The sequence below is a fragment of the Vigna umbellata genome, chromosome 11 (genome assembly GCF_029865625.1).
Source record: "Vigna umbellata cultivar VRB3 chromosome 11, Vumbellata_1.0, whole genome shotgun sequence".
Taxonomy (NCBI): domain Eukaryota; kingdom Viridiplantae; phylum Streptophyta; class Magnoliopsida; order Fabales; family Fabaceae; genus Vigna; species Vigna umbellata.
The window spans coordinates 10,690,390-10,762,478 of NC_142175.1; the positions used below are offsets into that span (position 1 = coordinate 10,690,390).

Below are 72,089 nucleotides of genomic sequence, written 5' to 3' on the forward strand. Positions count from 1 at the left end.
AATTAAGAAAAATACGTTTTAAAGGTTGAACACTTGTGCGATCGTCCACATCAGCCTAGTACTTAATACTCTTGATCTAAAAATTAAATAATGGTACGAGTACTCGTGCGATCGTCCGCATCTATCTAGTACTTAATACCGTCAATCTAAAAAACTTAAATAATAGTATGAGTGCCTGTGCTCGTGCGATCGTCCGCATCAGCCTAGCACTCAATACTCCTAAGTCTTTCTAAAAATTAAATAATGGTATAAGTACTCGTGCGATCGTCCGCATCAGCCTAGTACTTAATATCTTCAATCTTAAAAAAATAAATAATGGTATAAGTACTCGTGCGATCGTCCGCATCAGCCTAGTACTTAATATCTTCAATCTTAAAAAATTAAATAATGGTATAAGTACTCGTGCGATCGTCCGCATCAGCCTAGTACTTAATATCTTCAATCTTAAAAAATTAAATAATGGTATAAGTACTCGTGCGATCGTCCGCATCAGCCTAGTACTTAATATCTTCTATCTTAAAAAATTAAATTATGGTATAAGTACTCGTGCGATCGTCTGCATCAGCCTAGTACTTAATATCTTCAATCTAAAAAATTAAATAATGGTATGAGTGCTCGTGTGATCGTTCGCATCGTCCTAGTGCTTAATATCGTTATTTCGCTAAATATTTAAATATCATTCTAAAGGTATGAGTACTTGTGTGACCGTCCGCGTCGGCCTAGTACTCATTACCTTCTTTTTCTCGAAAATATAAAATATATATATATATATATATATATATATATATATATATATATATATATATATATATATATATATATATATATATAATCTTCAAAAGCTAAAAACATCAACACTTTCAAGCAAACAAAAACAATCTTTTAGCCAGAACTACGTGATTCTTGATTCTCCATCAAGAGTGGAGATACGTAGGAGCAAGGCTAGTCCTTGTCAGGTTCATTTCCCAAAAATCCAAAATCATTTCCAAACAAAATTCTCAAACAATTTCCTAAACGAAATTTTCAACACAGTTTCCAAAAGAACTACGTAACCCTGATTTCTCATTTTGAATGAGAATACGTAGGAGCAAGGTCAATCCTTGTCGGGCCCAAAAAACTAAAAAATATATTTTGTTTATTTAGAATTTTATTTTAGGGGATAGTTAAACATTTTAAAAACCACATCATATTCGTGCATTTAGTTAAAGGTACTGCCTTAGGGCAGGCGTTGTAGGGTGCTAACACCTTCCCTACGCGTAACCGACTCCCGAACCCAGAATATGGTTTTCGTGGACCGTGTCTTATTATTTTATGGTTTTTCCGTAGTTTTCCATAATAAACTATGGTGGCGACTCCAAAATCTCTTTTCAAAACCCGTTCCTTTTTTTGGATCGTCGTCCCGTCGTGATTCTGGTTGCGATAGAACACTCTTCATGATAGTGGCTACAAGTTCGATCAAGTAATACTTGGTGGTATTTCAATTTGAATATTGTTTGGTCGTCAAGAAACTAATCCTCAAGAATTCATACTTATTTGGTCGTTAGCTCATCGTTGAGATTTTTATTTCCTAGTTTAATGAATTTGCAGGAAGGATGCAAGGACCTACTTAATATGGTGGTTCATGCTTTTATTGTGCTTGAGTTGTGGGAATATGTACAACATGAGATCACTTTTGAAGAAATTCAAAGAGGATTCCAATTCTTTCTAGGGGAAATGGATTTTTGAGCAAGGATTTAGGCCTACGAGGAAGCAACTTCCTTTAAATGGAAAAGTGGATATTGACAAAGTTATAACTCGCATGGGTGGCTTCACAATGGTTTCATTGGGTTCCATCTTTGTAAATAAAAAATATATAGCTAACTATGTTTTGCCGAATTGGGTTCCATCTTTGTAATTTTGATGTTTAATCGATGTGTTAACTTTTGAATTTTGCACAAAAGTCATTAACTCATTTGCCTTCTGCTTTTGAACCCGTTAAAAATATACATTGTAATCTTTCTTTCAATTGATTTTTTTTTATGTTTATATATTTAAGATGTTATGACAATATGTCTTCTTCATATGTGCAAATTAAAAATTGATACATCACAGTTTAACAAACATAAATGAAACACTTACTGCACCAAGAAATCATAGCACTTGAACCCTTGTTGACTATTACAAAATGATAAATACAACTAACTACATAAGCTAAATTGGATAACCACTTACTGCACCAAAAAATGACACCTTGGCAACTTCCCTCTTCATCGTAAGCATTTTGTTACCTGTACATAATCATATTAACAAATAACCATATAACACTCACTACATAACTAGTTATTGTACCATTAAATGTGATAACATCTATATCATCAAGAACCACTACAAATGTTGTACATAACAGCTTTCAAAGAAAACCAAATAACCTTGATTGGATAACCACTTACTGCACTAATTCATTTGACCCTTAATATGCATTGTAAACATTTTGTTAGTTGTACGTAACCAGCTAAAAGAATAACCACATAACATTGATTACATAACCAGTTAATGTACCAATAAATGTGATAAAACCTATCTTGAAGAACCACTACAAATGTTGAACATAACAACTTTCACAGAAAACCACATAACCTTGATTGGATAACCACTTACTGCACTAACTAATATGACCATTGATGTTCATCTTAAGCATTTTTTAAATTGTACATAATCAACTTAACAAATAACCACATAACACTAACTACATAATCAGTTACTACACTAATAAATGTGATGAAATTTATCTTCAAGAACCACTACAAATGTTGTACATATTGACTTTCACAAAAAACCACATAACCATGACTAAATAATCACTTACTGCACTAATTAATCTAACCACTAAAATTCATCTTAAGCATTTTGTTAGTTGTACAAAACCAGCTTAATAACTAACCACATAACTTTGACTACATAACCAGTTAATGTACCAATATTTGTTTGACATAACTTGGGTCCAAATTATGAGTCACTCATACAACCTTAGACCAAAGCTGACTTCACTTTGTTTAAATATTCTACAATCAATTTCATTGATGTTTTTCCATTCTAATCACACATACACAAAATTGGTGGTCCATATGGAGTCATTTTCTACCATTTTTATTGTTCCAAAATATTCTAAATTTTATATTAGCTATTGATTTTTGTAAATCCATTGATCGAAAGGAAGTCTATTTGTAGTAATCAAGGCAATGGTTAGGTCAAAATTAGCTTATTGTTTGCCAAAATGAAAAGTCACTTCCAAAACCACCAAAACTGTCAAAATTTGTTGTAAGTTGAACCAATGATTTCATGAGTGATTAATCTGTTTTTGTGATCTATTTTGAATTGTATCAAAAGTTAAAGTCAATATAATTGCTTCAATTAAGCTATTCATAATGTCATAAAGTAAAAAACACTTGAAACTTATGTAGTTCAAAATAAGAGCCCCTAAGCTCAAATTGAAAAATATGTAGTTTTGCCTATTTTATTGAGGCATTTCATCCAACAGTTTTGCTTTTAAGACTTCCGATCATTATTTAGGTAATTTGGGGCCATGGAATGTAGGTCGCTCCAAAATATCCAAACAACAACGAAAAACATAAATAACACTGATAAAGGACGTGTAAAAATGGAAGCACGAAATTCACTTCCAAAGACAAGAACAATGAACCACAAACAACCATGATCCAACAAAAATTAGAAAACCCTAAATCCAACAAAACAGTGAACACCCACCATAAAAATAAATAAATCACCAACACCCACAATCGAACAACGAAGCGCAAGAACATAACTTCTTTTTTATTCAAAACCCCAAAAACAATGTCACTCTCTCACTATCGTTCACACACCATTTGAAATAATCCAAACATATATTCTAAGAGAAACAAAAATAAAAGAAAGTTTTATGATTGTGGAAAGAAGACTATGAGTTTCGACTCAATGAAGGAGAGAAAGGGATACAGGGGATGGGTTTTGAAGTGAGAACAAAAGAGAAAAAAAATAGAAGAAACTTGTCAATATGAAAAAAATAATAGAAAACTTTGTTTTTTTTCTTCCGACATTACCCTTACTGGATATTCATTGATGTGGGACTCACACCGTGTCACTTGTAGGATTTCTTTGGCATGTCAAAGTATTATTATTGAAAAAAGAAATTGATAGCTAGGGATGGCAACGGGTCGGGCATGGGTAGTGCCTACCCGCAACCCGACCCGCCGGATAAAATCGTACCCGCTACTCGACCCGCTGCCCGTCGGGTACCCGTTTAAAAAATACCCACGGGTATTTTAAAACCCACGGGTACCCGCAGATACTCGCAAAAAAAATATTTAATATATTTTAAAAATAAAATTTAAATAAAAATAAATATATATATATATATATATATATATATATATATATATAATATAAATTAAATTAAATGTAAATTAAAATTTAATTTTAATTAAATTTAAACTAATAAAATATAATTTTATTTTATTTTTAATTAAATTTAATTAAAAAATATATAAATTCTTTTTTAATTTTTTGCGGATAATGGGTACTCGTGGGACGGGTAGAGTACTACCCGTATCCGTACTCGATCCGTTTAAAAGCGGATATTAAAATACCCGCTACTTGTTACCCGCGAATAATAAATATCCACGAATAGTTATTATCCGCCGTGGATTTTACCCGCGGATACCCGTACCCGCGGGTAAAATATTCATCCCATTGATAGCTCTATTTATTGGGTTCAAATACTCGAATACTACTTGTAAGAAGTAATTCTTCATTTAAAAAAGGTAAACTACTAAATAGATGTTGAAACTTCATATTTGGAGAAGTACATAAAATTACTTCATATTTTGAGGGGCCTTGACTTATTGGGCCAAGTACATAAAATAATAATACATGTGATTGTATAATATGTGAGTTATCAACGTATCATAATTAAAAAGAAAACAAAAAGAAATTGATGATGAGACATATATTAGTGGTGAATAGAGAAAAAGACTTTATGTTCACAACTCTTCTTTCTCTCACTACCTAACAATTATTAATATTTCAATAAATCGACAGTTTAATAACAAATCTACCCTTTCTTATATGCTTTTTCTATTAAAAGGTCAACCTCGTTTATCACTCACCCTATTATATATGATAAAAGTGTTTAAAATAAGTTTTTTTATAAATATGGGTTAAATATGTTTTTAGTCCCTAAACTATTTGTCGTTTTTGGTTTTCGTCCCTCTTTTAAAGTAAGGTACAATTTGGTCCTCATTCTTTTAGAAACGTTCGTTTTAGTCCTCGGAATTTTGGTTTTAGTCCTCATTTGTTGCTAAATGAGGACCAAATTTTTAAACAGTGTTTAGTTTTCGAGGACTAAAACAAACGTTTCGAAAAAAATGAGGACCAAATTGTACCTTACTTTGAAACAGGGACGAAAACCAGAAACGGTCAATAGTTTAGGGACTAAAAACATATTTAACCCTATAAATATTAACAATATAAGAACTGGAATAACTTAAGTATTCTATTTATAAATATATAATATACTTTGTCGATAAAAAAAATATTTAAAATAAACTTTCAAGATATTGATCAATATGTAACAAAAATTTTAAAACAATTTTTTAATATATTTGAAATTTTGAAGTATATGACATGACACACCACTAATTCTTTACTCCAAGTGGTATTAGTCTAGTTCTTTAAACAAGATTCAGATAATATATAGCTAGTGGATTGAAAACGAAAACTTAAACAAATGGTGAAGCAAAAATACATGATTCTGTCCACACACATGGTCCATAAAAAGTGACTTCATTTCTCTCTCTTACCATCTCAATGGTAGCTAACAAAATAAGCATAAACAAATCTACCTCCATTCGCCATCCATGGCCATCTCAAGAACTCATCATCATGCTTTTCTCCTCCCTTCACCAGGAATGGGTCACATAATCCCAGCCCTAGAACTTGCCAAGCGTTTAGTCACTCACAAAATCATTCCCAAGCTCACCTTCTTTTACACTCCAATAGCAAACTCTACTCCCTCCAAAGCGGAAACCCTAGTTCTTCACTCAGCCATAAAGGAAAACCTCTTTGATATAATCCAACAGCAACCACTTGACCTCACCAGCGAAGTTGACCCCGATGCCTCTGCAGAAGACAAAATAGCAATCTTAATGCATGAACTCCCACTCCTCTTTGTGTCCACAATCTCCACCATGAACCTCAACCCAACCATCATCATCACTGATTTCTTCATATGCCAAGCTCTACCTCTAGTCCAAAATCTAAACCTACCCATGTTTGCTTTTTCGCCGACTAATGCGTGGCTCGTTGCGCTTGGTCTTCACACCCCCACTTTGGACAAACAAATACAAGGAGAATATGTCGATGAGATTGAACCAATCTCAATCCCTGGTTGCAAACCCATATATCCCAAAGACATGTTCGATATGTTGAAAGACAGGACACATAGGTTGTACCGTGAATTTATTGGCGCGTGTGAAGGAGCAGCATTGGCTAATGCTATCTTTGTGAACACGTTTCATGAGTTGGAACCTAAGACACTTGAAGCACTTGGTAGTGGAGGAATTAGCAAGGTGCCCGTGTACCCGGTTGGGCCAATAATAAGGGAACCAAGCCCAAGAAGCCCGAGCCCAAGCCCGAGCCCGAGTAGTGATGAGGGAAAGAGAAGTGAAATTGTTGAGTGGCTAAACAGGCAAGAAGAAGAGTCAGTGGTATTTGTATCACTTGGGAGTGGATACACTATGTCAGGTGAAGAAATCAAAGAGATGGCATCGGCGTTGGAACTAAGTGGAAACAAATTTGTTTGGTCTTTGCGTCCGTCCGTCAACAAAGCCGGCCATGATCACTATCTCACAGCAGGTTAGTGGTACAAAGTCTCATCGTATTTAATATCTTCGAACGCAACTTTCTAAAAATCTTGTAAACTTTTGCTTGAATTTCATATTCTAGTGGTTAAATCTTTCACGTTGGTCATGAGACCACAAGGTTTTTCAATTATGTAACTTTGCACATGCTTTGTAACTTTCAAGACTTTGGTGTATGTGCAATATTGATGGAGTGATGATGATGCTCACTTAGTGGTGTAATGGCTTGATTGAGATAGGAAGATGATTTTTATTAGGAGCAAGCAAATATAATACACCGTAGAAAAGAAGAGAGGAGGGGCTGTGTTATCCTTTAATATTGGTTCTTCTGCAGGTGATGAAACTGGAAGTACTACCACCACAGTGTCTGATGTTGAAAAATCAGATTTGTTTCCTGATGAGTATCATCGCATACAAAGGAATGGGATTGTGATCACAGATTGGGCGCCACAGTTGGACATTTTGAAGCATCCATCAATTGGTGGTTTTGTGTCACACTGTGGATGGAACTCTGTGATGGAGAGCGTTTCATGTGGGGTGCCAATAGTTGGATTGCCTATTTTTGCAGACCAAATGATGAATGCTACAATGCTTGTGGAGGAAGTTGGCAATGCAGTTCGAGTAAAGGCTTCACCATCAACCAACATGGTTCAAGGGGATGAGTTAGCAAAAGCAATAAGGAAGATAATGAATAAGGATGATAAAGAAGGATGTGTCATAAGAGAAAGAGCTAAACAACTCAAACACTTAGCAGAAAGAGCTTGGTCTCATGATGGTTCTTCTTATTCTGCACTTTCCAAAATAGCTCTCTGAAATGGCTTGGTATACTCTGTTTGGTGGAAGAAATTCTATTATGAAATAACCAATTGCTATCTTATTTGGTTTCAACTTTCATTGTTTGAATTTCCCTTTCTATTTTAATAAATTATGTATAAGGATTCCAAACCTTTTGTCTTCATCGATCGATCTCAATTTATATATATATATATCATATTTTCAGTATACCTAAACATTATTAAAAAATAAATAAATAAATAAAATATAGAATAAGAAGACCGTACACCAAAGTTCATTTAAGCTTTTTATTAAATAGCCATTTTGTTTGCTTCAGATAATAAACAATATATTTTGTTTGTAGTTTCAGATTAATAAGTTCTAATATTTAACTGGAAATGTAGAATTAATAGAAAAATACAGTCTTAAACTTGATGTGTTTCCGAAGAATTTTTGCCTTCATAAAAGCTTAGAGATATTATAAAATTATGTAAAAGATATATATATATATATATATATATATATATATATATATATATATAATACGTTCATATATATCAAAATTTGTTGACTTTTATTTATATTAATTGTGATTTGTAATTGGTTGACAATATAATGCACAACATTAAACTTTTACCATAATGAGAGATATTTTTATAAACCCATTTAACCAGGATTAGTTGTAAGTAGAAATACAAATTCTCATACATACAAGTTGCGAGTTTATTATTTAAATGAAGTTGTATATAGAAATTACAACGAGGTCGGAAGAGACCAGTTTCATTATTTTATATTTATTTTTAGAAAAACTTTCATTCACATCCATATACTTTTATACATCTCGAGCATAAATTATTTGTCTCATTCTTATTTTTACACGGTAATCGGTATATCTCTTTTCTTGTTTCCTCAATGTTAATTAGAAAAAAATTATACTTATATAAATTTTAAATCAAAATACTAAATAATAATTGAATAAAAATAAAATAATTATATTAAACATTACATAATTATATATAAATAAAGTTTTATAATAATAAAAGTATTTATTAATTTTACTGACATTCATTTTTGTTTTTGCTTGTTCAGATTGGAAACGATATATTTTGTTGGTAGTTTCATATTACTAAATTCTAGATAATATCTAAACGAAAAATGTAGAATTAACAGAATAATATGATGTATTTTCATTAATATAATGTTATTAAGTATATTTATATAATAAATATAGTTTAATTTTTTATAAGGGGAAATCAAATGTTTGTACTACAACATTATTGAAGTAGTTATATAAAAAATCATTATTGAAGTGGTCATAGAACAAATGCGGACAAACACTAGTTTGCAACAAAGTCGAAGGACATATTAATGTGAGAGAAAATAAGATATTGTAGGATATTCTTATTTAAATCTTTTTGTTTAACAATATTTAAAGGTAAGTGTAACATATGACCCCCGGACGGTTCCAAATAGAACACGTGGGACGTCCGACTGGACTCGAGCACTCAGACCGGACGGTCATGACAGGTAGGTTTGCAGGTGATTAAAATAAAACACTTATTAGAGGGTTGGGCTCGGGATTGGGCCGTGATTAAAGCACTGTTAATCCTAGGCCCATGACCAAAATTATAAATACAAGTCAAAGGTAAGAGGTAGGCAGATTCATTAATGGCACATTTATTGCAGCACTAAAACAACCCGATCGGACCTTTTACAGACTTAAGCATCGGACACCTTTAACAGGTACCCTCTCAAGCGCACAAGACGGACGAACATCGACCTACAGAAGGAAGGATCATGAGAAGAGACCAGACGGACGTAGAGGAAAGCGTGTGGATTTAGGTGACTCGACCCCATACAGGAACAGTAAGAAACACATAAAATGTTTTTAAATTGTTTTGATAAATCATAAAATAAAACAAAGCAAAAAAGAAAAGAAAAGAAAAAGATATATAAATATTGGAACATATTTAATGAATATATATGTTGATTTGTATCTTTCAATATGCTCTAAACAATAAAAAAATGTATTCCCAATTAAAGAATATCCAAGATAATATCAACAAACAACAGATATTGTAAGTATACAGTAAATATTTTTGCCTCTGTTCAAAAAATCTGAAGCAGTAAAGCGAATAAAAAAAGTAAAAAAATTGGGTCTATTGTCTTGGTTCTAGTTTGAACTGAGGTCGTACACCCTTAAAATTAATTAATTAAAGGGTTTATTGCCTCGGTTGAATCTAGAACCGAGGTAATAGACCCTTTTTTGCCTCAGTTTTTACTAGAATCGTAGTCTAAAGTATATTTTTTAAAACACAATTATTGTTTCTGTATCACATAAACCATATGAAAAAATCCCAAAAACACAAACAAACACAAAAAACATTGTTTTCTATTTATCGGGAATTTTTTTTTGGTTTTTTTCAAACTTTAAAAAAATATTTAAAATAGTTACATTTTGAATTTTGAGCTGAAAATTTTTGTGAGAGGATTTCATGATTTTTCGGTTCTTCATACAAATTTTCATTTCATTTAGAGTTCATTTGAGCATACTCTCAGTTTTACATATACCTATATTTTAATGTGTATGGTGTATGAAGAACAATCAACCGAACGAAAACTTGGAAAACCTAAAAGGAAACTAGCCTTGAAGGTGAGTTTGAGGCTGAAACGAAATGAAATGAACATCCTAAAACGTCTATTTAAAGAGCTGAAGAACACTTGTGTACAAAATCAATCGGTCAAAACGAAAGAAAATCATACATAAGCACTTAATCAACGTAAAATGAAAGAAAAAAGGCAAGAAAAGTTGAAGAGGATGGTTGCGAAAATGGAAGAAAGAGAGCAGCGACGCACACCATAAACAGAAAAGCTTTTGTTTGAAAATGCATTTGTTTACAAAATTTAACCCTAAACAGATGTTATTACCTCGGTTATTTTTTTAACCGAGGCAATAAGGGTCTATGACCTCGATTCTATAAAGAACCGATACCTAAACCCTCTAAAAAAAATTCAATTATTTTATGCCTCAGTTCTCTAAACAACCGAGGTCGTAGCCTTTTGCAATAATTACAAAAATGTCACTGCACCAGTTTTAGGCATCGGTTCTTTTTGAAATGAGGCATATACATTTGCGAAAAATTACCTAAAAGTTTATTGAAATTTCAAAATTTTATTCTATTTTAATTACTTTATCTAAAACAGGAAGTGTATGTATCGGTTGTTGAGAAAACCAAAACATAAATATATTTATGCTTCAGGTTTTGAATTAATTATTTTTATAAATATAGTTTATTTATCAATTAATTTTTAGAATGTTGTATAAATTTTGATGTCGCAATCTCATAAAATTTACAATAATTAATTATAACAATTACTTTATATTAAATGTAGTATATATATATATATATATATATATATATATATATATATATATATATATATATATATATATATATATATATATATATATATATGTGTGTGTGTGTGTGAGATTCTCAATGTCAGACTCATACACAGCTTGGCATAAGACATACATGATTTGTCTTTTTAACTGAACATTTAACTAATTCGTGAGATTGATGGATTCTTCGAAATCATCTTCAATCACTTCTTATTTTTTTCTCGAAATTTAGAAGAATTTTCATCTCCAAACTTCAATTATCATACTTGATTATTTTTGTTAGTTTGGGTAAGAACATTCCGTTTGTAAGATTCGTCATCTCACTCAAACTTTCTCAAACATTCTCATACTTTTTTTTTAGGTTTAATGTCTCGGTATGTCCCTATTTTCGGCGTGAATCTCAAATAGGTCCATTTTCTTTTCGGCGTTTCAATTGGGTCCCCATTTTTGTAAAATTGTAACAATTAGGGGTCTGCCGTCAAATTGAACAAACGGCCGTTTAATTGTTTGTTACGTGGCATGAACAGTGTTTTCAGTAATCACACGTGGCATGATTCCCATCTGACACGTAAGAAACAATTAAACGGCCGTTTGTCCAATTTGACGGCAGACCCCTAATTGTTACAATTTTACAAAAATGGGGACCCAATTGAGACGCCGAAAAGAAAAGGGACCTATTTGAGATTCACGACCTACCGAGACATTAAACCTTTTTTTTAATACTCAAGCTCTCAACCTCTTACGTTAATTTGTCGACAAAAGTCTTAATATTCAGTGTATTATGACTTGTATAATACATTGAGTAGTATAAGGACTATTGATAAACCATTTTACATTACCCTAAAATCACTTTTAACATTTACATTCTCTTTACCATTACTCACGTTTAAGTTTACCCAACATGTACCTCTTACAACCAGTTCCTCTGGTTAGTCCCTTTTCCTTTTCTTTCAGAACATGCAAGCGTTATACCGAAAGATAACAATTGTTTACTGATTTGTTCGTATCGGTTGTCCATAGTGTTATAATTTCAGAGATTCAGTTAACTTGGTTTCTAGTGATATTAAACGTTTAAAATCCCATAGATTTGAGGATGAATGAGTTTTTTTTAATAGTTTTTTAATAACAAATTACGTTTTAAAATTTTATAGGTATGTATGTTTGAAACGAACTAATTTAAAACTATTATGTTTGTTATAAAAATGTCGTTTAAAAAAAAAAAGTTATTAAAGAGATATTTTCTTTTCAATATTTATTAGGCAAAAAATGGCGCTGACAAGTTTGTCCCTGTTAGGTAGATAGTTTGTCCCTATTGGGTAGGTCTTCTCTGTCGTCAACTAGCTTTTTATTCCTTCTGGCCTGTTTGTCATATATATATATATATATATATATATATATATATATATATATATATATATATATATATATATATATATATATATATATATATATATATATATATATATATATATATATATATATACGCGTATTTGGCCAGAGACTTTTGTTTTAATTAGAATACTTTTGTTAAAACATCTCCTAAATTATATTATTTGCTAATCAAATCAAAATCTTCTATATATGGATCCAATTCTTAGATCTAAAGACTTTGTTATATTTTCATATTCTCCAATCAGTCAAAAGCATAATTTTACTTAATTAAATGGAAAACAGCCATAAAAGTTAGAAACAGTCACAGGAAAGTACAACGAGCCACACGAACTTGTGATTCACATAATTTGGCGGGCATTGCCGCAGTGGAAGCTATTGGTCCTTTCCAATCATTCCCACTTTGTTTGAATAATAAGTAAACACAAAATAAATAGATAAAGAGTAAAAATAAAAAATAAAAAGGATCGATATTTTATTTATTTATTTGGATGGATGATAAAACAGAGTAAATAAATAAGTGTTATATGAAAAATAAGGATCATATAATTTTTTTCACCTTCTATATCATGGTAAATATAGTGTAAAAAATATCTTCTTTTTGCATCATATTGTCCATCGACTTAAGGTCTAATAAAATAAAAGTCTTTGTTTTAAGCTTCTAAAATGGTTTTTAAAATTTTATTTTAGTATTAATATATCTATATTAAATTAATTATAAAAAAATAAAATTTAATTAAAATATTATGAATAGCTGTTAATTTTATTGGTATTAAAAATCCAATTTAATTCTTTTGAGAATCATAACTAGATTTTATTGTTTTAATTCATCTTTCTATTTACTTTTATATATTATAATTTTTATTTCAAATAAAAATATATAGATATATCAACTAGAAAACATGACTTTGAGTTATTTAAAACTCTGAAAAAAAAAAGATTTGAGGCTTTAATTATATCATAAAACGGTGTAATGGATAAATTTATAAAAATAGATAAGAAAAATTAATTAGAAAATATATGTGGGTGCTCTTTCAATGAGCAAGATAATAACCATATAGGTAAAATCAACAATAGAGAAATAGAAGTAATTAGTGATTATGTTTTTTTTTTATTCTTAAATTCCAATGAGCAAGATAATAACAATATAAATATAGGTAAAACCAACAATAAATAATTAGTGATAATATGATTTTTTTTTTATTCTTAAACTCAAGACAACAACGAGGGGAATGAGAAACTAAATGACGATTCTACTTTAGATTAAAATATCTATAATCCAAGTTAGTGAAAGAATATTAATAAAAATTTTAAAAATTTATTAATAAATATTTTAGACACTTAAAAAACATTTAAACCTTGGAAAATATTTAAACAATAGGTGTTATCTTTAATTTAATTTAAAAGAAAAAGAAGCTAAATAGATAACTAAAATATTTTTAAAGGCTTAACTATATTTATACTTTTCATTGAATGAAGAACTTTTAATTTTGATTTTTATAATTTTTTTTCATACATATAAAATTTGAAAAATGTTTTTAATCCTTATAAATTATAGATTTTTAGTAAATTACTGTAAAATGATTTTCTTTATTTTTTTTTCATTGATTATATTTGAAATCATTGATTTTTTGTCCAAATATTCAATTTAGAATAGATAATGAATAACATATTTTATAAATCTTAACCAAAAAAGTGTTATTCGTTGTTATTATTTTAAAACAAGCATTATTTGAAATAGTCAATTTTTCCTTTAACACAAACGAATTAACATAAGTCATATAATGTTATAAATAAATAATAATAATGATAATAGTTTTATAGGGACTATAAAAATATTATAGAATAAAAATAATTACATATTTATTTTATATATAATAAAAACAATTATATAAATTATTTTTGTTATGAATAATTATTGTAGTTGTTTTTATTTGTTTATTTTATATTTCATATCTAATTCTGTTATAGAAATGGTAATTTTTGAGTTGTTTTTATCTCTCGAGTTGACTTATATTGTATTTGTACTTATAGATATATAGGAGACTCTTATTTGTTGAAAACATAGAAAGGAAATCATTTGAATTTATTCTCTGCTGTTTCTTTAGTGTTCTTTTATCTATTATATATTTTAATTAAGTCATATTTTTGTAATATTTTAAGATCCAAAAAATATGAGGTTATAAAAATAAAGTAGTTTTGAAACTTTGTTTTTTTTTTTGAAAAATTAGTGTTTTTGAATGTACATTTTTGTTATTTATTTTATTTTATTTATATTTTTTTTCTTAGGGTAAAATAGTTTTTTATCTTTATTTAAATTGTGTAGAAATTAATTAAAGGTTGGTTTGGTATTTAGAAACCCTAGAAACTCTAAATCAAAGAGAGAAAAGAGAGGAAGAGAGGAGATTGACGTTTTGGGAGAAGAAGAGAGAGCAACGGGAAACTCTTAGTGTAAAGAAAAATTAATGGTTTTTAGGGTTGTAGATAAAGTCTTATGATTGGCCAAAGTATAGGGAAGCTTACCTTTGTTTGTTTACGGTTTATGTTATATGTGTTCTTGATTGTCTTGATTGGTAATCCTTGTTTTGATACATGTGTATATGATTATGATTATTTATGGTTATTGTTATATAAGAGTTTGTGTATGAATGCTCATAGGATTTATGTAATATTTGTGATAAGTTTTTCCTATGAATGTATTATGTATGTTTTGTTGGGTTATCCCAACAAAGGGTCTAATGCTAAGGGAGAACAAAGTTATGATGCTTGAGGATTTCCATGTTGTAAGTGTTAGCTTATTGGGCTCTCTTCTTATATGGAGAATATGCCAAATAATGTGGATCATTATATCTCACTTTGTTTTAGTAGAGATGGGTCAGATTAGTAAGGCACATTAGAGTCATTTGAAGGGAAAAACCAAGTGAGAGAGAAAGAAGAGAAGAAGTCATTCCCGCTTAACATAAAACATGCACTAGTGCTTTCATTGTTGTGAAGTCATTCACCATTGAATCGAACTTATTTTTGGATAGTAGGTTCCAGATGTATGGTTCTTCATTCTGGTCGTTCGGATTGTCAATTGAAGGTCTAGTTTGGAAGAAAACAGTCTCGCATCAACAGTTCTGTTTTGGATAATTTCAAAAAATCTACAATTGTGTTTTCATCATTGTGAAGTCATTCACCCTTCGATCGGGCTGATTTTTGGACAGTGAGTTCCAAACGTATGGTTCTTCATTCAGACTATTCAGATTGTCCATCAGAAGTTTATTTTGGGAGAAAGCAGTCTCACAACAATAGTTCTATTTTGGATAACTTTCATCTTCATGGTTCTCATTTGTAAGAATTATGCTTAGTTAGTTCGGTTGATTGAAAATCCTATTGGTGTTTTTATCGGAGATTCTTTTGCACCCTATTATTAGGGGTATAACATGTCAATGATTGGATCTGGATTATTCAACTAATGTATTATACGTGTTTGAGTATGTTTAAATGGGTATATGATGCTTGAATGCATGTATGATGTGTTAACTATGTTTCCACGTGATTTAGGGTTGATGTATGTATGTGTGAATGCTTGAATCATGTATAGGATGTGTTTTGATTAGGCAATAATCGATTATCATTAGTTATAATCGATTATCTAAGCGTTGATTTTGAGTGTGGTTTCGAGCAATCGATTATCTAGGATGATAATCGATTATCCCTTCCTACATGATGTTTCTGGGTAAATTTTAGTTAGATAATCGATTATCTTAAGTGATAATCGATTATCATAATGCATTTTGGTGAAAAATGTTAATGAAGAATGAAAGTGAACCAAACCTAAGGAGTTCTAGAACATGATGATAATCAGAGATTGAGGTTAGTGGTTATGTTTAGGGTTAGTTTGACTTGTGGTTGAGAGTGGAGCATGAGTGAGTGTTGGGATGTACCTGAGTTTGTGATTGATGAGCATGAGAGTGGAAGATAAATCTACTTATTGTACCTCGTAAATCCTAGTTCTATCTACGGATAGATGTTTCCTTTTGCCTTTTGTGCATTGAAAGGAGGTGATTTGTAGGGGAGGCTACATGTGGATTGTAGGAGTGGCTACAATCGGTGAGGTAGGGTACAAGAGTGAGATGGACGCTTTCTACTATGGTATTATGGTTGATGAGAGGGTCGCACCTCCCACAAAAGTTGTTTGCATAAAAGAATGCAGTATAGACTAGGAAGTGACTCCTAGGTCGTCTCTCAAGGACCAAATTGGGTTCAGTCTCAGATCAACACGTAGTGGGGGGGGGGGGGGGTTTGAGAATGTTTTTGTGCATGCAATTGAACTAAAAAAAAAATGAAAAGTAAACACAACCGAATATAAATAAAAGCATTAAAATGGAAACTACAACAGATCAATATGCAAACACAATTCAAGTTGTTCAAGTGCAACACTCAAACTAAAACATTAAATGCACAATGTTGTAACCCAAACATAAAATAAATAATTCATCACAGAAACGGAAAAAAAATAAACGCTTGAAGTTGTAAAATAAAATTTGTTGTGAACCATTTTTTTTTTGAGACCGTGACACCACTTGATCTAATTACTTGCTGCTGGAATGATCCATCACTTCTCTCCATCATTAAAAACGCATCCTAATCTTCAATCAACAATGAAAACCCCAAAAGCTGGCTTCCGTGTGCACCCTGCTTTCTCTGCTTGAAAAACATGATTAAAAACAATTAAAAATCCTTACTGGAATCCATCCATTCCCGTAACTAGATGGCAACTCTCTTTTGCCCAGGCCGAAACATCACTTCTTCCACTTAATCTTCCTCTCAAATAAATAAAACACTTGCATTTATACAGCTGCCAAGCGTCCCATCATCTCTTCATTCCAACCGTGACTTGCCTCCATTTCATTCTCCACGTGAACAATTGCCCCTGTGTGCTTCCTTTCTCCTGTCCGCACACCATGCTCCAACACGCACACACATTGCTCTACGTATAGTGCAGCGCTGGACCGTTCACCTTGTGCACACCACTCTCTTCCAGCTCAACAACGTGCGCGTGACAGCTGCTGAACATTACAATGCACTACATATTTTTAAGCCAAAAAAAAATATTCATTCTCCCTAAGCGGTGGTTGCTCCCCTTATTCCATCCAGCACCGTCTACCAAATTTAAGTCACCATCCTATTCTTAATAAAAGAAGAATTGAAAACCGAGACCAGCCGTGACAGCACATTTCTTTTTCAAATGAAACAAGCACTTGTGCTCCCTAAAGCAAAAACGAAAACAACATCTCCTATTCTGCTTCCAGCTCACTTTCCGTGCACACCTTTAGCTTGCTGCTTCCAGGACATTCTACACCGTGCACCAACGCATGCCAGCTTCTTCCGTGATGCTCCCCATGCTTCTAATTACCGTGCACACCATACTTCTTGCTGCCAATCAGCGTTCGCGTGACAGCTGCTGCCATTTCACCATTCAACACCGCTTCATTCTTCAATTGAAAGCCTTGGTAGTTGCTGGACTCCACTGGACGGTGCTTGCTGAAATCAAGCTCCAAAGGTGCATAAACCAAGTTGAAACAGCGCTTGCAAAAACTAAAATGGAAAAATTCAAAGTGTGCTATTCATTCATGCTAAAAAAAATGTTTTTTTTTGCAAAATCTCAAATCCAAAACCGAGTGTGTCCGAGTGAGTGGAAATTGAAAAGCGCTGACTGAAACCTAACACAGACGATGTCAAATGCCATGAGCAAACATTTTTCCACGGATTAAATCACAGTGGCAGTGTTCACATTTTTCTCCCCAATAAAAAAAACGTTCCAGCCAAAATAAAAAAATGTCCGTGAGGGTGGCGGCTGGGCACCTCTCTAAGGACGTGTGTCCTCCCTTTAATAGGGATGGGGTCCACACAATAAAACCCTAGGTCCAAGTCACTAACTTCTAATTTTTTTGGGTCTAATCTAATTTACCAAAAATTGACCCAAACTATAAGAGTTGATACAGAAATTCTAAACTACTGAATTACAATTTAATTAATTCTAAAATGTCTGTGTGGAGAGTCTTGAATTTATTTGGCATTCTTCCTGATGTCCCAAAATGTATTTCCGAAATTTTCCTGCACTTCAAAAATGCACTTAATCAGCTCAGAAAACCCAATTTAGCACAATTACAAATTTCCGACCAAATTAAGCAGAATTCGGAAAACGGGGAAATAACAGACAATTAAACACAATTCCCTGGTTTATTTAAGTGCAATAAACTAAATATAATTCAAGAAATAACGACTCATCAAAATAGACCACACTTAGTCTTTTGCACTCCTGGGCAAAACCCAAACGAAAACCAGGGAACTACTCAAACATCAGGGAGCTGACACAGACTCGACAGACAGACAACAAAGACTCCAAAACAGAAACACAGTTGCACAATTCTCACAAAATCTGGACGGTAAAAGGTATAGGCATCTTCCCACACAGAGTCAATGAAAGTAAATACTCAAAGAATCATCCAAACAGTTCAGTACAAGGAAAACATTCAATCAGTTCAAGAGATGAATCAAAAGTAACAAAACCTCACAGATGCACTATCAGTGTTTCTCTCAAGTGTTTAGGGTAAATCAATGTCACTCAATGCACTCAAGAAAGCAAGCGACAATAGACTTGGCAAGCCTCTAATATCAACACTCAAACACATGCATGTTCAAATCAAAAGGTCTTTTATGGGTGTAATGGGGCCAAGGACAAGGGAGGATAAATATGGATGAGAAGTTACAAACCAAAAGAAATAGAGGAGCAATGGGGAACAAGTGTAAACACAGTCAACTCACACCCAAAACCTCTAATTCAATCCTCTTCTTGACTCCATTATTCACAAATTTTTTATTTTTCTCATTTTTCTCTACTTTTTTTTTTCATCCTGTCTCTTTTCTTTTCCCTCTTTTCAAAACAAAATTGTAAAAGACAAGATACACATATATTTACCAAAACAAAACAAGAAGAGGAACCAACTAGCCAACTCATCAGAATCCCCAAGGAGACCACACTTGTTCCCAAAACACTTCCAAAGCTCCAAAATTCCCTAAGGTTAAGGTAATCATGGTTTTTCACTTAGGGCTAGTGTATGAGCTTCAAAACAAAGAAATGAGGGAAGTATAGGCTCAAAAGGGGTTATCAAAGGATCAGAACAAGGTAAGCTTATTTGGCTAGAGAGGCTCAACAACAAAATTGCTTTTATCACTTCCAAACATGCATATCAATCAAGAGTTATCAACAAGAGTCAAGCCAAGGCATATGCGCAAGCAATCAAGAGACATATCACACACAAGAAAGAACATAAAGTGGCTCAAATTCTCACACAGGGCATTTGTGTCACAATCAATTCAACTCTCAAACATCATGATCATCTTCCAAGCAAAGAAAAGCAAGGAATCCAACATCTCAGAGTATCAATGAAATGAAGGAAATGATAAGTCTACAACCCGAACAAAGTCCAGAAATGAAGAGAATCATGTAAAACTGTATACAAGACACGACAAAAACTACCTAGAAAAGAAAAAATTTAACACGGAAAACAAAAACTAACAAAGAAAAATCAGAATCTCCCCCAATAGACCACACTTAAACTACACAGTGTCCTCAATGTGTCATAAGCATAAGATCAGAAATCATAACAGTCAACAGATCATGGACAAGTGCAATAAAAGTAGGGAAAGGGGGAGAAGAGAGAAGAAAACTCCCTTGATCATGGTGGCAGTTGCCAATTTTGGACTTGCAGGGAGATGTCTTCCACCATTGGATCCAGCCAGGAAGTTTTGAGGAAAAATTGCTTCGTCCTCCATATTTGATCAAGCAGGGAAATGTCTTCCACAGCTGGATCTAAGAAGAAGTGATTGTTGATGAGCGGGTTCAGCTGGTGCCTATTGATTTTGAAACTAGTGTGTATGTAAGCACCTTTTCCTTCCACTGTGGGTGCATGTTGGTCAAATTCATGTGTACCTCCTGCAACATGGTTAGTGCAATGTGGCTCCAAAGAAATGACATGCAGAGGTACAACACCCAATCCTAATTTATCAATCTGAACTTCAAATATACTCTCAGAACATGAATCACTTTCAAATTTAGAAACAATATCAACAAAATGCTCAGATTCATGTTCAATGCATAGATAAGAAGTATTCAGATAGGATGACAAAAGTTGTTTCTCATCATGCAAAGAGTGGAAATGAAAAGCATGCTCATCAACAATATAGTCATCAACATAATCCTCAACAACATAATCATCAACATAATCAAATTGAGGTATGTTTACCTCCTCTTCCTTGAAGATTGCTAAAGTGTGGGAAGATGAAGGTGGTCTACCTGGTTCAGGATTACTGCTTATTTCTGCCTGCTCCTCAAAATATTCATCAGTCTCCTCAGGTGCAAGGGTAGGGACATAGGATGATGGGAAAGTAGATGGCACAGTAGTAAGCTCATGACTCTTCTCCCCATCTTCTATGTTGATGCCACTATCATCATCATCTGGAATCTGAACAGTCTGAAATGGTAACTCTGAATCTTGAGACTGTTCCTGATTTAATTGAGTAGCCATCTGCCCTATCTGGTCATTCAAGCTCTGAATGGACGCTCTGGTCTCTTGCTGAAACTGCAGGTTCTGCATGGTCAACTACTCCAACAACTCCTGCAATGTAGGCTCAGAAATAGAAGGCTGAGGAGTTGTTTCGGCAGAAGCATCATATTGCTGACTCTGATATTGCTGGACCAGTGGAGGCATGAAAGTACTCTGAATGGTGGTTCTTGATATTGATGTTGTGGAGCATTGTAACATCCCAAGGTAGGGTCATTCCATCCAAGACCGTTGTCGTCTCCATCTTGCACATGGGAGAATTTGCTTAGAAATTTATGCTCAAGATCTTCCCATCTGGTAATGGATCCTGGAGGAAGAGAGTCTTTCCAATCTTTTGCTGCTCTTTCTAATGAGTGCGGGAATGCCCTTAAGAAAACTAGATCGTCCGGGACATTTGGAAGTTTCATTAAAGAGCAAATTCGATAAAGCCTATCCAAATGTTCATGTGGGCATTCATCTGCAAGACCATAAAACTTGGGCAACAAATTCATCAGTCCAGTGGTGAGAACTAAATGATCACAATCCTCATTAGGTGGAACCGGCTCCCAAAGAGAGCTCTCAGAAGTTGGAGGATGGGTCATATTGTTCTCAGCATAAAAATCAGCAGAATTAAAATCAGAGTAACATGCAGAAGGAGAATCATAATCAGAGGCACAAGCAAAAGAAGCAGTATTCACATAATCAAAATAGGTAGACATGGTGAAAGAAGAATACTAAAAATCACGAAACAAATAAAACACAACACATTTATACATGCAACACGCACACACAAAACAGAACATCACATCACATCACAACACACACAAACACAACAAAAGACACTAACACAACAAAAAGACCTAAGACTGAACCATTGGTCCCCGGCAACGGCGCCATTTTGATGAGAAGGTCGCACCTCCCACAAAAGTTGTTTGCATAAAAGAATGCAGTATAGACTAGGAAGTGACTCCTAGGTTGTCTCTCAAGGACCAAATTGGGTTCAGTCTCAGATCAACACGTAGTGGGGGGGGGGTTTGGGAATGTTTTTGTACATGCAATTGAACTAAAAAAAATGAAAAGTAAACACAACCGAATATAAATAAAAGCATTAAAATGGAAACTACAACAGATCAATATGCAAACACAATTCAAGTTGTTCAAGTGCAACACTCAAACTAAAACATTAAATGCACAATGTTGTAACCCAAACATAAAATAAATAATTCATCACAGAAACGGAAAAAAAATAAACGCTTGAAGTTGTAAAATAAAATTTGTTGTGAACCATTTTTTTTTTGAGACCGTGACACCACTTGATCTAATTACTTGCTGCTGGAATGATCCATCACTTCTCTCCATCATTAAAAACGCATCCTAATCTTCAATCAACAATGAAAACCCCAAAAGTTGGCTTCCGTGTGCACCCTGCTTTCTCTGCTTGAAAAACATGATTAAAAACAATTAAAAATCCCTGCTGGAATCCATCCATTCCCGTAACTAGATGGCAACTCTCTTTTGCCCAGGCCGAAACATCACTTCTTCCACTTAATCTTCCTCTCAAATAAATAAAACACTTGCATTTATACAGCTGCCAAGCGTCCCATCATCTCTTCATTCCAACCGTGACTTGCCTCCATTTCATTCTCCACGTGAACAATTGCCCCTGTGTGCTTCCTTTCTCCTGTCCGCACACCATGCTCCAACACGCACACACATTGCTCTACGTATAGTGCAGCGCTGGACCGTTCACCTTGTGCACACCACTCTCTTCCAGCTCAACAACGTGCGCGTGACAGCTGCTGAACATTACAATGCACTACATATTTTTAAGCCAAAAAAAAATATTCATTCTCCCTAAGCGGTGGTTGCTCCCCTTATTCCATCCAGCACCGTCTACCAAATTTAAGTCACCATCCTATTCTTAATAAAAGAAGAATTGAAAACCGAGACCAGCCGTGACAGCACATTTCTTTTTCAAATGAAACAAGCACTTGTGCTCCCTAAAGCAAAAACGAAAACAACATCTCCTATTCTGCTTCCAGCTCACTTTCCGTGCACACCTTTAGCTTGCTGCTTCCAGGACATTCTACACCGTGCACCAACGCATGCCAGCTTCTTCCGTGATGCTCCCCATGCTTCTAATTACCGTGCACACCATACTTCTTGCTGCCAATCAGCGTTCGCGTGACAGCTGCTGCCATTTCTCCATTCAACACCGCTTCATTCTTCAATTGAAAGCCTTGGTAGTTGCTGGACTCCACTGGACGGTGCTTGCTGAAATCAAGCTCCAAAGGTGCATAAACCAAGTTGAAACAGCGCTTGCAAAAACTGAAATGGAAAAATTCAAAGTGTGCTATTCATTCATGCTAAAAAAAATGTTTTTTTTGCAAAAACTCAAATCCAAAACCGAGTGTGTCCGAGTGAGTGGAAATTGAAAAGCGCTGACTGAAACCTAACACAGACGATGTCAAATGCCATGAGCAAACATTTTTCCACGGATTAAATCACAGTGGCAGTGTTCACATTTTTCTCCCCAATAAAAAAAACGTTCCAGCCAAAATAAAAAAATGTCCGTGAGGGTGGCGGCTGGGCACCTCTCTAAGGACGTGTGTCCTCCCTTTAATAGGGATGGGGTCCACACAATAAAACCCTAGGTCCAAGTCACTAACTTCTAATTTTTTTGGGTCTAATCTAATTTACCAAAAATTGACCCAAACTATAAGAGTTGATACAGAAATTCTAAACTACTGAATTACAATTTAATTAATTCTAAAATGTCTGTGTGGAGAGTCTTGAATTTATTTGGCATTCTTCCTGATGTCCCAAAATGTATTTCCGAAATTTTCCTGCACTTCAAAAATGCACTTAATCAGCTCAGAAAACCCAATTTAGCACAATTACAAATTTCCGACCAAATTAAGCAGAATTCGGAAAACGGGGAAATAACAGACAATTAAACACAATTCCCTGGTTTATTTAAGTGCAATAAACTAAATATAATTCAAGAAATAACAACTCATCAATGGTACAATGATCTCATGGTGTTGTTCATGACTAGGATAGGCATGATAGTGGTGTATCTATGACGATGATCATGGTACTTGAGATGCTAAAGGTTATGTTATGTTGATAGTGGTGTTACTATAATGGTTATAGTAAGTAGTTAACATGAGTGTTAATGAGTGGATATACCAAGGGTCTATGTGTAAGATGTTAATGATGACATCAAGGGTTAAAGATCAAGGATCGATAATCGAAGTTCAAGGATCAGGGGATTGAAGGTTGAGTAATTCAGTATGATTGAATTGTTTATGTTAGAGGATTATGAATCCTAGTGATTGAATGGTTTATATTAGAGGATTATGAATCCTATTGTTATTACTATTATGTATAGAGTATTTGATTATGGTTGATATATACAGAAGATAGGTATCTTCTTGTGTGTTTGATTATGATTGATATAATTAGTATGTATGTATCTTGTTGTTATGATTGTTTTATCGGTAGCTTACCTCATACATGTTTGTGCACTTGTGTTTGTGAATGACATTATCGATAATTCCAAGGTTATTCTCCATCCTCTCTCGAGTCAATCACGCCTGTGAAACATCTGTAATATTATCTTCTCATGTATAACACATTATATGATCATCGTCGATAATTTTATTCACAAACACAAACTTGTATTGGGTAAGCTATCGATAAAACAATCATAACAACAAGATACATACATACTGATTATATCAACCATAATCAAACACACAAAAAGATATATATCTTCTAATTATACCAACCATAATCAAGAAAACAACAAGATACATACATTTTGATTATATCAACCATAATCAAACACCTCAAATAACAATAGGATTCCTAATCTTTTAACATAAACAATTCAATCATACTAAATTACTCGATCCTTGAACTTCGATCATCGATCCTTGATCTCTAACCCTTGATATCATTACTAACATCTCACACATAGACCCTTGGTCTATTCACTCATTAACACCCATGTTAACTACTTACTATAACCATTATAGTAACACTACTATCAACATAACATAACATGAAGCATCTCAAGTACTATGATCATCATCATAGATACACCACCATCATTACTATCCCAATCATGAACAATACCATGAGCATCATCATACCATAATACCATAGTGGAAAGTATCCATCTCACTCTTGTACCCGACCTCACCGACTATAGTTGCCCCTACATCCCACCTGTAGCCTCCCCTACAAGACATTTGTAGCCTCCCTTCAGATCATCTTCTTCCAATGCACACAATGCAAAAGAAAGCATTTATCCATAGATAGAACTAGGATTTACGAGGTATAACAAGTAGACTTATCCTTCACTCCCATGCTCATCAATCACATACTCAGGTACATCCCAACACTCACTCATGCTCCACTCTCAACGACAAGTCAAACTGACCCTAAACATAACCACTAACCTTAATCTCTAATTATCATTATGTTCCACAACTCCCGAGGTTTAGTTCATGTCCATTTTTCATCAAATTCACCATTTTCACCAAAATACACTATGATAATCGATTATCACTTAAGATAATCGATTATCTCAATTATTTACCCAGAAACATAACGCAAGAAGGGATAATTGATTATCATCCCAGATAATTGATATTCTGAAACCACACTCAAAACCAACGGGCAGATAATCGATTATAACTAATGATAATCAATTATTTTCGATTCAAAACACATCCTAGACATGATTCAAACATTCAAACCTACATACATAAACTCTAGATCACATGGAAACATAGTTAACACATCATACATGCATTCAAGCATCACATACTCATGTAAAGATACTCAAACACATATAATACATCACATACCCCGAATAAAAGGGTGCAAAAAAGTCTTCGATAAAAACACCAAATAGGATTTTCAATCAGTAAAACTAACTAAGCATAATGCTTACAAACGAAAACCAAGAACATGAAAAATCTCCATAATAAAGTTGCTGATGCGATGTTGTTTTCTCCTAAACTAGTACTCCGATTGACTATCTGAACAGTTAGAATGAAGAATCATATGTCTGGAACTCACTATCCAAAAATTAGTCCGATCTAACGGTGAACGACTTCACAACGATGAAAACACCAGTGCAAATTTTATGAAATTCTCCAAAACAAAGTTGTTGATGCAAGACTGGTTTCTCCCAAACTAGACCTCTAATTGACAATCCGAACAGTCAGAATGAAGAACCATATGTCTGGAACCAGCGGTCCAAAAATCAGTCTGATCCAATGGTGAACGATTTCCCAATGACGAAAACAGTAGTGCATGATTTATGTTATGCGGGAATGACTTCTTCTCATCATTTCTCTCTCACTTGGTTTTTCCCTCTCTTCAAATGACTCTAATGTGTTGTACTACTCTGACCCATATCCACTAAAACAAAGTGAGACATAATGGTTTACATTATTTGGCCTATTCTCCACATAGGAAGGGAGCCCAATAACCTAACACTTACAACATATATTTGCATGGAAACCTTCAAGCATCATAACTTTGTTCTCCCTTAGCATCAAACCCTTTGTCGAGATAACCCAAAAAAACATACATAATACATTCATAGGGAAAACTCATCACAAATATTACATAAACTATATGCTCATTCGTACATAAACTCATACCCAACAATAATCACATATAATCATAATCATATACACATGTATCAAAACAAAGATTACCAATCAAGATAATCAAGAACACATATAACATGCAGCCGTAAACAAACAAAGGTAAGTTTCCTCGTACATTGGTCAATAATAAGGTTTTATCTACAATCTTAAAACACCACCAATCTTCATTTACACTAAGAGTTTCGTGTCACTTTCTCTCTTCTTCCAAAACGTCAATCTCATTTCTTCCTCTGTTTTCTCTTTTTGATTTAGAGTTTCTAAGGTTTCTAAACATCAAACCACTCTTTAATTAATTTGTACACCAATTAAATAAAAGTAAAAGACCCTTTTACCTTTAGACAAAAAGTATAAAAATAAAGAAATAACATATAACAATTACGTTATAACAAAAATATATACTCAATAACACTAATTTTTAAAAAAACACCCAAAATCTCAAAACTCTTTTATTTTTAAAATCTTTATTTTCCCATATTTTACATAAACAACATTAATATTTTACTTTTCTGAAACCATAACATGTCAAAATTTATTAAAAAAAACTAAAATTATAGAAATACATTTTGTTTATCAACATGGTAATGTTGATTGTGAATACGACTATTTTTATTTTATTGATTTCTCTACAAATATTGAGAAGGGATATGAAATTCTCGAGAAATAAAACTGTCACATAATATTTTGCATTTTGTGATTATGAAAATGTTTCATATTTTAATATTATTATGTTTTATATAAATTTTCTAAGACAACAAATTTTTAATTTATGAGATAATACTATTTAATTTATTTATATTGATATAGATTAATAGATGATGGTGTTTTTTTTTCTTTTTTAAAAAATATTCAAGGTGTGTTTAAATTGAGTTCAGGATGGTTATTACATTTGGAGGAAGTTTGCTATTATAGACCCTAAATTATAAAAGGAAAATGACACTTGAACAACCATTTTTGACAACATTTAGACACGCGCACACGTGTCAAAATCTGAGTGGTCCATTTTCATTTAATTTTTCCAACTGGACCACTCAGATTTTGACACATGTGCGCGTGTCTAAATGTTGTCAAAAATAGTTGTTCAAGTATCATTTTCCATTATAAAACTTGTTCACCTTTTATTTTTTACTTTTTAATATCAAGATATTAAAAACCATCTTTCATCTTGTAATTAAATTGGAATATAACACTTCATCATAATAAAAAGTTAGATAGAAATAATAGTGTGATTTTTGTGATCTTAAAATTGCCTTATTTCTATTTACCTTACTCGGGTTTGAGTTTTGGGTTTTGGTAGGCTTCGGCGGCGCATTTTCAGTCCAATAACCTGGCCGTCAGTTTCCACCATGCGGAGCTTCAGGATGAGAACCCTATTGTCCAGTGTAAAGAGGAGAACAAAGAAAACTATCAGAAACCGAAAAACAACCATAGGAAACTGCATTTCCATATCAAAAGAGTTAGCACGTCTAGTGGAACAAAAACACGAAGAAGAAGAAGAAGAAGAAGAATTTATTGAGGAAGGTTTCAGCATCAAAAGTTCTGCTCCATCACACACTCACGGTGTTCAGCCCTTGGGAAATCTCTATCTGAACTCCAGTTCCGTTAACTCTAGAGACACCGGCTTAGGTAATCTTCATACTCTTTCGGATGAGCTTGTTCTTGACATGCTTGGGTTTTTGGATGCTTCTTCCTTAGGGGTTTTGGCCGCTGTGAGCAAGTCTTTCTACGTGTTCACCAACCATGAACCCCTTTGGAAGAATCTCGTGTTGGAGAACTTTCTAAGTGGGTTTCAGTACAAAGGGTCTTGGAAATCTACCTATGTATCGGCCTGTTACCCTTCATTTGGTAACTCTGCTATTGCTCTCGGGGATTTCAAAGTTAGAGACTTTTACTCGGATTATCTTTTCCAGAGTTGGCTCTGTGCTAACCTTGAAATGAAGCCTGAGTGGTTGGAGAGGGATAATGTGGTTCGAAAGAGGGGAATTTCGGTTGAGGAGTTTGTGTTGAATTTTGAGGAGCCTAATAGGCCGGTGTTATTGGAAGGGTGTATTGATAATTGGAGTGCATTGGGAAATTGGGATAGGGATTATTTGGTAAGATTGTGTGGTGATGTTAAGTTTTCAGTTGGGCCAGTGGAGATGAAGCTTGGAGATTACTTTGGGTACTCAGATCAGGTTAGAGAGGAAAGGCCTCTATATTTGTTTGATCCTAAATTTGCTGAAAAAGTTCCAAAATTGGGTGATGAATATGAAGTTCCAGTGTACTTTAGGGAAGACTTGTTTGGTGTTTTGGGCAATGAGAGGCCAGACTACAGGTGGATTATTATCGGACCTGCAGGGTCTGGATCCTCTTTCCATGTTGATCCAAATTCGACCTCAGCTTGGAATGCAGTGATCAAGGGATCCAAGAAATGGATTTTGTTTCCTCCTGATGTGATTCCGCCTGGTGTTCATCCTAGTCCTGATGGGGCCGATGTTGCATCTCCTGTTTCAATAATTGAATGGTTCATGAACTTCTATGGTGCAACCAAAAATTTGAAAAAGAAACCAATTGAGTGTGTATGTAAAGCTGGAGAGCTCATCTTTGTGCCTAGTGGATGGTGGCATTTGGTGATCAACCTGGAGGAGTCTATCGCCATAACCCAAAACTATGTTAGTAGGTGAGGTCTAATATTGATTTCTGCGAAATTTATGATATTTGACTAATCAAATAGTTATTATCGAGCGTCTATTGACATTGGATTTTCGGCCTACTGAACCTAACTAATTGTTACTCTGTGCTCTTTTAAGTTAATAATTGAGGACAACTTGATAGAGCTATGGCTAACTTCATTTTACCCTGTGTCTGAATGAACCTCTGCTGGTCATGTTTTACCCTTAGTTGTAGTTTGATACATGTTGAACTTTTGTAAGTATGATGGATTGACTATTCTGTCTTTGTTCTATTGTTAGGATATAGGGTATTTGGGATATAAGGGTGTAATGGGAAATGGGATTAGGATAGAAGGTAGAGGAATTGTATAAATAGATTGTTTGGATAGTTAGAAGGCAGTTTTTTGGGTAGTTTATTTGTTAACAGGTTTAGTCCTGTGAAAGGGGTTATGCCCTTGTTTCTGTAAGTGTCCAGGGTATTCTTTTGTGAATAATACACAGTTTTGTTCCCATTCTTGTTACCTTTCTGTTCTGAGAGGTGGTTTAGAGGGTTCTTGACTAGGTTTCTTAATCGGAAACCTATCAATTGGTCCGACCTGCTGGATCCCAATTGGAGGAGTGAAGTACGCACGTGATGGAGAGCAGAGTGTTGACGGTAGAAGGTCAGTTGGAGGCGGTAGAGATTACGCTGGCCGAAATGAAGGTGAATATGGTCTTCTTGCTGCAGAACCAGGAGGCAATGTGTCGAGACATCCAAGCGATTCTGAAATTGTTGGGAGATTGCAAACAAGACCCACACGGGCTGCGGCGTGAAGGTAGTGAATCCTCCATAAATGATAACGACGCGGACCAGAAGGAGAAAGAGGAAGATGAGGAGTAGAGCGACAAGACAGACAAATTAATTGGAGAAAAGGGGTGGAGTTACTCGTGTTCGAAGGTGGCGAACCGTGGAACTGGATAGTAGGGCGGAAAAGTTCTTCGAGGTGCAGAGAGTGGACGAAGACGAGAAATTACAACTGGCTTTCATTAGTATGGAGGGGTATGCGAGGAGTTGGTTTCGATTTTGGAGAGAGAAAACCAAGAACCATTCTTGGGAAGGGTTGAAGAGAGCTTTGGGGATTAGGTTCTGGGGAGGAACGAGGGGAACTGTTTACGAGAAATTGTTGACCATCAAGCAGGTCAGAATGGTGGAGGATTATGTCAGGGAGTTCGAGACGCTGGTGGGACAAACATCCAAGATTCCAGAGGAGCAAATTCTGGGTTACTTCATGGCGGGACTCCAGGAAGAGGTGGGAGACCATGTCAGGCCGCACGACCCACCAGACTTGATGACGACGATGCGGGTGGCGTGAGATGTGGAGAGATTTACAGTCTCGAGAAAGGAAGGAGGATCGGCGCCCAAGAATCAAGGTGTGTGGGGATGATCGGCGGGGGCTGTTACGCGAGTAGAGTTCCAACGCGATACGCAGAGTCAAGGAGGGGCCGCAGAAAGTGTCAGTTCCGTGAAGAAAGAGGCGACCGTCGGAGGCGGCGCCGCAAGAACCACTGACGACTGGAGGGAAAGGAATACCCGCAACCTACCATATTCAGAGTATGTGAAAAGGAGAGAAGAGGGAAGATGCTTCCGGTGCGGAGGGCCTTTCAGCCCAGGTCATCGATGTCCAGAACGGGGATTGCGAATGCTGATCTTAGCCGAAGAAGAAGAGGAAAATGTGCCACCGCCCAAGCCCCCTGATTCGAATTGAAGGGCAAAGCCAGTGGGTAATTTGATGAGGAAGAAGAACCATGAGACCAATCCTCCCCATTCCAACCTTGAGGACAAGGTTGTTCTCAAGAGGGGTGTAATGTTAGGATATAGGGTATTTGGGATATAAGGGTATAATGGGAAATGGGATTAGGATAGAAGGTAGAGGAATTGTATAAATAGATTGTTTGGATAGTTAGAAGACAGTTTTTTGGGTAGTTGATTTGTTAACAGATTTGGTCCTGTGAAAGGGGTTATGCCCTTTTTTCTGTAAGTGTCCAGAGTATTCTTTTGTGAATAATACACAGTTTTGTTCCCATTCTTGTTATCTTTCTGTTCTGAGAGGTGGTTTAGAGGGTTCTTGACTAGGTTTCTTAATCGGAAACCTATCATCTGTTAGGAAACCTATCATCTGTTGAGTAGTCGACTGTCTGATTTTAGTTGTATTCATTGGTTATTATATGAAATCAAAATTGTTAATCTTGAAGGAAGCAGATATTTTGATAGACTCATTTTCTTGGAATACTCATTATTTGTTTGGTTTTTATGTTAAAATACCAATTGGCCCTTAGAGTTCACCCTCTTGGCTGGACATGTGAAAATTTATTTGGACACATTTTTTGGTTATAAAGGGATAGGTAGGAATGGTGTTGCCTGGTTTGTAATAGCATGGTCAAACAACAACATCTTCGTATTTTATGTTGAGGTGGAGTATTGCAGCTTGCATGACTTACCTTTATATATGAAGATGAGGAGTTCGGATTCTCTATTGGATTTTTTGGTGATGTTCTCTGCTGAGTATTAGAAATACACTGATGTTGATATATTACAATTATTTTAATATATTTTAATACATCAAAATCAGTATCAATTAGTATATGTTGAAGGTACAGTAGAAAGACAGAAAAGAAAAAAAAAAAACCCAACAGAGAATCTAAATTCGAAGATGAGGATGACTGAAGAATTGCTTTTGTTTGCTTATGGAGAGTAGGTCACTAATATGATATTTTTCGTTTAAACTATCATATTCAATCTTTCCATGCTGTCATTAATAAGCAGATGATAAGCATAATATATATCTCAACAATAACTTATTGAAACTCCTTAAAAAAATTAGATTTGGCTTTTGTATTTTGCATGCGAAAATGATAATCTGATAAGAGATGTATCATTGCAGGAGAAATTTGGTAAAGGTCTTGGATTTTCTTAAAAGGCCAAATGCTAGCACTCTGGTATCTGGAACAAGGGATCGAGTGAATTTGTATGATAAGTTTAAGAATGCTATTGAGGCTTCTTTTCCAGGAGAAATTGATGAATTGACTCGGAAAGAAGAAGAGAGAAAGATCCAGCAAAGAAAACTTTCCTTTTGGGATTCTGTCCAGGATGCTAATGTAGGAGCTTTTAAGTTTTCTTTCTAGAGACATTTACTGTATTGCTGATCCTTGTTTCAGAAAGATGCTATACCTCAATTTTTTCCATTTTGATTACTTTTTCATTGATTGTTTTTGTACGCTTATATCCGTTCTTTAAATGCTATAAATGGCATTACAGTCTTCTGTTTTGAGCAACTAGCATAATTATAATATTATCCTAGTTGCTAAATTAAAAATTTAGAAACAAGTCACTCGATCCTACCTATTAGAGTGTAGAGTTGATCACTGAATCAATTCAACTTAGTTCACTTATTAACGAGTTAAAGAAAATTTAATTCAAATTTAAATAAATTTTAACCTAATATATTTGTCACTTTTACTAGACTATTAATCATGTTAATAACATTGAAAGTTCATGTTTTAATCTACCAATTTAAAGATAATAAACTAAATTTTAAACAAATCATGGTTACGATGGTCACATATCACTTCTAATTGTGATCCTTCTCTATTACAAACTAGTTTACCTTACAATTTAAAAGGATAATCACATTTTTTGTTCCAATTATAGTTGGTTGCAAATCAAGTTTATATTTCTAATATTTATCATCTTTTTACAGTCTAAAAGGACATATTCTTCCTTCCATGTTGTTTTGTGAAATCTCATAATCACAACAAAACCGAGCTCAAATTTAATACTTTGCACTCACTTAAGTATCATGCATACCAAACATCTTATCAGTCCTAAAAGGCTTGTACAATCTCCTTGCACCATTTATTTTATACTCATAAACATATCAATTTCCTCAAAACAGTAAGAAGATTCATTGTCCAAATTCAATAGTGCAACACCTAACAAAAAAGGAAAATAATAATAGTTTGCATATGCGTAAACCATCTTCATAGCAATATTGATATACAGTTTGCATTCTGATGTTAATCAGAAACATGTATTTTGGATTGACCAATCTGAAATGTATTTTCGAATTTTGGAAGTACATCTTGAATTGTCTAATATAAAATATATGTTTTTAAATATGTTTCAAATTAATTAATTTAGAATATATTTTAAATTGACCAATCTAAAACATCTTCAAAAACATGTATTCTGAATTGGGTAATCTCTTTTTGATCCATAAATACCTTTTGGATTAACCAATTTGAAACATATTCAAAATGCCAAAAAACAATCATGAATCCCTTTGCTTTCAGGATGAATCAGCAATTCAATTTAACACATCAACCAAAACTGTACAGCTCATCAGTTTTTTGCCAGCTGGACAGCTGTGCCGTTAGTCTTTTTAACGCTGTAACAAAAAAGGACTAACGTGCATCGTTTTTGCGAGAAGTAGGATGTTAGTGAACTTTTGAAAAAAAGGAGGACAACTTTGAACAGACCCTACAAAAAGAGGGACCAAAATAGGTATTAAACCAATTTATTTTGGTCCCGCGGATATGTTTTGGTCCAGACACATGTTAATCAAAGTCAAATCTTATAAATTGGACTAAATTGATACGTTTAAATTTGTCTAATAATTGAAAATTATATTTTCCTAAAATTATATTTATAGTTTCCTTTTTAAAATAAAATACGTTGTAACTTCTACATCTACTATTTGGAAGCATTAATTAAGAAAATTTACATAGTTCTTCCATAAAAGTAAATTATTTAAATCATGATTCATGGCTTATATTTGTCTCAAATTTTAATTTTTCAATTTTATGTAATTGTTTTTTTAGTATTCTCCTTTTCCTCAGTCATATTAGCCTTTTCCTCAACCATGTTTACCTCTTCCTCAACCACATTCGTCTCTTCCTTAGCCATATTAATCTCTTTCTCAGCCATGTTAACCTCTTTCTCCATGGCCTCTACATGTTTTGCCTCTGCCTCTTCATCCATGTTTCTGTCCATCGCACCTGTAAGAACCCAGAAAATAGCTTGTTAAGAGTAGATAATATTAAAGTAATGAGACCAAACATTTGTGTTAAAATAAGCAAACAATATAAATAGAAATTTACAACACTCGGTTCATTATATAAATACTTTCTACCTCTCTAAAAACACTATTCTCTACTCTTCCTCTCCCTTCTCTCTAGATTTTCTCACGAAAGGTTGATATGTTCGACAATCAGGAGGCACCTAAGCGATCCTGGCATCAAGGGCTTCCTGTTTCACCATTTGGTTTAGCGTTTAGAACTGGTAAGTCTCGTTCTCTGGTTTTTAGTGATTTCAGGTTTAGCTGCATGCAAGGAACAATTCTATTTGTATGTGTTCTGCATTTTCCTTCTTCCATTTCTGACTTCATTCTTGGTCCTTTGGTTGGTCTCTTCTCACCAATCGGTGAGTTATAGGTGTTCTTAGGATTTCTAGAGGTGTAAGCAAATTCCTGAAGGTGTAGAAGCTGTCCGGTTTGGTTAGAGGTAAGGGAAGCTAGTTAATTTATTGATATGCGGCTGATTTTGATACTGTGAATGTTGTTTGAGGTTCGCATGTGTATGAAATTGTGTTCGGTGATGATTGGGAATGCTTGGATGGATTGTTAATGTATGTGATCATGTTGTTTTAACTTCTGCAGATTTATGTTACTGTGTCAAGAGAGTTGTGAGGCAATGGAGTAGTGAAATTGGGGAATTTTGATCCGGTGTGGAATTGGTTAGTGGGGAGAGTCTAGATGAATGGTTTAGGACTTGTTAGAACCCTTAAGTCACTCAGAACTGTACCCAAAGTAAGAAATCTGATTTTCGGTCCTTGAGTTGTTGATTATGCAGAATTTGGAGTGAAATCTGGTGTGAGACTCTTTGGAATGATGTTAGAAAGATTTAGGTACCCTTGGATAGGTGTAAAGGTGTATATGATGCATGTTTGGAGGATTAGAAGTTGGGAAATTTTTTAGTTTTGGTAAAATCTAGCTTGTTCATAATTCTGCAGAAGTTATGTAAAATTATGCACGAAAAATTGAGCGTTCGCTGTTGACCGCTCTCTTATGTTCAGGTACTCGGCTATTAACTGAGCTCGATCTCTTTAGAGTATTACCCTTCGTGACCGTTCGATCTTAGGTGGGTGGTTGGTCTCTTAGTAGTGTTTGGTCTCGCACTAGCGTTTGTTCTCGCACTAGTGTTTGGTCTCGCACTAGCGTTCGTTCTCGCGCTAGTATTTGGTCTCACACTAGCGTTCGTTCTCGCACTAGTGTTTGGTCTCGCACCAACGTTCGTTCTCGCACTAATGTTTGGTCTCACACTAGCGTTCGTTCTCGCACTAGTGTTCGGTCTCGTAGTAGCGTTCGGTATCGTACTGGTGTTCGGTCTTAACTGCATTCGGCCTCCTATGAGCCTTACATGTTAATGACCGTTTGGTCATGCTTCAGTGATCGGTCTTACCTGAGTATTCAGTCTAAGTTCTTAGTTTTCGATCTAAGCGTTAGGTGTTCGATCTAAGCTAAGAGTGTTCGGTTGTTCTAGCTTTCGGCCCTCGAAATGTTTTCTGCTCATACTAGAGCCTCACTCGTTAAAAGACCGATCGATCATGTTTGCATGTTGTGAGTGTTTTTCGTTCGGTCTTGTTCATAGGCTAAGTTGATCTTTTCCGTGAGGTATTGTTCATGGGTAGTGGTGGTTTTTACCGTTCGGTTGACCTTACTAGGAAGGGTCCGATTTTAAAAGGGTGGTGATTAGGGATGGCAACGGGTCGGGTCGGGCACGAGTAGTGCCTACCCGCAACCCGACCTGCCAGATAAAATCGTACCCGCTACCTAACCCACTACCCGCCAGGTACCCGTTTAAAAAATACCCGCGGGTATATTAAAACCCGCGAGTACCCGCAGATACTCGCATAAAATAAAAAAAAATATTTAATACATTTTAAAAATAAAATTTAAATAAAAATACAAATATATATATATATATATATATAATATAATATAATATAATATAATATAATATAAATTAAATTAAATTAAATGTAAATTAAAATTTAATTTTAATTAAATTTAAACTAATCAAATATAATTTTATTTTATTTTTAATTAAATTTAATTAAAATATATATAAATTATTTCTTTTTAATTTTTTGCGGATAACGGGTACTCGTGGGGCGGGTAGTATACTACTCGTACCTGACCCGTTTAGAAGCGGGTATTAAAATATCCGCTACCCGTTACCCACGAGTAGTAAATATCCGCGGATAGTTACTACCCGCCACGGATTTGACCCGTGGATACCCGTGCCTGCGGGTAAAATTGCCATCCCTAGTGGTGATTATGTTGTATTCTAAGTGTTTATTTTAGTTGTTTAAACGTATTATGTATGAGAAATAATGTTGATATTAAAGTATGGTATGATGTTCCAACTGGTATGAAAGAGAATTCCAAGGAGGAATGTCTCAGTGATTGGTTATCAAGGTGGTGGTAAAGTATGAATATGGACAGCGAAATCCACGACGTTCATCCTGACATTCTAATGATTACCAAGTCTCAGGTAGAGATGGGTAAGTCATGTCGTGAGAATAGCAGGAGGTCCTAGCCTATAGGGCATCGTAGGTGAATTATAACGGACTAACCCCTGGTGACAGTTGAGGGTATCCTATTACTACATCACCAAGGTGCACGAACGACCTCAAGCTACATATTCATGCTAGTCCGGACAGTCAAGCCAAAGTGGTCGGTCAATATAGTTGATTGTTGAATTGTACTTCCACAAGAATATTAAATTACACTAGCTTACCCTTGCTTTTCTGTGGTTTGTATTTGTATGTTGTTTCTCCTTTGCGATGATTACCTTAATGGTGTGAGCTTAGGGATGCAGTCTTTTCAGTGGAGTAGCTGAAGGAGTGAAAGAGAAGCTTGTAGAATAGGTAGTTATTTTTGTTATTCAGGTGAAAATTTTTATTCACCAAATCTGTAGTTCTTGTTAGTAATGTTTCATTTTATTATTTTTATATTACTAAATTGGGATGTTACAGCACCAACAACAATAAAGTTAATTACTTGAGCATCACTAGGAATTGTTCGACATATATTTCAACCTCTTTGTCATTGGCCTCTGCATAGTTAGCCAAGTATAATGCTTCTCTTTCTTCATTAAATTGTACTTTGGTAGTAGTTGGGTAGTTGTGTTTAAGAATGAAAGTTTATTAATAGTATTTTGGTAGTAGTTGTATTTATTTATGTGGTTGAAAAGCAAAGACTAAGGGTCTATAAATAGTGCATCTACTACTCAAAGTTTCATACAACAAGTCATAATACTAAAGAGTGTTTATCTAGAAAGATTTGTTGTCAACAAATTGACATTTGAGCTAGAGAGCTTGAGTGTTTAGGTGCTTGAGAAAGAGTAAGAGAACCTTGTAAACAGTATGTCCATGTCCAAGTTGACAAAGACGGTCAACTATGATAATTAAAGTTTGAATATGAACACTCTTCTTGGCTCCCAAAAAAATAAAAAGGTATGTAAAGATGGTTTCGAAGAACTAGTCAACACAAGTAATTTCAAAATAACTCAAAAACATCAATTCAATGCATCAATAAAACAATCTAACTGTTGGGTCTATCAAGGAGGAGGTTTCCTGTGGGTTACACAAACACCAATAACATTTGAGCCAACTATATAAGGGATAGACGCCACTTTCTTCCCAAAACCTTAAGGCAATGGGTTAATGGGTCTTTCACCTTTATATACTGCTCTACTTTCTCATTTCTATCCAATGTGGGACTTGGACTCACACTTGGATTCCCAACAATCTCCTTCTCTAGGGTGAGTCCCTTCTACATAGGTACACTCCCCCTCCAGCGGAAGCATTCCCAACCAACCACAACCACGAGTAGCCCTTTCCAACTGTCGTTCATCTTAACGGAACTCGCTTACCTGAATAACCTTTGCCAGGAAGACTTTCGGTATAAGGATCATTATACTCGTCCGAGCCAGTCACCAAGAGAAACCATCGGTTCTGATACCACGGTTAAGAAAATCTCACAATACACACACTCAATTTTAAGAAAATATCTGAGTGTGTGTATTTTGAGATTTTCTTAACACTAACCTCTAAGTCCACAATTGTAAAATCAAAAAAAAAAATATAAATTAAAATTTTTTTGGTCTTGTGTTATGATTTTTTTCGGTAAATTACTTTATTGTTTTATTAATTTATTATTTTATTTATACATGATGTGATTTGTATTATTTATATAAGTATTTTTGTGTATAACTATGAATGGAAAACTTGTCTTTTGGTGATTAAGGCTTGACCCTTTAGCCAAATAGCATGGGTTCGAACCTTCATGGGTCACTTATGTGAGTCTTATTGGAATTTAAGAGTATTGGAGTTACGACCAGTGGCTAGAATCTCCAAGGCTATTGATTGCTCTTGCAGAGAATTAGAAGAAGAAGTTTATATGACACAACCAGAAGGTTGTAATTCATCAAATGGATGTTCCAACAAGTCTGTCTGTGAGTGCATCGAGAGAAAACAAAAGCTTAAGACATGAGTATATGTGGGTTGGTTTGAGTTTGGCATTGTTTTGCATGTGTGATACTTCTGCTGCTGCGTTTCACGTAGTCAGTGCAGGGGAGTGTTTGTATTGAGTAAACTGAATCTTCGGAAGCAAAGTTCAGGTAGTGTAGTTGATCAAGAGAAACATGAGATTACATAAAGAATCTTACGAGATTACATATCTAACTAACACATTTAATTGTCCAAAGCTTCAGATTCTGTAAGAGCTTCCCCTGTCTCTTGTAATTCTATGTGCTTCTAATAGCATCTATCGGTCTCAGAAAATGACTCATTTGAAAATTGTGTCCATTACGATGGTATGTTAGACACATGACAATCTGCCCTGAAAATTCTAAGCAACAATCACAACAAAAGGGTCTACAAACACCAATTTGTAAACAGTCATGGCATGGTGTTGTACACGCATTGGGGATCACAAACACACCATGAAAATTAAGAACGTTGAGATTCATGAATTTTGTCGAGGGTCCATAATATTATGTCTAATATTACGTCTACAAGGGCCATGCATCTAATATTATGTCTAAAAGTGAATGTGCACTGTGAGCGCATAATGAACCTTATGGATGCAACTTTTCCATCTCCATAATTCTGTCTTTTCCATATCATATTTAATTTGCTATATCTTTCACATCATTAGTCAGTCACGGCCACGCTAACAATACTTGGAGTTGGCTCAATTACAAACAATTTCACTATGTTTCATATTTTTTTTCAGACACTAAAAAAGTAGATATGCTGAATGTCTTTAATTAACTTAAATATTGGGACACGAACCTTCTCTTTTGAGAAGCATCAATACATAAACCTTCTCTTTGGAAAAGCATCGATACTTGAAACTTCTCTTTTGAACAACGGCACCCACCATTACTAAACTTTCAAGATAGGCATCTTCAATCTCTACCATCGAATATTTATCTAATATGTTATATGTCTAAAGGTTAATTTTGAGACAAGTATTTTACAGAGCTCTCTCAAAATCCTTTCCTTTCTGATCCATTTGTCAAGAACCAACTCAGTTCACTGCAACCAATTCCTTTCCTTTCTCATAAAGAATCACTTGTTTGTTGTTTTGATCATGGCAGCAGCCCTAGTAGGTGGTGCACTCCTTTCTTCCTTCCTTAACGTTCTTTTTGAGAGGCTGGCTACCCGTGAATTTGTAAACTTCATCCGTGGAAAGAAAGCTGACAAGTGGCTTCAAAAGATGAAGAACCAGCTGCTAGTCGTTAAAGTTGTGCTTGATGATGCTGAGAAGAAACAAATCACAGACTCCAATATCAAAGAGTGGCTCGATCTTCTCAGTGATGTTGTCTACGAGGTGGACGACATACTTGATGAAGTTTCTACTAAAGCTGCTACTCAAAAGAAGGTAAGTTATTCCTTTTGTGACCTTTTTAAAAAGAAAAAAATTGTTAGTAAGTTGGAAGACATTGTTGGAAGATTAGATGACATTTTAAAACAAAAGGAGAGTCTCGGTTTGAAGCTGAATGAAGCGGAGAACGATCAGCCACCGGAACCTCAGCCAACATCACTGGAAGGTAGATATGGTATGTACGGTAGGGATGAAGACAAGGAGGCCATAATGAAGTTGGTGTCAGAGGATAGCAGTGATAGTGAAGCAGTGTCTGTGATCTCTATTGTAGGCATGCCTGGGGTTGGAAAAACAACTTTGGCACGATCTGTGTATAACGATGACAAATTGACTCAGATATTTGATTTAAAGGCATGGGTTCGTGTTTCTGATAGATTTGACATTGTGAAGGTCACAAAAGCTATGCTAGAGGAAATTACTCAAAAGCCTTGTACATTGAGTGATCTGAACTCAATTCAACATGACTTGTTGGACAAACTGAAGGGTAAGAGATTCTTGATTGTCTTAGATGATGTTTGGATCGAGGATTGTGATGTCTGGAGTAGTCTTACAAAACCATTTCTAAGTGGGATTAGGGGAAGCAAAGTTCTTGTCACAACTCGCAATGAAAGTGTAGCGGCTGGAGTCCCTTTTCATAGTGCTAAATATGATCTAAAGATATTGTTAGATGAAGATTGTTGGTTGGTGTTTGAAAGCATTGCATTTCCTCTGTCAGAAGTCAGTGAGAATAGAGGAACTCTAGAAAATATTGGAAAAAAGATTGTTCAAAAGTGCGATGGGTTGCCGTTAGCTGCACAATCACTTGGAGGAATGTTGAGAAGAAAGCACGATATTAGGGATTGGAATAATGTACTTGAAAGTGACATTTGGGCACTTCCTGGAAGTATCATTCCAGCTCTCAGAATCAGTTATAATCATCTCCCTCCACATTTAAAACGGTGTTTTGTGTATTGCTCCCTTTACCCCAAAGATTTTGAATTTAGAAAAGATGAACTGATCCTGCTGTGGATGGCTGAAGATCTTATAAAAACACCAAGAAAAGGAAAGACTTTAGAAGAAGTTGGCCACGACTATTTTGACGATTTGGTTTCAAGATCGTTTTTCCAATGTTCAACTTATCAGGCTTTGGGTAAATATTTTGGTAATCGTTATGGTAATTGTTTTGTGATGCATGACCTCATGCATGATCTAGCAACTTTCCTTGGCGGGGAATTCTATTTCAGAGCAAATGAACTTGGAAAAGAAACCAAAATAGATATAAAGACTCGTCATTTGTCGTTTAGAAGATTCAGTGATCCTGTCTCGGATATTGAGGTTTTTGATACAGTCAAGTTTCTAAGAACTTTCTTGCCGATCAATTATGAAGATTCTCCATTCAACAACGAGAAGGCACCATGTATTATAGTGTCCATGCTTAAGTACTTGAGAGTTTTATCATTTCGTGCATTCCAAAGTCAGCTTTATCTGCCTGATTCAATAGGTGAATTGATCCATTTGCGTTATTTAAATCTCTCTAGTACAAGCATAGCAGCACTTCCGGAGTCATTGTGTAATTTGTACAATCTACAGACTTTAAAGTTGTATGGTTGCTCAAATCTGACTAAGTTGCCAAGAGCCATGCAAAATCTGGTAAACTTGCGTCATCTTATAATTCTTAATACTCCCATAGAAGAGATGCCTCATAGAATGGGGAAACTAAATCAATTACACAACTTGGATTGCTATACTGTGGGCAAGCATAAAGAGAATAGCATCAAAGAACTGGGAGGACTTCCAAATCTCCATGGTTGGTTTTGTGTTCAGAAATTAGAGAATGTCACTACAGGTGAAGAAGCACTAGAGGCAAGGATAATGGATAAGAAGCATATTTACCATTTATCCTTGGAATGGTCTGAGCGTAATGACAATAGCATCGACTTCCAAATTGAATTAGATGTACTCGGCAAGTTACAACCTCACCAAAACCTGGAATCGCTTTCAATAAACGGTTATCAAGGAACACGATTTCCCGAATGGATGAGAAACTTTTCCATCCCAAATATAACCAATCTATATTTAACAAATTGTAGCAATTGTTCCAAGCTTCCTTCACTTGGCCAACTACCATCTCTCAAGCTCCTCCGTATTTCAGAGATGAATTCAGTGAAGACTATTGATGCATCCTTTTATAAGGAAGATTGTTCATCTCTGACGCCCTTTCCCGCCCTTCAATCTCTACACATTGTTCGCATGCCTTATTGGGAGGTGTGGAGTTCCTTTGTTTCAGAAGCTTTTCCTGTGCTTAATGATCTTCTTATAAGTGAGTGCCCCAATCTAAGGGGAGATTTTCCAGATCACCTTCCTGCTCTGCAGACACTCGTCGTTACAAATTGCGACCTTCTTGTCTCTTCTGTACAAAGGGCTCCCACCCTTCGAACATTAGAGATATATAAAACCAACAAAATAGTGTTTCATGAGTTTCCTCTTTTGGTAGAGACCATAGAGATAGAAGGAAGGCCAATGGTGGAGTCCATGATGGAGGTAATCACCAGCATCCAACTTCCTTGCCTCCATTACTTGTCATTACAGGATTGTTCGTTAGCCCTGTCTTTTCCTGGTGATTGTCTTCCAGCATCGTTGAAAACTCTTGATATCAGTGGTTTAAGCAATCTCAAGTTCCCGATGTTACACAAACACAAATTACTGGAATCACTGTCAATAAATAACAGTTGTGATTCGCTCAAGTCTCTTCCACTGGTTAACTTTCCAAATCTTATTAGTCTTCAAATCAGAAACTGTGAAAATTTGGAATCTCTTCTGATCTTAAGGTCAGAGTCGTTGAAGAGTCTTAATTCTTTTGAGCTTGGGGACTGCCCCAACTTTGCGTCATTCCCAGAAGAAGGATTTTCTGCGCCCAATTTGACTCGTTTCAGTGTTTATGGTTGTGTTAAGTTGAATTCATTGCCCTACCAGATGGAAACTCATCTCCCAAAGATGGAATATCTTAGCATATCCAACTGCCAACAAATTGAGGGGTTTCCTGAAGAGGGTATGCCACCTAACTTGACAACAGTTAAGATAAGGAATTGTGAGAAACTACTTAGCAGCCTAGAATGGATATCGATGGTCATGGTTACCTCTCTCAAAGTCTGTGGTCCATGTGATGGCATGAACTCCTTCCCAAAGGAGGGTTTGCTACTTCCCTCCCTCACCTCTCTGCATCTATGTGATTTCTCAAGTCTAGAGACATTGGACTGCAAGGGCATTCTCCATCTCACGTTGCTACAAGAATTGCACATTGAAAATTGTCAAAAGTTAGAGAATATCGTGGGAGAAAGGCTGCCTGTCTCTCTGATAAAATTAAGAATAGAGGGATGTCCCTTGCTGCAAAAACTATGCCACAGAAAGCACCGTAAAATTTGGCCTAAAATCTGCCATGTTCGTGGGATAAACATTGACGGTAGATGGATTTAGGGAGCAAGGATGATGAGAAGGTATTTCACCTTCTTTTGTTGGCAAAAAGAGTTTGATGTTTGAAGATTTAATGAAGCTTGAAGATTGGTGAAGTTTGGAAATCATTTGTAAATCTGACCTAGGATAGAAGTTTTTGTGTGTTTTGTAGTTATTTAATTTGTTAAATTGTATTTAATAGGTTAAATTTTTTTTTTCATATAGTTTTGTAAATAACATGTTAAATTGATTGAAATAATAACCAATAAGCAAGTGAAATCAATCGATTGAGAAATACTTTCAATTGATTAAACATGTCAATTTGTAAGTTATATAGCCTTTCTTTTCTGTGAGACAAGTAACACTTTCAAAAACCACGAAATCAGTTTTGAAAATTGGAAAACTCATTCTCTAAGAAGAAGATTGTGTCGTCGTTGTTCGTGACTAATCTTGGAGGTGTTGGAGATGTGATTACTCCTAGATGGCAAGGTGTATAAAGGCTCTTGATTTACTAGGGAGAGTCAATCTTCAGGTTTGATCCTTCTAGTGTATTCGTATGTCTTTGTGTTATTCTTGGTATGAGTCCATGTGCTCAAGAGGGTTTCCTACCGTGCATTTGTTGTTTCTTATGTGATTCAAGAAACTTGTATTGCGTGGTTTGTGTTTTCAAGAATTCAATTGTAAGGATATTGTAATTTCTTGAGTTAGTGAAAGGTCAAGCTCATGTTGTCTTGACCAACTGGATGTAGCTCTATTGGAGTAAACCAGTATAAAAGTTTCATGTGCATTGGTTTGATTATTTGATGGCAAAGAAAGTTCTAATGCTTAAAGATTGACGATTGATGAAGTTTGGAAATCATATGTAAATTTGACTTAGGATATAAGTCTTTGTGTGTATTTTGCAATTGTTTAATTGTGATTACATCTTTTGTTTATGTAATCTTCATTTCATGTCTTACCCTTCCACATTTAAAGAGTCTTAAATTACTTAGTTATTCAGTTTGATACTTCATTGGAATCGCAAATGTAAAGAAATATGACTTTTAATATAAATTTATTTATAGTGAGCATCAATGTAATTTTAATTTAAAACAAATTGCAAAAGTGAGTAGTGGTCTTTTTCTTATTGTTTGAATGGTCAATGTCAATATTTTTCTTAGTGTTGTGTAGAACAATGAAAATGTTGCATACTTTTTAATTGTTGGCCATTTCAAATTCTCTACTAACATATGATGGAGGACCATCTAGAGCTAACATAAGACCTCTAACAAGAGTCATGGAAAGAAGAACACAAGAGGAAGAAGGATACAAAGGGCATTGATTCTATGGAAGATTGATTATTAATTCTTCTTTCTCTTCTCTTAAAACCTTGTATATTTTGTTTTGTTGGATCTAAATAAGCTTTAGGACATATTCCTAGGCCCATGCACAATCCAACCAAGTCATCTTTGGGCAGAGAATCAAGTTAACTTAACCTTTAAAGGAGCTTCTAAATTCAAGAATCAAGCTAGCTTAAGCTTTGGAGGAGCTTCTACATTTCTATCCACCCAACACGAACCCTAGGGTGCCCAACGCCAGCCAGCTGCTTCCACATGTGCTGCCACATTTTCCATGTGCTTTGGCATAGATTGTGTGACCAAGACAACTTACCTATCCAGCTGGATTTATTTGAATTTTTGGAGGGAATTTCAGACAGACTTAGAGGCATCCCTTACCTATAAATAGGAGTGTTTGGTTCTGGTAAAGAGACTTTTGAATGCAAGTAAAGAAATGTTGAACAAATGTTTCTAGCTTTGCTTGTCTTCAAGTCACTTAGTTTTGAGTTCTTCTTCTTTTCTATTACCAATGAGAAGCATTGATGCTTTGAAGATATTTTGATGATGATGCACTTGAAGTCTTGAAGAATTATTTACTTACATAGTTAAAGATTTTTTATAGAAAACATTGTATTAGGCTTTTACTTTCACTTATACATCATAAGAAGACTTGTAAATTGCTTTTTAGTATAGCTATGTTGAAACAATAATCGATTATCTCAAGGCATAATCGATTATCACAAGCCAAATTAGAAAAGAGTTGCTCGCGCAAATAATCGATTATCATAGGGGATGACCGATAATCACTTTTTTGAATACCCTATAACGACCATAATTAATAGATTAATCGATTATCAGTGGCAATTGGGAGATGTCTTTTCAGTTTCTGACCTTGCACGAACCTTGGCTTATAAATTGAGTTCTCCTTATTTCTTAGAGGGTAACTTTTCATTTGAGAGTATTAGAGTTGTGTGCCTAAGGGAAACTCTCTATGTGTGAAAAGGAAACTAAGCCATTTGAGAATACATAAAAAGTTTGAGGAAGTTCCCAAGTGTTAGTGTGCTCAAATCAAGTCTGGTGAAAAGGAGAAGCTTGCGCTTAGTGGGTCTAAGGTCGAAGTGGTTCTCTTAAAGTTGATTGAGCAAGTTCTTCCATTCAAGTGTCAAAGAAAGGTGTTCTGTCTTTTATCAAAGAAAGGTGTTCTGTCTTTGGTAAGCAGGACTATAAGTAGAGATAATGACTCAGTTTGGACTCTGCTTTGGTAAGCAGGATTTGTATGATGGTAGGTTATGCAAGAATGATATAACTGGTACTAGATTGAAATTCATGAATAATGTTGTTTAATTGAGTTTTGTGGGTGAGTATGATTATGATGTATGATTTATTGTGTTTTGGTTAGCTTACCCTTGCTTGTTTGTGCATGTGACTGTGATGATCGTATAATTCATGGTGTTATACGGGAGTGGGCAATATTCTAGACAAATTGATAGATGGTTCTGGACTTGCATAGGAGATAAAAGACATGTAGTGAAAAGAGCCTTAGGGGATTTTCTAAAGAATTTTATGTTTGAATTTATGAATTGTGTGAAATTTTAATTTCAAAGGACTTGTGTTTAATAAAGAATCTAGTACTTTATTGGTATTGAAATTAAAATATAAAAAAATGAGATGAATTGCAATTATTAAACGTCATTTAGAATTGTAATTCGACGTAAAAGGATATAAAACGTCGAATGACTTTTAAATTCGACGTTAAAAGGTTAGTGAATTAGATAAAAATTTGAGCAGGAGATTGAAAATTCATTCACTTTATCTTAGCGCGCGATACTCTCTTCTCTTCTCAAACTTTTCTCGAACGAAGTTTGATGAGCATTGTTAACCCTCGGCAAGTGTACCGAATCGTATCATGTAATAATAAAATGGTAAGACCAAGTATCGTTTCCCAAAGGACTCACGGCCTAAATAGTTATGTGATTTGTTGATTATCTTAGACTTGTAACCGAAAATATTGTTGTTGAACTATGAAAAATAAATATGAATGCAAAGTTTTGATCAATGGACTTGAAAGATGCAAAAACGGTTGATGTATAATATGAATGATTATGTTGTTGGGGTTTTCGATTCATCCTATCCACTCTCATGTATTCAAGAATTCATCTTTCTTCATTAATGTTAATGCCACTTTCTAATTTACCTTAAACTCGATGTCTCGGTGAAGAAAGCCTACTCCTAATCACTAGTTTACAATGTCTTGTCTCCCTAACAATTATTCATGCATTACAACCAATCCTCCTAATCTTATGTCTAGGCAATATTGCTCTTGGGAGAATTTCTTCAGTTCTAGATTTACTTATATGTGTCCATACAAATAACATCAATGATCATGCAATTGAATGAGTTAAACAAAGCATGTATAGAGTATAGAAGAAAACCCTAACAATTAATGAAAGAAAGCATATAGAATATAGAACAAATTCAATACATGAGAGTTTCAAAGGATTACATCGGTTCCCTAACAACAATGAAGGTTTAGTTCACCACAGACATGGTGAAACTAAATGAAAAACAATGAAAGAATGAAAGATAGAACCCTAGAAGTTGAAGAATAGAGCTTGAGCATCCAAAATCCTTCTCCTAGAGGTGAAGAAAGTGTGATTTCGCCTCGGCTAAAACCTTATATAGCTTCCTAAAATTTACAGAAAATTGGCCCAAGGCCCAATAAAATGGCGCTCAGTGGTAATTACCGCTTAGCGGTAAGTGCGATTCTTCTATTTTGACGCTCAGCTGCAGTTTTCCCCTCAACGTTGACTGCGGGACTTCAGAGTGCCGCTTAGCAGTAAAAGTGGCGCTGAGCGGTACTTGCGGCTCTTCTTTTGTGCACTTTTTCTTTCTTTTCTAAGTCCAACTTCTGGCTACTTCACTTTTTTCATTCAATTCATCTTAAAACCTACAAAAACAAGGAAAACCAAGCATAAAACCTATCCAACTCTATTATTTCCAAAACTTAATCAAAAACATGATTCCAAGCTAATATCTAAGTCATAAAGGTTGTATTTCAGGTCAAAATTAACTATAAAAATAACAGTTTTTCAACTGTTATCAAGCATCACATGTAATCTTTCTTTCATTTAATAAAAATGCATGTTAATTAGTTAATTTATATATGATTTTTGTTTGTTTTAAGCGATTATTTTCGTGCTCTTGTCCTTCGTAGGCACATTCTGCTTTCTCTCTCACTATGACGAAACTTTATTCCGACGAACCCACCTTTTGAAGGTTAGTTTACGTTTTTGTTTTAAAGAACTTATTTGTTGAACTTGTTTGTTGTTTTTTTGTTGAACTTTTTTGTTGAACTTTTTTGTTGTTATTGTTTAGTTGAACTTGTATGTTGTTATTGCTTAGTTGAACTTGTTTGTTGTTGTTGTTTAGTTGAACTTCATTCACTTTATCTTAGCGCGCGATACTCTCTTCTCTTCTCAAACTTTTCTGGAACGAAGTTTGACGAGCATCACATGTAATCTTTCTTTCATTTGATATAAATCACTAGTACAAAAACAACGTATTATGTCGGTTAGTTTTGGCTTTTAACGATGAATTCGCGACCGACGCCATAGCGGGTGACGTAAAGTTTACGTCGAATATCATTAGGTGACGTTAATAGGACAATTTGACGTCGTGTCGATCGAGAATGGACGTAAACCTAACGTCGTTTTTGTGCAACGACATGAGGTTACGTCCGTTAGTAAAGAAAATGACGTCCATTATTTGAATAAATATTTAAATTTATAGTAAGATTTGTCGTCTTATGTACGAAGGAATTGTCGTAAAGTTAATGTCGTTGCGGAAGATAACGGACGTAATGTTCACGTTGAAGTTCAAAGATGACGTCAATTTTTGAGTAATATTTGAATAAATATTTATATTTAAAGGAATATTTGACGTCAAGTATAAGGGGATGGACGTAAGGTTAATGTCAAACTTGTCGATATTGGACGTTACTGTCGATGTTTGAACGTTGAACGATGTATACTTTGACGTTACCTTTAGTGTTTTTTTTTTAGATTTGATTCGGTTTAGCTTATTCAACCAAACTTGAAATATAGAAACCAGTTTTCCAATTAATATATATTCACATAATTAATTAATTTAAACCATGCTATCATCAATTCATCAATTCCAATTAAATAGTAAAACTAAAAGACGCAAATGCTATCATCAAAACTTAAAAGAACCTAGTTTTCCATTCATCTATTCATAGTATTCATCTATTCACAATAATCTATTAACAATTTAAAAGCTGCACAAGTAAGCAAATGCTACTATCATGAAAGGAAAAACCTAAAGTTATAGCTATTTAAATGTGTATTCAAATATCGTGTTCAATCCTCTCTTATCGTCTTTATTACTGAAGTGGACAATGGAGAGGTAGTGTTGAACCGCTGCATAATCAAGGAAACTTTACTATTATATTCATTTTAATGTCAAAAGTTTATTGATATTTGTAAGATTTTCAAATGTAAATTTCTACCTCAGTCCATTCCCCTCTTATTTCTGCTCGGATGATTGCCTTCATCCATGACATGATGTAGTAGCCACATGCCTAGGAATCATTATGCTTATTACACTAAACATGTGAAAGAACTTAGTCCAATGTAATGGTTTAAATTTGACTATGAAAATTAAAGGTTAAAGATCAACGAATTCCAACCTTAGGATATATAATTTCAAGTTGTTGTCCTCTGGTCCTAGTCACAACTCTAAACAAATTTGAAACATTAGAAACATGAGTTAATATATTAATATCATAATGAATTGATAAGAATGAATGTAATACTTACGATTGTATCAAGGACTTCAACTCCGCTTTAATCTTGCTATGAAGAGAACAAAACCATATAACTTGTGATTTTTTTGGAATGATCACCATGAGTTGCCAATGGCCCCTATCATGTACCAACAACTAGTGAGTTAGTTTATTGATTAAAATTTGATAAAAGTTGACAATATTGGGAAACACATAAGCATCAATGTATGTCACGATATATATTTCTCTGTGAGACTCAGTCATCCATGTTTGAATATATGATTTTCTGAAATCTAGTGTGTTTCCAGATGGTTGAATGATCTGAGGTTCAAGAAAGCCATAAAATGACGCCCGACTTGATTCAGCTACGATGGTGTCCATGTACCTCTAAGAATAAAGTTAAGTATACTTATTAAAAAGTAATAATACTAATATACAAATTGGAAAATAACAAATAAAAAACTTACATGCACCATAGTTGTATACATGAAATGTTGAACATTTTTTCTCCACCAATGATCTCATATGCATCATCGAAATTAATATACAATGGAACATGGCACTCGAGGCGAAATGTTCTTAACTCCCACAACATCTCTACCGGTCCTTTTCTCAACTTATTTAATCTAGAGGTCAATATGGATATAGCATCATTATCGTCTTCTACTTCCTCACGAGCCTCATTCACAGGTTGAGCAATTGGTTGTTTCTTAGGACGATAGACCTGCAACTCACATTTACAAAAGTTAGGAATCGTTTAATTATAACTTGAAGACTTTAGATAATAAAAAGAAGAATATAATACCGTTGGTGGGCCAAAATATGGCATGATCATAGCTTAGGCCAAGCTATAAATGTGCCTAAGGCCTCCCCCGCGAATTGGATTTCAGATGTAGGCACTGACACTCGAGCCTAGGGGTCTCTTGGATCATCAATCATTACCCGCGCGTGAGTGGGCAATAAAGGAGCACCATGAATGGTCTGGCCTCCTGCATTCTGTCGTCCCACGGCCACTACGTGCGGAGGATCCTCATCAACCAAAAACTCATACTGAATATTGTAATCAGTACGATCTGTAGTAGAGCATGAGCCTTTGTTGCTCACACGAGGTGCATTAGGATCATCTGTAGGGGCGTCCTCCTACTGTGACTGTTGTTGTTGCTCTTGTTGTTGTTGTTGTTGCTGTTGTTGGGTGATCATCGCAAGTTTTTCTTCGAGAATTCTTAAGCGTTCACCCATGCTTTCTTCTAATTCGACTTGTACCTGTTGCTTGATGCTACTAACGATTTCCTGAGTCATGGCTTTTGTGCTTCTTGGTTTAGGGCCAAAGTAGTCCCTCAATCCAATAGCTCCTCCAACAGCACGCACACGACCTGGACGATCTAGCCGACTTGCGACTACTACTAGGAGGTCCTCCCTACCTTGTGCCATAAATGTGCCTTGACTTTTTTGGTCAACCAAGTCATCTTGCATATCATAATGAAGTTAGACACATTAAAAAGTTTGTTACATAATTATTTTATGAACTATGGTAATCAGTTAAAAGTTTCCACTTACAACTCTCTAGGATATCTCCTGAACAGACTGGGATGTAAACTGGCCATTGGACTTTGTCCGTGCAGCCTTCCACAATCCATGTTTGGCTGGTGGAGGTGCTAGGTCAGGTGACTCAAGACCTAACTCCTCAACGCGACGTTTTCTCATCTTTTTCTCTAATAACGCATAACCACCACGTGACAATACGTGTGGTGTATCATTCAGCTTCTGCCTCTGCTGGGCGGCTATCCTTTTCACCTATGGAAAAATGAAAATCATTATGCATAAATCACAAATTAACATCTTGTGTAACTAGAGAAAAATATTAAAAAACATACTTGCCATTCAGGAGTAAGTTTAGATTCTTTAAACTGCACCCACTCCTCCTCAGTTATTTTATATTTTGTACAAGGAGTGTCGTTATGTTTAGAGCCAAAGACGTATTGACGTGTCATTCTCGTCTTGAAGTCCCTCCACCAGACTGCAATGTGGGATAAAATCTTCTTCCTTATCCTCTCATCATTAGGGATATTCCAATTTTCCTGTTAAAAACAAAATTAATGTTAAAGCATGATAAAAAAAAAGAAGTCAATGATGGAAGTAAAACATCTTAAACATACCAAAATATCCTGCCAAAGTAGATTTTTGTCAACCTGTGGGACATCATCCCAATAGGTAGCGACAATAGGGACATGTGTTTTTGCCATCACGCCCAAGTAACTTTTGAACGATGCTGCATGTGTCCCAATAAGCATAAATGTTCGGGGATCAAACTCCACCATCACTGGTTTCTCATTAACCCGACGGGATGTGACATCAGGCATCTGAGTCACAGATCTACCCCCTCCTCCCGTCGGACCTGATCCAGAGCTCGTCATACCTGTTTACAAAGTGTTAGTACATTATAGTTAGAACATACAAAATAAATAAATTGTACAAGTAATTAAAACAATGTTAAGACACCTATTTATCCCATATGCCTTCGTTGTGATCACATCGAGTTGCATGTATTTCATCGGGTACATCATCAACCTTATTTTCAATGGTTCTTGATGAGAAGGAGCTTGTCTCAAGTATATCTAGAGAGTCTTCATCATCAATTGTGTGCATGGCTCTGCCTTCCAATACCACTGACCATTTATGATTCACTAGGTCAGTGACATAGAATATTTGTCTTGCTTGACTAGCCATAATAAATGGTTCATCCGTGTAACTCATTTTGTTAAGATCCACCAAAGTGAATCGAGGTCTTCTGTCACCACACCATAATTACTGTTAATCCATTTACACTTGAAAACTAGAACTCTAAAAGTGACATAATCAATTTCCCAAATTTCTTGTATTATTCCAAAATAATTGATTGATGTTGTAATTTGATTTTTATCCTTGGAACTGGACAAGTGTATAGCCTCATCTTGTAGGGTAACTCCACTATTTTGAACTCTACTTTTATTGTCTTCCTCCTTTGAATAAACAAGTAATTGTTTATGTAATAGGCGCCGAAAGTGATCACATCAGTGTTAGGTCCACGAGCTAGTCTCAATAGATTTTCAGAAACATTCGGAGTCGCATAAATCTTTTTCTTAAACCAAGCTAAAAGGGATTTGTTGTGTTCATTAAGTGTCCACTTTTGACTCATACGTGGATGTGCTGACTGAATTTCATGAATGTGTTGTGAAATGTAAGGAATAACATCCTCTGTATTGTTTAAAATGTACAAATGTGCTTGATTAAATTCTTTTCCCTAACACTTTCAATCCTTACTCCTCGAACTCTCTTTCATTCACGTATGTTTTCATGTCTTTTCTTTGGAAGTCCTATTGGGTCACAACTTGGCATATAACTTGAGCAGAATTCAATGGCTTCCTCTACAATGTAGCACTTTATAATCGAAGCTTCCAGTCTCAATTGATTCTTAACATATCCCTTTAAGATCTTCATGTATCTTTCAACTGGGTACATTCACCTCAAGAAAACCGGCCCACATATTCGAATCTCTCTCACTAGATGGACAATAAAATGAACCATGATATCAAAAAATGAGGGTGGGAAATACATTTCCAATTGGCACAATAGTCTGATGGCCTCATTTTGCAAATCATCTAACTGTCGAGGATTAACAACTTTCTTGCAAATGACATTGAAAAACAAACTCAAATGTGTGAGAATACCTCTAACAGAGGCAGGTAATGGCTTAAATAGCTACTGGTAAAAGTTGTTGCATTAAGACATGACAATCGTGAGACTTTAAACCAACCAACTTCAAATCTTTCATAGAAACAAGGCTACTAATATTCGACGAATAACCTTGTGGAACCTTCACACTATGTAAACATTAACAAAAAAATTGTTTTTCTTTTTTTGAAAGAGTGTGACAAGATGGAGGAAGATAGGTGCGTCTTCTTATGGATTGCGGATGTAACTTAGAACGGATTCCCATGTCAACCAAGTCTTGTCGTGCTTTCACTCCATCTTTTTTCTTTCCTTTAACGTTTAGTAAAGTCCCAACAAGACTATCACATACATTGTTTTCAACATGCATCACGTTTATGCAATGTCGCACATCAAGTTTACACCAATATGGAAGATTGAAGAATATTGGTCGCTTTTTCCAAATGTTTTTCTAAACGGTCTTCTTTTTATGTTTTCTGAACACAACATCAATGTTCCTCACCTGGTCGTATACTTCTTCCCCATTACGTGGTTTGCACACTACATCATCCTCTAAACTTCCATTAAACGCTTTTTTCAATCTACGATAAGGGTGATTTCGAGAAAGGAATCTTCGGTGTTTGTGTACACAGTTTTCTGCCCATGCTTCAGTTGAAGATAACTAGTATTTTCTTCACAAATCGGATATGCAAAATGACCTTTAACACTGTAACCACTCAAGTTCCCATATGCTGGGAAATCATTTATGGTGCAAAACAACATTGCACGCAAACGAAAGTTTTCTTCTGAATATGAATCGAAGACCTCGACGCCCTCTTCCCACAACATTTTTAAATCGTTAATTAACGGTTTTAGATAAAAATCAATTTCATTTCCAGATTGTCTAGGACCCGATATCATCATAGACAACATCAGGTATTTTCTCTTCATGAACAACATAGGAGATAGATTGTAAATCATCAAAATAACTGGCCATGAACTATGTTTGCTACTTAAGTTTCCATAAGGATTCATACCATCGGTAGCAAGTGAGAGTCTTAAGTTTCTCGGCTCTACACTAAATTCGGGAAATGTGCCATCAATGTTCTTCCATTGTGGGGAATCAGCTAGGTGTCAAAGAAGATTATCACATTTTCTTCCATCAACGTGCCACATAAGATTCTTCGCATCTTCTTTAATAGAAAACAATCATTTCCACCTAGGTACTATAGGTAAATACCACATGACCTTAGCCGGTGGACCTTCATTGTGTTCATCGTTATTTCCATCAAGTTTCTTCTTAAATTGTGACGAACCACACATCGGACACACCTTCATTGAAGCATACTGATTTCTATACAATACACATTCATTGGGACATGCATGTATCTTTTGGTATTCCAAACCCATTGGACATAGAATTTTCTTCGCGTCGTAATTACAAATAGGTAACGTGTTATTTTCTGGTAGCATCTCCTTCAGCAACTCCAACAATTCTGTGAAACTTTTATCAGTCCATTCGTTTCTTGCTTTCAAACAAAACAATTTCAAAGTAACCTATAACCTTGTAAAATTGATGCATCCTAGATACAACTCTTGCTCCAAATTGTTCTTAAGACTATCGTATAAATGAGCTCTTCCAAAATTTTCTTCGCCAACGTCACGTACCATATCGTCTAAATTATCACTCATCCATTTGTCGACGTAATCCGAACCTCTTAAAGTTGTTGGCTTATATAATACTTCCCCATGCCAAGTCCAAAATGTATAACTTCTCATTATTCCATAGATGAATAGATGATCACAGATGTTGTCCAAGTCTTCATATACTTGATTGAGACAACGAACACAAGGGCAAAAATATGCCCTGTTCACTGGTTTTGCATGTTCTTTAACATATTGTATGAACTCAGAAACTCCTCGCTCATACTCTTCACTAATACGACGCTGATAAATCCAGCTTCGATCCATACTACTACACTAAACAAAAAGAATCCACGAAAAAAAAACTAACTTACGTAGAGAAACAAAAATAAATATCTATCATATGTTGAAGGAAAAAAATAAAGTATCATAATATATCTACACGAACACAAATATCTATCGTTATACATATATCATACGTCCATAATCGAAAAACACGAACACATATATCATACGTAAGAGATATTGAAGGGAAAAAAAACCAAACTTGAAATGGTGTCACTGGAGAAGATGACAAAGTTCGCTGACAACGAACGAAAAACAAATATCATACGTTGAAGGAAAAAAAACTATCATAGTATCGTTATACATATAGATATCATACGTCTAGAATCAATAAACACAACACAAACACGAGCACATACATCATACGTAAGAGTATTTTAAGAAAAAAAAACATACTTCAAATGTTGTCACTGGAGAATATGATGAAGTTCGCTGACCCCGTATGAAAAACAACCTAAAGATAAACGAAAAACAATCGGTCAACCTTAGGAATGAGAACCAAATGACATTACAAAGATAGAAACGACTTAAAAATAACCTTCTTTCATTATCGCAGTCGTCCACCAAGAAGAAAGTTCAAGCAGAAATGGAACCGCAAACAAACAGTGAGACTGTGTTTTGTTTTTACATTCAATAAAAAAACTTTCACGTCGTATACAACAAAAGTTTGACGTTATGTTTAAAAACAACATCAAAGTCCCAAACCATTCGACATTTTCTCTTAATCCAACGTGCCTTTTTTATTAATTTTTTCTTATAAATTGCAAAGGTTACGTCGAATTTGAAGGGGCTTGGACGTAGTATTGGAAGCCACAAGTTTTTACCTTTTTATTTCTTTTTAGTTTTTTCTTTTAAACATGAGAGCATTAATAGAACGTCGAGTTCTGTTGGAATTCGACGTTTTGTTCTTCCGCCAAAAAGTGTCATACTTTCAGATCTTTTTTCTTTTCTTCCCTCCCATAGAACGTCGTAGGCTGCCGGGCTGGGACGTGAAGGGAATTGAAGTACTTGGGAGCATTAATTGTGTGCTTAAAAGAATATCGTATTCGGTGGGGCTTCGACATTTTATTCTTCCGACAATAGCAAAATGTAGTGCTCTTATGATTCTTTTTTCTTTAAAATCATACATGAATTTTTTTTCTTTTTACTTCTTCCTTAATCGATTCAAGTTAGCAGTGTACTAAAATTTGCACTTTAAATTCGATGTTAATTTAACGTCGAATTTTTTAACGTTGATGTTAATTTAACGTCGAATTTTTTAAATTTGACGTAAATTTAACGTCTCACTAGTGCAGAATGGGCTTTTAACGTCCCCCCATAGATGTCCGTTCACAAAAGCCCCAACGTAAATAATTGACCAGTGGCATATTCGTAAATAAGGGAAACGCTAGACGTCCGGTGTGGTGGGGGACGGACGTCTATAATATTATAGACGTCCGTGGGAGGGGCACGGACGTGTACGTGGCTGAACAAAATCAACGCTTCAACTCCCCATGTCAGCCCTAAAACGTCCGTCCTGGGAGGGGGCGGACGTCTATAATATTATAGACGTCCGCCCCCCCCAAATGGACGTTTAGGGTGTTGACAGGGTGTGTGGAGAATTAGTTGTCTTCAGCCCCTTAAACGTCCGTCCTAGGAGGGGGCGGACGTTTATAATATTATAGACGTCTGCCCCCTCCCAAACGGACGTTTACGGTGCTGACAGGTGGTTGGAGAATTAATTGTCTTCAGTCCCTTAAAAGTCCGTCCTGGGAGGGGGCGGACGTCTATAATATTATAGACGTCCGCCCCCTCCCAAACGGACGTTTAGGGTGCTGACAAGGTGGTTGGAGAATTAATGCTCCAACCACCCTGTCAGCACCCTAAACGTCCGTTGGGCAGGGCTCGGACGTCTATAATATTATAGACGTCCGCCCTCTCCCAGGACAGACGTTTAAGAGGCTGACATGGGAAGTTGAAACGTTTAGTTGTTCAGGCTAGAAGACGTCCGACCCCTCCCACGAACGTCTATAATATTATAGACGTCAGGGCCCTCCCAGGGCGGACGTTTAAGGGGCTGACATGGGGAGTTGAAACGTTCAGTTATTCAGTCTTGTAGATGTCCGTCCCCCTCCCACGGACGTCTATAATATTATAGACGTCCGTCCCCCCACCACGGACGTCTAAAACCCCCCGCGAATATCAATTTTAAATTCCCAAAGACGTCATATTAGTGATGGGCCGAACGTCTATACTATTATAGACTTCCGGGCCCCAGAGTGCCGGACGTCTCATAGTATTAATATGCGAAACGCGAACCCGCGAGCAGTACGCTCACTGTTCATCGTCTTCCCCCCGCGAACGCTGTCTGCCATTGATTTTCCAGGTGCGTTTTCTCTCTTTTGGACCGTTGAAATTGACTTTCAATCCGATTACATTGCTCTGTGATGAAATATCTTTGATTTGAACCGATTAAAAATCGTTTTCGGTCCATTTTTGTGCAGTCTCTTGCGTGTTCTTGGGCGGCTTTTTTGACTGTTTTTGGGCGAGGTTTTAGGTCGTTCCCTCCTCGATTTCCCTCCCTTTCATTTCGAATTTACTTTTCAGGTTAGCTTGTTGTTATTGATAAATTTTTGTATGCATGTAATTGGGTTTTGTGTATGCATGTTTTTTACTCTAAAGTGTGCATGTGTTATTGGATTTTGAATATGCATGTATTAGTTGTGTTATTATAAGTATCAAATCATTGAGTGACACTTAGTTCCTGTTTGAAATTTAACACAAATGATTAATCTTTTAATCGTTTGTGTTAAATTTTGAATTGTCCGATTGGACAGTTTGAGAAAATTAATTTTCATAATATGCAATAAGATGTCAATTGGAGTTTACGGATAAGATTGATAAAATTTCGGTTCAGTACTTGTGTTGTTCTCCGGATGCATATTACCCCAGCACGTGTGTGTGAGCATTGACGAGGTTCGGGAACCCCAGGTTCAAGTGCCTGTACCCACTCCAGAAATTAACTTTGTGGGGGAGGCCATATGATCATTTATTGCCTGGCCTAGAGCATTGATCATGTCCCACATCGCTACTCCACAGGTATAATGTCTTTTTCCTTAGTATTTCTATGTTTATTCTTCAAATAATTGTTCATAAAGCTTTGACGTAAATTCTTATCTTCAGTTGACATGTCCTCAGAAGCAGCCAATTCATGATACAGTCATACATGAAGATGATGAGATGGCTGAAGCGGAGGATGATCCTCTATCAAAGTTAATGACAAAATTACCCAGATTGAAGAAAGCATAATTAGAACTATACTGGGATTTGAGAGTATTTGGTCTTCCCCCACATGTGCCAGTTTATATCACATTCTCTGATGCATTGGAGGTGATTGGGGGAGACAGGATGTTGAATATTTCCATCATTCAGCTATGGTGCATGTAAGATAGTCAATTTGGTCTTTCATATTACTTTTATTTACATTGTTATAGTTTCTAACAACTTAACTTTGTTGTTTTAGGTACATGGACACAATCGTTGTAGACCAAGGTCGGTCTTCCATGTACGGATTTGTTGAACCTCAGACCATTCAACCGTCTGGTAACACACTTCAAAACAGACATTATTTTCAAACATGGATGGATGAGTCAAAAAGAGACGTATACCTTGTGCCATACATTGAGGGGTAGGTGTTGTTATATGTGGTCAGTTCATTATTATAGTTTCCTTAATTAGTTGAATAACTATTTGTCCTTCGTGATAGGTCGCACTGGCAGCTGATGGTCATCATTCCCAAACAATGTAATTTGATGACCATCATTCGCACAGGAGGATGAAAAATGAGTTGAGAACCATGCTTCAAGGCTAAGTGTTTCTGCAAAAATGACTTTGAATTTGATGTTCACCTTCAACTTTTATGATAAAATAGTCATATTAATTATACTTGTGTTTTTAATCTGTACAGAGTTATTGGTAAATCTCGTGGTCAACTGGTTCAAATTTTGTATCCAAAGGTTGTAAGTCATTTATAGTTTCTAATTCATTTTCTATGTTATTGAATGATCTAAATTCTTAACTATTTAGTTTGTGATTTTAGTGTAACCAGCAGCTAGATTCATGGGAATGTGGCTTCTATGTGATGTGTTGGATTAAGACCATCATTCGAGCTATCATTACAGATGACTGGAATGAGGTAATGATGTATACCTTCAATACATTACAAATCAAATTCATCTTCAACATATATGAAATCATAATGAATCTTTCTTGAATTTTGCAGCGCTTCAAGAGTACATCGCCTATTCCAGAGGACACAATTAAACAGATAAGGCAGGAGTGGATCGCTTATCTTTTGCAAAGATGGAGTTAGGAATAGTTTTAGTTTAAGTTTTATGTTGATAGTTTTGGTAGTGGATTGAACTCCACATTAAGTAGAACTTTGTTTATATGAAACACATATTTATATTATTGCAAAATTGTTCTGGGACATTTTCTGCTTTTCAGGTGTGGTTTTATTGAAAAAAAAATTAATTTTAAAAAAAAACGCCCAGTAGACGTCCGTTAGTGTACAGTCGGACGTCTATAGACGTCTGGCAGTGCACAAACAGACGTCCACCCCCCAGCCCCTACCACAAACAATTAAGCTAGGTAGACGTCCGGGGAGGGAGGAGTCGGACGTCTATATAGACGTCCATCCTAACACAGTTGACGTCTATATAGACGTCCGGTCTTGCACAACGGACATCTATATAGACGTCCGTCCTGACACAACGGACGTCTGAGTAACGTCACCAACATAGACATCGGGCGAACGTCGGACGTCAAAAGGCCAAAAGAACGGACGTCTAAAGCCCTTTCTGCACTAGTGTCTCCTGGTATGACATCATTCACAAATTCGTCGTTAAAAGCTCAAAACATTCGACGTTGTATGCGATTTTTGTACTAGTGCCTCTCCCCTTCCCTGACTGACCAAAGTCGCAGCAGAAGAAAGTAAATAAACATGGATTTACATTATGACAAGAATATATATCATACACATCTAAACTTAGCATCAACTGATTTACAGTTCATGAATTAACTCAACTAATGATTTCAAACTTATTCATGACCAAATATAATTTAATCTCTAGTATAGACTAGGTCATATAACTCATATGTCAATCCACAACTAACTAGAAACAACTACACATACTAATGAATAATATAAATTACTCAAGATTTCACCCAATATTATTTAATTTCAATATTTTATAGAAAAATTGTTCTCAATACAGACCTTTAACAACATGTTTAGAACCTATGGTAAAATTTTAGTTTAATCCAACGATTAATAAAACAAAAATCTTAATTTTTGTATAGATAATCCAGAAACAGAAATTAAGTAGTGTTGAAATCCGTAAGAAAACTCTGAAATAATTTCTCTAAATATAGACATTCGAATAAAAATCCGAGCAATCAAAATGAATTACTAGGACTTGGGAACTACATATTAAACTTTAAGGTTAATCTAAGGATTAACTAGATAGAAATTGAATTTTTACCGAGGTAACGTAAGGACAAAATTTAAGCAGTTTTCAACTCTACTCAAAATGCGAAATGAATTGCTCTAAGCACATACATCTAATTAACAATCTGAGCATTCAAGATGGATCAATACGCCTTATGAACTACATATCAATATTTAAGGTGAATCTAATAGTAAATGAAGTGAAGTTTGAAGTTTTTACCAAGATAACTTAAGAACAAAAATACAGTGTTGATCAGGTTGTTTAAAATTGTGAAATTAATTACTCTAAACATAGACCTCAAATTAAAAATATGATCTATCAAAGTGTAGTAATATATCCTAGGAATCATATATCCAAATTTTATGTTGATTTAACTGTTAAATAAGTAAGAGTTTAGGTTTTACCGAGAGAACTCAATAACAAAAATAAAGTGGTATTTAATTTACTCAAACATACAGGATTTATTCCTCAAATTTTAGACCTCTAATTAATGATTTGAACGGTTAAAGTGAAGCAATAGGTCTTAGGACTCACATATCAAACTTTTAGCTAAATCTAACGGTAAACAAAGTGAAAAGGGAGGTTTTACTAAAGTAACTCGAAAATAATAAATCATAGTCAAGAAAACTAAAATTTACACAAGTGGACAAATAACTACCGTTAGCAAAAATTCATCATGTTCGTAGCTCATATTCATGATCATAAAATGTATAATTATCATTTATAAGAAATGATTAGTTCCCCCTACCTCTTCTCCTGCAAGAATTCCTTCCCTTTTGATACTCCTAGACCACAACCGTTGCTTGTTCTCTCACAAACGTTAAGGCTATTTCCTAGTTAACTCTCTCGTTCTCCTCCTTTTATTATATTTTCTTTTGCTACCTTTTATTAAGAGGGACTCAAGGTTTTATAACCTTCCTTGTAGCTGCTTTGGTTTAGAAAAATTAAAAAAGAAAAAGGTCCCATTTATTTTTTTCATAAAACCAATGTTCCGTAATTTCCTTTCAATGTTTTGGGGATGTTTTTGTTGCATTCAATTATACAAGAGGGAGGTTATGTGATTCTAATAACAATTGGACCCCATGAAAAAAATGATAAAGGTTACAAATGTTATCATTTGGATGTAATTTTGTTCAGGAGTGATAAACAAAAAAGAAGGGACTATGGTTTTAGAGGTAAGGAGACTTTGCATAATACAAAATAGCGGTTGAATCGTGTGTATTTTAAAGTGTGCTATGGATCAAATATTATATACACACATATCACACCATTTAATAGGATAAATGATAAAACACATCCTTTGGTAATCACAAAAGTTCATAAAAAAAGAAACATTATATCATGACTAATGCATACCCATCGAAGGAACTTAAACATCAATGATATTTAAGGAATTAACTGCAATAAGTCAGATCTCTAAGAATTATGTGCCTATAATCAAAAGAAAGCCCTTTGAGTCTAGTTTTAAACAAAAAACGAATTGTCTCATTTGGAGTTCTATGGAGAAAGTTATGAGCAAAACAGTCAACAAAGGTTAAAGCTGACAACATGTTATCTTACACGTATAATATATATTTTGCTTTACACAACTTGGTATGTCTTGATTTCCCTTGTGTCTTACATCATACACATATCACACTTAAACCAAAATTCACCTTCAACCACATTAATTCATCTTCATTCGCTGCACTTTGAATTTTTGCTTCTAGAATTGAAGTTCTAGACCTAAGGAGGCTTCCATCAAGTGGTATCGAGAGCATAGGTCGAGCTCAAAGCATTAGATAAGTCCATTCGAGTTCATTCCATATTGTTTCATTCTATTTTGAATTGTAATTTTGTTTTTACTATTGTGTTATTCTTTTATTGATTTTATTCGGTTCAATTCGTGTTTCATCATCTATTAACGATGTCACTCGGCAGACTTGAGATCAAAACATGGGCATCCACCATGGGTCGATAACGAAGTTCTAAGATGAACCGTTGGTCCTTTAAGTCCTCTATTGGGATGACCAATCATTACCCTTGGACCTCAACTTGAGGGTTTATGTTCCTACCGTGTCGAATAGTCCCACATTGTTTAGGAGTCGAGGCCTAATTAAATACTTTTTCCACCTTCTGAGGTGCCTTTAAAGGAGAAAATCATGATATAATTCAACGCTTTAAAATGGCAAATAACTTAGATGTATAGTGATTGACCCTAATGATGTCACTTGACGGAGTTGGAATCAAAACATCAACACCTACAATGGGCTGATAACGAGGTTCTCAAAAGAACCATCCCTCTTTTAAGCGCTTCATTGGGGATGATCATTCATTCTTCTTAGACCTCGATTGAAAGGTTTATGTTCCTACCACACCCAATAAACCCACATCACTTAGGTGAAAACATTTGAACTTAACCAAACACGGGTCAATTGTTCCATTATTTAGGGCTTAGTCATATTAAAGATTTGAAATTTCTACATAAGGAGGCTGGATGAGAGAGGAATTAGGATGTTGAGTGTTAGAATTAATGAGCTTTGTTTCTCAACACCAAGAGGGGGTGAATTGTTATTCGATAAAAATGTACACTTTTGAAATATTTTCCGCAAAGGATATTGTTCTGGAAAACTTTCTTGTTTCGTAAGCAATGTGCGTGCAATGAAACAATATGCGTAATCAATTAATGACAATATGTAATCGATTAAGTAAAGAGATAAGGAGAAGAAAATCAAACTCAGTTTTTATACTGATTCGGCTTCAATGCCTACATCTAGTATCCTTTCAATCAACTTGAGATTGAAAGCCAATTGCACTATAAAGATATGAGTTTTAACACCAAGGCTTTAGAGCGACCAATCTGTCAAAATATAAAACACCTCTCTAACTCACTAATCTAATATAGTCAATACCAAGACCCTACAGCAAGAACAATCCTCTCTTACAGTCACCCCTTTGAGAACCCTCTCAAAGTACAAAGAACTCCTCGTTCTTCTTCCTGACCTCATGCATAGGGAACAACAACACAAAGTTTACAAATCTTCTTCTCCTGATCAAACAACAAGCACCTCAGTTGTGCAGAACGATCAGTCTCTTCAATCCAGTCAAGTTTGTCTCTCAAGAAATCTTCAAGATTTGTAAACCACTTCAAGTTGTTGTTTCTTGGAGCCTTTGATCACCTTCGTAAAAATTCTCAAACAAATATGAGTCAGATATGAAAATGTAATTCTAAATTGTCTTACAGAAAATCAATCAATGTGTCAATATATAGTTTTTGTCAATCCTGACGCTATGAAATCGATTACCAACTTACATAATCGGTTACATTAAACAGTTGTAACATAATTATGACCAATTTGGCTCTTTAATTGAATATGCAATTAATACAATCGATTTCCATTAAATGTTGGTCAAACATATTTAAAAATATGACCGTTATAGCAGTTATGACCATATCAAATCAGTTTTCAAATCTTAGCATACTTAATTGAATACATAATCTATGTAATCGATTAAACTTCAACACTTAGCAGATTTTTGAAAACTTTTCTTTCCAAAATTCATCACAGCACATTTGAAAAAATATGTGCAAACACACGAGTTTTAATCAATTTACCAACTAATGTAATCGATTCAAAACTGGTTGTTTTGACACAATTTAAAACTCAAGCTGTCTGATGACCTTAATTGATTATCACAACATTGTAATCGATTAAGTCATGCAGATATGCTTTTGTGCATGTGGTTTTTCTATTTCCAAAACATATATTGTGCATACACAGCTATGATCACTTTACAAACACAGTAGTATGCATCAATCAACACAATATGTCAAATGTGACAATCACAATATGTGCATATTTCACAATAAGCATAAACACATATAACACATAACACAGTACACATACATGTGTTTTTATTAACAATGTGTTGTCATTATAAAAAAACAAACACCACAGGGAGTGGGTTTAGCTAACATTGTGCTCCCCCTATCAACAATGTCCCCTTTTTTTGATGATGCACAACAATGATTAATAAAACCATGTTGTACAATACACAATCAAAAAAAAGTTTCAATTATATCAGTAACACAGTTCAATCACTTCAAATACTTCTCCCCCTTTGGGCATTAGCAAAAAAGGACAGGTTGTACATGGTAATTGAAATAGAGATAATGAATCAAATAGAGATGCATTATTCAAGATAATAGAATTATTATGATGCTTCCCCTGTCAATAATATTCACATGAACTTAACAATTTCTCCCTTTTTTAACATGTGAACGACATATAACAACATACAATACTCCCCCTATCATTATGCATATCATATTTCAATACCAAAGATGCATAACAGATATATGACAGAGTATGTATCAATCAAATGTGTTGAAGAAATGTATCAGAAAATTTTACAAATACCATATCAGAGCAATTTTTATACATTTTGAACCAACCAAAATAGTTTAATCACTCATAATCTCATACCAAATTCATAGCGGATTAACACAATCAGATATATGATGAATAAACATATAACAAATCACCAGTCAAGGTTTAATGTATTGAAATCAGAAGTTTAGAAACTTCAAACCTGTTGACGAATCACAATCGATTCTTGCTTCTTCTTAATCGAATTGAAACTGCAAAATAATGTGAAGTTCTCATTTTAGCTCAGCTTGCAAACAACATTGCTGCATAACTTTTCTCATCTAGATCAAGCATTTTAGTCTTTATGTAGTAGAATCACAATAATCATTATCACAATTTAAGTATGATTATGCAATTGAAATGATGTAACAATGAAATGTTCAAGTTGCATACATACAAGTGATTTAATAGATTATTAATCAGTTTAAGCAATCAATCACAATTTGCAATTCACACATATTGATTAAATGAAAAGTATAATTTCATTCATACTTCAAAAGATTGATCAACCAAAAAGTACAACCAGGATAAAATATGGCCTAAAAGTCAACTATAAAAAAATAAAACAGAGACATTTTAGAACTAAGAAACTCCTATTCTAAGTCTAATGATAGCTCTACCTTGTGACCTTAAAACAGCTTCTAAATTATCTCTTCCTAGAGTAAACTTAGATAGCGTGCTAGTCAAGTAATCAATCTTTTCTAAATGAGCAGTGCAGTTTTCACAGTCTTTCTCTATAATCTAAATTTCAGTTTTAACAGTATTGTCAACAGATAAAGTAGTTTCAAGTTCCTTTTTGAGCTTTTCATTTTCTTCAACAAGATTGTTAATTCGATACTGATAATCTTTCCTTTCATAATGTAATCGATTTACCTTGTATTGCAACTTCATTGCTTCAGCATGTAATTCTTGAAAAGCATCTAGCAGCAAGTCATACTTTTCTTCGATAGGCTCACTATAGAAGTTGTTGTCACTATCTTCTGAATGCACAGATCCTACCATGAAGCACAAGTTTGACTGCTCCTCAACACTTTGATCACCATCACTTGATGCGTCATCATCACTGTTGTCCCAAGCAATGTAAGTTTTTCTTTGCTTACTTCTTCTCTTGTCCTGTGGATACTTGGAGTCAGCCTTTTGTCTGTTTTTCAACTCTGGACACTCTGACTTGATATGACCATCTTTACCGCATTCATAACATGTAACAGTGTTGGTCTTGGAGTTCTTTCTTCCTCCTTTGAAATTACATGCATAGTCAGTTGCAACAGTTCTATTTTTCATAAATTTGATAAACTTTTTTATCATCATGTTCATGACTTCTTTTTCAGATATTTCTGCATCAGACTCTACATCAGATTCAGCCTTTCTGGAGGTTCTTTTATTGGTAGCCTTGAGTGCAATCGATTGCTTCTATTCAATCTCCTCTTCTTCCCTCAATCAACCAAGCTCCAACTCGTGTTCCCTGAGCTTGCCAAACAAAGTACCCATATTCATGTTAGTTAAATCTTTTGACTCGGATATGGCAGTTACCTTTGGTTGCCAACTTCTGTTTAGGCTTTTCAGAATTTTGATGTTGATTTCCTCCTTTTCAAAAGCCTTGCCGAGAGCCATCAGGTGGTTGACTATATGATTGAACCTTTTCTGCACGTCATATATGGTATCTCCAGCTTTCATCCTAAACATTTCATACTCCTGCACTAGGGAATTCTTTTTGGCCCTCTTAACTTCATTTGTTCCCTCATGTGTAACTTCAAGAACTTTCCACATTTCTGTAGTTGTCTTGCATTGGAAAACCCTGAAAAACAATTTTCCTCGAGTCCACTCAGAAAAAATTTTCAAAACAATTTTTCCACTAATCACATGGATGGGTTAAAATGGACCATTGAGAGTGCTAAAAAAGAATGGCTCAATTTCTCACACCAAGAGGGGGGTGAATTGGTGAAATACAAAATTTAAAACTTTCAAAATCTTTTTCACCAAAAGTGATGCCTTTATGACTTTCTTGAAACGCAAGGTAAAAGATTTGTTTATGCAGCGGAAATTAAATAGATTAAGTACAGTAATAAGTCGACTGAATACAAGAGTGTAGGGATAGAAAGATCAAACACTCAGTTTTTATACTGGTTCGGCCAAGCCTACATCCAGTGTCCTTCCAACCACAGAAAGTCAATGCAATATAATGATCAAGGTTTTTACAACAAGACTTTTATAGCAATCTCACGTAAAAAACATAAAACACCTCTCTAACCCTCTAATCAAAATATTGGCAGTATATAAACATACTAGCAGAAAGAATCCCCTCCAGTCCAAACCCTTTGAGCCACCTCAAAGTCAAGAACGCAACACGCTCTTCTTCCTGTAATCACAACAGGAAATCTCAATCCAATCTTCACAAGATTATAGCCTCTGATATCTCAGTTACACCCAATGTGTAGATATGATCAGGCTTTGTATGTGTAGTTAACTTGCTCTTCAAGAATCCACAAGTAGATGATCACCACGGTCATTTCTTGTTTCTTGGAGCTCTTTCTCTCTCTCTGTAAGAATGCACTTTCTGCAAAAGATATCACAAACTGTTATATTCACAAAAGTTCTTACAGAAATCAAATTCGCATCAATTTATAGATAAACACGCATTTTAATCAACTAAACTACTAATGCAATCGAATATAGCAATTATGTTTTTGTAGTTAGCAACAATCAATGCAGTTAATTGAATGTACAATTAATGCAGTCAAATTTCATTTAATGCTTGGTCAACATATTTAAAAATATAATCGTTGTGACAGTTATATCAAGCATTAACAGTTATTCAAAACATAACAAACTCAGTCGAATGCAACACACATGTAATCGACTTTATAACAAAGTAAAACAGTTTTGAAAACTTTTCTCTTTGAAAAACTCTCACAGCATATAATGAAATCGACTTAAAACTATTGTTTTGCCACACAATTTAAGTTCAACAAAAGTGCTTGTGGTTTTTCTTTTCCAAAAACATGTGTCATGCATTCATGTATAAAATCACATATATAATAGAGTGAAATCCATTGAACAACACAAACAACACAATCATGTTCTCAAAAACGCATATAAAATGTAAGCATAGAACATGTAACACCAAATACATGTGTGTTATTAATTATGTATTGTCATCATCAAAAACTCAGATATCACTGAGATTGTGGGTTCAACTAAACCAGTGCTCCCCCTATCAACAATCTCAACAATCTTCCCCTTTTCTTGATGATGCACAACCATGATTAATAATCAACCATGTTCCACAACTAAATACATATTATCAATCAATCAACCAAAAATTCTCCCCCTTTGGGCATTAGCAAAAAAGGTAAGCACACAAAGGTATTGATAGACAAATAATCAAGCATACAGATATGCATCAGATAATCATAAAACAAGTAATGATGCTGCCCCTGTTAAGAATATGCACATGAAATTAAGATATTCTCCCCCTTAAATGAAGGCATGTGAAATATATCAATGATATGCAATGCTCCCCCATTATGCATATTTCAATCTCAAATTATAGATGCACAATGCAGTAAACAGAATATGTTAAAGCATTTATCAGTATGAATAACACAATATCATATCATATAAATCACAATAATAACATGTAGATACTTATTCAATCAAACAACACATTTCAATCTCTTACCATCACAGATATTTTATGCAGCAAATAAGCATAGAGATATAAGAATTAGCAATCAACATCAATTAAAACAAGATTTAAAGTTATCATATATTCTAGTTTTGGAATCTTTAAACTCCTACTGATGTTTAATCGATTTGATCTAGTCAAAGTCGATTTCTTGCTGTAACATATCTCAGATTATCTAGTTCCTTCCAGTCACCAAGTGATATTCCTGCAAAACCTTTCCAAGTCTTTCCAGATCAAGCATTTTAGAATCAATGTAATATAGGAATTAATATGTGAGTATGCAAATGTATGAAAGTAACATTAATCAATAACCCATTCACATACAAGCATAGTGTAATCGATTTGATCTATTCAGTTTAATTCAATCACAAATTTATTTAACCATAAATTTTGATTTCATTTATATGAAACTTGAAATACAATCAGTTAAAGACAAAATAAAGTGGCCTATAAAGACATCAATACAACCATAACAGAAGAAAAACGAAACACAAAAACTAATACAATCTAAACACTTCAATTTTCTAATCTGAGTTAGACATATCCATGGAATCTTGATAAGATGATTCTTCAGAACCTTCAGATGAGTTGTTCACTCTTTGCTGATGAAGATTATCTATCTTTTCTTCAATTTTTGTAACTCTTTCATTGAGATGCTTGAACTGCTCTGCGACAAACCATTCAAAGTTTGTCTCTGGAAAGTAGTTTGTGCGCTCTTCATTTTGTGCAAGCGTGCTTCCAGAGCTATGAACCAAGTCTACATCATCTTTGAAGCGCCACCCCTTTTTAGTCTTCACTACTCTAATGGAAGTTAGGGTATTCCAATTAATTATATTTGTGGAGTTGCAAGAGCATTTCTCTTCACCCTCAATATTTACTCCTTGAAGAGTTAGAATTCTACTGATAAGCACTATATAGGGCAGATAATAAGCTTGACTAAGCCCAGCTTCAATCATGTGGTCTTTTGAGACTTCCACCCAGTTGGTGGGGATATCGTTCTTACTGGCATGTACCAGGAAGACATCTTCAGTCGTCATTTTGTCTTGTAGTAGCCTTCTTGGTAATATTACCCATGCAAGGATATGTGATATCATCTTCTCTTCCCTGTTTAATCCTTCATGAACATACAACCGTTCAATTTTATATCTTCTAGGAAATCTTAACCAGTTTCTATAAACATCTTTCTTTTTCAACAACATATTTGTTTCAGAGTTGTGTAGATGGGAGAATAGTCCCTCAGCTTTCAGATCAACTAGTTGTAGCCAGACATCGTTGTCAATATAGATGTTGACGCCTTTTACCCTTGATTGAATGTCTCCATTAACGCTTTTCAAATTATTTTAAAATACTCTAACAAGGTTGGGGTACCATTTACCTTTCATCTGTACCAGTGTAGAGAGCCCCTGAGTTTTAATCCATTTTGGGAAGTGAAAGCCTTCTTTTCAAATAAGTCAAGCTTCAGGAACATATGTGGTACAAAAATCTTGATTCTCTTCCCTCTGAGAAATCTTTCACGCGTTTCATCATCATTGATCCATCCCGAAGGATCAGCACATCTTGTAGCAACTACATCCTTCTCTCTGTTACTAGAGTGGTGTGATGAAGAAGCCATCTGACTTTGAGTTCCGGATAGTCTTTCTCAGTATTAGGGTTACAAGGATTTCACAGACAAAACACATTCAATGCTAACACATTTTCATAAGATGGAGATGTTTGAGGGCGCGAACAAACAAAAAAACATATACTTAGGCCCATTCAAATTTTCAAAACACAAGGTAGTTCAAAACAGAGACTAATAATCGGTTTTATTAAAGACGAAGACGACTTAATGTTTTGACAGAGTGTTACCAAAAAAAAGAGAAACACATACACACAAAATATTCAACTCAACACTTAATACAATCGATTAAAAGTCGCATAGCAGTATTTTAACAGAAAACAAACAATTCAAGCATCATATAACAAGCATGCATATAACAATCAGTCCTTCAAACACTTATGATGTTTGAAAAAGTTTAGATACAGTTACCACAACCAGTGACTCAAGAACTTGTTTATTTCATCATGATAGTTCACCCTTGAGTTGAATACTGCTTCAGCAACTACTGCTCCTTTCCTGCACAACAGTTAAACGATTTTGACGTTGGTACCCATTTGAATTTGGGTCCTGTCTTGTTAGTAGCAGGAAGTTGTTCCTTGGAACCCATTTGTATTTTCCCTTTGGAACACCAACATTTCTAAAATAGTAGTTTCTATTAGTGTGACCAATTGTGTTGTAGTAAAAGCATGCATTAGTAGTAGGTTTACTCAGATAAATAAATTTCTTTGAGTTTATCCTATTACTTTTGACCCTATAACCAATACCTTGTCTGTAGATAACTCTTCCAGATGATCTTAACACAACATCAAAATTTTCTTTGCCTTGAGTGAATTTTGCCAACTTGTTGGTTGATGACAAATTTATGAACACCGAAAAACGGCGCCAAAAACTTGTTTAACCCTCAGCAAGTGTGACCGAATCGTATCAAGTAATAAACTCGGTAAGACCAAGTATCGTTCTCCCAAATGACTCACGGCCTAGTTAGTTATATGATTTCTTGATTATTTAAGACTTGTGAACAAATTCTTGAGGTTTCAAATGCAAAAGACAATAAGTAAACATGTATGCATGAGTTTTGATCAATGGAAAAGAGGAACACAAACACTTGAACGAATTAGATGGATAAGTATGTTGTTGGGGTAATCAATTTCATCTTATATACTCTCATATACTTTAGGAATTCATCATTCTTTTCATCAATGTTAATGCCACTCTCTAAATCACCTTGCAAAGAAAGCCTATCCTTAATTACGAGTTCATACAATTCCTAGCATCCCTAATAATTAATTGTGAAGCACA

At 34.9% G+C, this 72,089-nt stretch overlaps 3 protein-coding genes and 2 pseudogenes across 3 annotated transcripts; 3 read left to right on the forward strand and 2 right to left on the reverse strand.

The window, feature by feature from the left end:
• Positions 1 to 5,776: 5,776 nt before the first annotated feature.
• Positions 5,777 to 7,895, forward strand: LOC124821213 (UDP-glycosyltransferase 72D1-like). The gene is made up of 2 exons (XM_088102349.1): positions 5,777 to 6,888; positions 7,228 to 7,895. The coding sequence occupies exons 1-2, from the start codon at positions 5,892 to 5,894 to the stop codon at positions 7,704 to 7,706; spliced, it is 1,476 nt and encodes a 491-aa protein (XP_087958475.1). The 5' UTR covers positions 5,777 to 5,891; the 3' UTR covers positions 7,707 to 7,895.
• A 20,100-nt stretch (positions 7,896 to 27,995) lies between these two features.
• Positions 27,996 to 32,696, forward strand: LOC124822499 (transferring glycosyl group transferase). Its single transcript, XM_047294509.2, has 2 exons — positions 27,996 to 29,399; positions 32,313 to 32,696. Exons 1-2 carry the CDS (start codon positions 28,087 to 28,089, stop codon positions 32,551 to 32,553), a joined length of 1,554 nt encoding a protein of 517 aa, XP_047150465.2. The 5' UTR covers positions 27,996 to 28,086; the 3' UTR covers positions 32,554 to 32,696.
• A 6,785-nt stretch (positions 32,697 to 39,481) lies between these two features.
• Positions 39,482 to 44,402, forward strand: LOC148190964 (putative disease resistance RPP13-like protein 1). The gene has a single exon (XM_088101463.1). It carries the CDS (start codon positions 40,089 to 40,091, stop codon positions 43,833 to 43,835), a length of 3,747 nt encoding a protein of 1,248 aa, XP_087957589.1. The 5' UTR covers positions 39,482 to 40,088; the 3' UTR covers positions 43,836 to 44,402.
• A 5,992-nt stretch (positions 44,403 to 50,394) lies between these two features.
• LOC148190965 (uncharacterized) lies at positions 50,395 to 51,055 on the reverse strand (annotated as a pseudogene).
• A 16-nt stretch (positions 51,056 to 51,071) lies between these two features.
• Positions 51,072 to 55,589, reverse strand: LOC148190966 (uncharacterized; annotated as a pseudogene).
• Between the last annotated feature and the right edge of the window lie 16,500 nt (positions 55,590 to 72,089).

Coding starts and splice junctions, on each gene's coding strand:
- LOC124821213 (XM_088102349.1), top strand. CDS start 5,892: ATGGCCATCTCAAGAACTCATCATCATGCTTTTCTCCTCCCTTCACCA. Junction 6,889..7,227: donor TGATCACTATCTCACAGCAG/GTTAGTGGTACA, acceptor GTTCTTCTGCAG/GTGATGAAACTGGAAGTACT.
- LOC124822499 (XM_047294509.2), top strand. CDS start 28,087: ATGCGGAGCTTCAGGATGAGAACCCTATTGTCCAGTGTAAAGAGGAGA. Junction 29,400..32,312: donor ACCCAAAACTATGTTAGTAG/GTGAGGTCTAAT, acceptor GTATCATTGCAG/GAGAAATTTGGTAAAGGTCT.
- LOC148190964 (XM_088101463.1), top strand. CDS start 40,089: ATGGCAGCAGCCCTAGTAGGTGGTGCACTCCTTTCTTCCTTCCTTAAC.